Here is a 71,860-nt window from a genome sequence, read left to right as displayed (position 1 = left end):
CAGCAGTTGTAGCATCTCGCGTCACAAGTGGCATCTTGATATGGCGGGTAGCAGCAAGTATACAAACCAAACTTATGCTGCTCAGTTATCATGAGAGCCACCGGAGAGAAATTACTTTGTGAACAGTAATCTATGCAATTATCGATGTTAGCATACATCAAACCATGGGCTGGGGGCTCAGTGGTAGCCCCCTTTTACTAAGCCATGTAATTTCAAGCTACAGTTGTCCCTAATTACTGAGGTGATAAAACTGAAATTCGCGCTAGAAATCCTCCACCTTATCCGACGAAAACAGCAAAATCCTAAGCAACTCGCCGCAGCCACAAAACACGGACTCCGCAACCAAAGATGAAAAAAAAACCGAATTTATTGCTCGGGAACGCTTAAGATAACTAGATCCGACCGAAAATTTACGAATCCCGGATCTAGGTGGGAGCAGGGGGCTCAGTTGAACCTCCCAAAGTTTTGGAAGACAAACTACCGGAATCAGTGCGGACTCAACAAATCGGCAACAAAATAGAAGATTTTCGATCCTAGGGCTCGCAGCAAAGAAGAGATTCTGCAGAAGACAAGGAACAGCCCCGGCCAAGCGAGCTAGGGCGTCCCTGTGAGAGGGGAGGGGGTGGGGACGAGGGGAAGGACGGGGACGCCCACCTGAGAAGGAGGAGACGCGCCTGGATCTGGATGGAGGCGTGCACGGCGGCGGCGCGGAGGGAGGTGGAGAGCGTGGTAGGAGGAACGGAACGGAACGGATATGGCGGTGGTACTGGTCTGACTCGAACCTTCCTGGTCAGCGGCGAACCAGATATGCAACGTGGCCGGCCCAGTTGAGTTCGAACCAGATACGGGACTTGGGCCCGCCAGGCCTCATTACATATTTCCTTCATTTTCAAATACTTGACAATTTTAACTAAACACGCATACCTACGTAATTATTTGCTAAATAAAACTTGATCAAAGTACCTCTCAGTAATACCTAACGCACGTGTAACGAGGTAACAATGTAGACAACATGGTAGGGGTATTTTGGGAAAGTATAAGACAATATGTATTGGAAAGTGTGAATTATCAAGTATTTACAAACAAAATTTTAGTAAAAAAAATCAATTATTCAAAATTAGAGGGAGTAGTTAGGTGAGACGATGGAAATTGAGGGATAGGGGCAACATGAATAGTGTTAGTGTTATTATCTGTCCAAGAAAGATAGGCTCGGCATCAATACAAATTGAGTACTATTTTCAATCCGAAAAAAGTATGATTTTGAATATCGACATGATCACACGATCTCTAATATACAAATTTGACTATTATTTTTTATTGTAATATATTAATAAAATATAGCAAATATATACTATAATGAAAATATTTTTCGATATAAATCTACCTATGTTATTTTCAAGTATTCAAACTTAATATATAAAAAATAATTTGTATGATAAGACAGTGGACATAGAGAGGAAAGCAACTTATCCTATTTAACTTAGTACAAAAAATTCTAATAAAAATAAGGATGGAAACATCCGAGACAAGCAAATTCACTTTTGTAAACTTATATTTTTCTAAAACAATAAAAAAATCTTCCACTCTATATTTTACTTCTTGTTATTCTAACTATTGGGGAGATGGCTCAGGCCTTCCCGAGTGGAGGCTGAATGAAGGGGGGATGGTTGGAAGCACCTTTTCTCTATGCCGCCTTCATGCCTGGAGGTATAACCATGCTCGGGTAAGCTATTCCTAAAAGGAGGCATCGCCAAGTGAGGTTCTGCTGACCTAGCGGAGGGAGTCCGCGGATGAACAAGGCCTGAATATGGCACCTTCGCCCGATCGAGGCTACCTTTAGCGGAGGCTCCGACCCCACCATTGAAGGAGGATATGAGAGGGCTCCAAGGCCTGACTAGGTGAAAGGACAATGATGTCACCTAGAGTGGGGTGAATATGTATTTTTACAAAATTCATCCCCTTTTACCGTTGATCTAAACTTGCAGCGGAATATAAACTAACGGGTTTTCATAAGTGAAAAATCTCAATATGCTAAGCTCAACTAGTGCACAATCACCGTTAAATAAGTGTGAAAATTACAATCCTAAGGTGACAAGAATTACTCTAATCTAGCGAGAGATATGCAATAAAACTTAAATTGAAAAAGGCTGAAAACACTGTTCATATGCCTGAAATTACTGTTTATGAGTCTCCGGAGCCCGAAACTGAATATAAATGATGGGTAGAGAGTTCTAGCTCAAATCAAGTGACATCGTGTGTTACCGGAGATGATTCCAAATAGATCCACGGAGAACCTACACTTAAATACACATAAACAAGTAGATCGAGCAATATGCACAAAGATTTGAACAAGAACTCAAAAGTAAAGAAACAAGAGAGGAGGCACAAGATTTGTTTCCCGAAGTTCAGATTCACCACCGTGAATCCTATGTCTCCGTTGAGGAAGCTCCAACGAGCCGGGTCTCTTTCAACCGCTTTCCTCGATCCACTCTTGATTTCTTCCCTTACGGAGGCGAAATCGAGCCCTTCACAAACTTCCGCGGCAACCCACAACCTTAGGTGCTCGTCGGCGACGCCTAGCCGCCTAGGAGGCTTCACCTCCAAGAGTAACAAACACAACGACGAACTTCTCGCCAAGAACTCAAGTGCTCAAGATTGGATTTTAGCTCATTTGCATTCAATCTTTCAATCTCTCAACCCAACTCACTTTTCTTCTCAAATCACACACTAGAATGGAGTGGGAGAGGTTCTTTTGGCTCTAGAGGATGTTATTTTCGTGCCCTTGCAGCAGCCCCAAAAGGATGGGTTGAGCGGGGTATAAATAGCCCACTCCAAAGAACTAGCCGTTACTGTTCTGACACACCTACCCCGGAGTATCCGGTGAACACCGGAGTATCCGGTCTCAATTCCAAAAACGATGTCAGAACGGTCACATAACGTGTCAGAACTAGCCGTTATACTCTTTTCTGGACTTTACCGGAGTATCCGGCCTACACCGGAGTCTCCGGTCGGCACTTAACACAGAAAACAGCCCCGGAGACTTTCCGGAGTCTCCAGCCACTCCAGGTACCAGAGTATCTGGCCTACACCTGAGTCTCCGCCACTCCAGGTACCGGAGAATCCGGTCTTCACCGGAGTCTCCGAGTACAGCACAGCTGACCTCCAAAAAACGGCGATAACTTTTGATCCCGGAGTTCGATTTCGACGATTTTAGACTATGGAAAGCTTATTCAGAGGGCTACACATCCCAACTAAATTCATAACCTAAAACACATAGGATCAAACTAGGAACACTCGCTCTTCACTATCGTCTTGGTCCTTCGGCGCCAAGCCATTTGCTTGCCCTTCACCACCGGATGGTCCATCGCAGCCGAGTCTTACTTGCCCTTCACCGTCTTGCCATAGAAAATCATTTTGTATTCGACATCTTCAGAGAATTCACTTCTTCATATATGGAGTCCACTTTTGTTCTTCACTCTTGGCATATGTGATTTCAATTCAACTTATGCCTTCTTATAGATCCTAACCCCAACTCACTCTTAAGCACAAAGCACATAAGTTAGTCCTAAAACCTAAATGACAATATTTATACCTTAAGTTACTTGATCTACACAAGTAGCTTATTAGCTTTCATGCATATTGTCAATCTTCATATAGAACCTAATCCCACTCATTCTTAAACACATAGCACACGGGTTAGTCCATAAAACTCTATTAACAAGTCATGCCTTTAGTTATTTGATCTCCACAAGTAACTTAGCCTTCAAGCTTATTGCTAATCTTATTTAGCTTCTTCTTCTTCTTATGAGCATTACTAAAATCTCAATGACGTTTGATGCAATTCTTTGAACTCATGGCATTTACGAGCATCACCTAGAGCTCATTCATCTTGATGCATTTTCAATCTCCCTATTTATCTAGAGCTCATGCATATCTCTCATCTATGCATCACCTATGGAACAACCTACTAACAAACTCAACATCATTGTTAGTCCATAGGTATTATCATTAATTACCAAAACCACACATAGGGGCTAGATGCACTTTCACTAGGAAGGGCAAAGGCAAACCGGCGAGGGTAGCATCAAGTAGACCTGGATAATCCATGGAGGGCGAACACACTGTCCGAGAAGGGTCTCCCCAGTTTTCAAGGTCCCAAAGATAGGAGCTGGATTCCTAGGCGCTGTCTAGCCCATAGTCACGCAATTCCCGGCTCGATGGGGTCAAGAAACGAGAACGAGGAACACAGTACGCTACTTGCGAAAGATTTTGACAAGGCAGAGATCACATTGTTTCCATGTTCCCGGAACAGGTACGGTGTTCTCGAGATGAGGAACATGACATGGTTCCACATTCCCGGTGACTATGGTCAGGCCACAATGACAACCAACCCGATCACCTCGTCATGCACGCTACCTTGTTTTATAGCCTAGGGATAGAGCATTGGGGCAAAAATGTAAATAAAAGGGGATTGTGAGTGATTGCCCTTGGTTGCCCCCTGATCAACTATCTAAGTCAGGGCTAGTTTAATAATTAACCTAGCAGTGGGGTATAAAACCCCCAATCCAGTAAAGAAAGGGGCAGACTCAATCCACACAAAAAAGGCTTGTTACTCTCCCTTTTTTAGCTCCTAGGTGTTTGTGCAATGGCGCTCGGGAGCTAATCTATTGTAGTGGTATTTCATGCCATAACACTTGTTGTCTTCCCAGACACCAAAATTGAGGATCCATCAAAATCGTAATGGTAGACCTTGTCTTCTAATGGTGGAGCTTGAAGAAACTTGTTTAGTGATTTAGTTTAGTATGTAAATGGTAATTTGTAAATGCTTCATGTAGAATTTGTTCAAAAAGAAGAGCCAAGACTCTCCTTAATTTGGTCTAAGCAAGCTTCGCCCACACTCTTCGCCTCTTCACTATAGAGTGAAACGTCTCTTGCACTATGAGTGAGGATAAATTTGGATGCAAGGCATACCATTATGAGAGAAAAGACCAACCACAACTTCTTGCTCAACTTTGATACTAGCGCAAATGCAGTCACTAGTATAAAAAAGTTGATGACTTCCGGTTTCAAATTAGCATCACTTAAAATTTGATATTTTTATGAACACAAAATTGTTTTATTTGCACCCACCTGTTTTTCACACAAAATATGCACACGTGCAATTGGTGGGAGTCTGTCGGAGGGTTAGCTCCTATCGCAGAGATCCGGAGGGACCCCTTTTTGAGATTCGGCCGGGGGATGATTCTGAATCTGTTTTGCGAGTGAAATAAATGGGTGTAAATGCGATGGCAGGTGGGGTGGAATGATCGAGTGCGGAATGAAGTAAATGCACTGGGGGTTTTGACAGGTTCGGGCCGCACGGGGGCGTAATACCCTACTCCTGTGTGGATGCTATAAATGCTTTGAGAATGTCTCTCAGAGATGTTGTTGGTTACAAGAATATTTGTCTATCCTAGAGCTTCGGGCTCCTTGATCTTCGGTGGTCTCAGCTTCTATGGTTGTACGAAGAGGTTCTTCTGTCTTCTCCCAAAACCAATCTCAGTTGACCAGTTCTGGGTTCCTTCAGCTTCCAACCCTCGATTTCCGCTTGTCTTTGTCCGTGTCCGCTGGCTCTCTTAAATACCCGCCGGCGGTAGCGTAACCTGAAAGGGAGGGCACGAGTTACAAGGCACCATAAATGGAAAAGTGATCATTATGGGATGTTGCGCGAAGTGACGAGGGGTTGAAAACGCGCACCCGCCCTGTCTTCGGTCGTCATGATGGCGCTGGCAACTGGCGCCGTGGAGAGGGCCACCGGGAAGCCGTAGAGCGGCCCGACGTGCCCGTTCGGTCTTGTACGCCTGCCACAGCAGGGCGGCAGGCGGGGCGCATCGGGCCTCGCGACGCTATCCCGAGGCACGCCGGATGACTCGGGATGAGACCCGTGCATTTGATGTCCCCACGCCCTTCTGCCAAAATATGGCAGGGACTAACACTGAGCGTGGCGGGAACAGTTGGAGGTGACAGGCCACGCGCGCTCTTAAATGCGGCATCGGGCCTTTCACTGGGCGACACCTCATCACTGGACCTCTGTGGGGCCCACCGACGAAGGACTTCTTGGATCCTCGGGGAACAGAGTGCTCGGGGGCCACTGTTCATGGCCCCGCGCACTCTCTCCCGGAATCGACTGTTCGGGTCCTCGGGGAACCGAGTGCTCGGGGGCCACTGTTCGCAGCCCCGAGCACTCTCTCCCGGAACTACCTTCCTTGGGTCCTCGGGGTACTCGGGTGCCCGGGGGCCACCGTTCGCAGCCCCGGGCACACCCTTCCCGGCACTCGGTTCTTCTGGTCGTCGGGGGACTTTTGATGCTCGGAGGCTACTGTTCACCTCCCCGAGCACTCTCTTCCCAGTTACTTGGTCTTCGCAGATCATCGGGGAACCCGGGTACTCCGGGACCACTGCTCGTGGCCCCGAGCGCCCTCTCCCGGGACTTAGTCTTTTCGTACCTCGTAGAGATGAACCCCGCGAGAAGGTGCCACGTGGCGGATTGCTGGCCTGGCCTCGGGATTCGGGGACCCCTGGTTCCTGATTCACCGACAGCAGCCCCCAGGCCCATTGGCAGGCGATGGCCCAGAGACTGCGGATGGGGCCTTCGTTGTGAGGAACCGTCCAAATAGCATTCTAATTAATCATCAGGATGATCATTATTCATAATCACAACCTCGACAATTAACCAGAATGCCATTCTGGTAGTCCCGGCACGTGTTTTGTGCCCAGGATCGGAACACATGCCTTCCAACTCAAATATCACAACACAGTTTAATAGAGAGCAAGTAATTAAGCTGTATTACAATACTTAAACATGCAACTGCTTCCACAATTTACAACAAAAAAGGAACAACAACAACTACGTAGCGGAAGATAAACCTATACAACAAAATAGTATGGAGCCGTATGCCCTTAGGCTCCATACCAAAAGCGCCGAAGTTCGGAGTAGAAGGTGCTACTCCTGCCCGCCACCTTGATCGACAGGCACAAAGTAGCCCGAACACTGCCTCTTCCTCGCCAACCTGCGAACCTGAAAGCAACTTAAGGGCAGCACCCCTTAGTACGAAGGTACTAGCAAGTCTTACACAGTATGAGTATATATATATATATATATATTCTCGACTCCAAGGATCATGCATTTAAAGCTGTAGCAAGGATTAAGACATGTTTAAGTTCATTAAGCGGTAAGCAACCTAGACTCTAGGTGTAAGCAACTGACTTAACCAACCACCGACTCAACCCCTGCCAACCAACTGATCATAACAGATATATAAACAACAAGTGTATAAAAGCAAACCCTTACCACCAAACCACCGACCAAACCACCCAAACCAACCATGCCACAACCCACATCGAAACTCTACGACCAAAACATGGTCGCTCGATGGAGATAAGCGATAGCGATACTCATGACCGAGAGCGCGGCAGTTCGAACTGATTATACACCCTGCAGTCTGCAGGGGGATACTCCTGGACCCACACGACACAGGGACCATACGGCTTGTGCCACCCGCTAAGATGCACACAAGGGGGTACCCGTGACAACCTTTCCCAACCAGCTCTAACCATGTGGATCAACCATAGCTCGGCGCGGAGGTATTAGAACTACTCCCCGAGCAAACCAATACCGCTAAAAGCTCGGACTCAAACCGGACTCACACCGTCTATGACGAGGCCCACATGACCACGTCTGCGAAGGTAATCAGCTCGCCTACCATTATATCAGCATGTGGTGAGTAAGGTAAGTGCTAAAGCCGACTACACCGACGGTCGGTGCTTAACTGGTGCAAGCGGTCTACGGTGTCCGGGTTCCCACCCCGAACTGCCTGAGGACTCCTCGTGAGCAGATGACACCCCTAACACCGCCCACACATTGTCTCAACTCACCACTCACCAAACCGACTCATCATCAACACAACCACAAGTGTGAACAAGTAATAAGCCCTAGGCTCGCGACAACGGTGGACGCAGTCGTCGACTTCTACCAGAAAGCCTAAGTACCACTAAGCATAGCAAACTATAATTAGACCTTGACGACACCACTAGGCTCCAAGGAATAACACATGACACGTGACCAAAATGGGAGAATGCATCGGCATAGGTTCTACCCAACTCGGTACCCGACACATGCAATGTATACGTAAGCGTAGATAACATATTAGATTTTCAAGTAGACACGGTGCAATATGGACGATGCTTGCCTTGCTCCCCTGACTGCTGCCCGACACTACCCGAGTCACGACCACCACTGCAGGAACCTCCGAGGACAGTCTCGTTCGCCTCGTTCGCCGGGTCGACGTTATCTATAAGAATAACGCGTGCAATGTAATGAATGTTATGAAAAGAATGATGCTTCATAGTATGCAATAACAGTGTAAAGCGTCATGGCACGAGTTTAACGCACTAAAGATTTCCTAATTGAGATTAGGGTTAACCATTCAATCTTTGGATTAATCAAAGCATAACCAAGGCTTAAACCAATTTAGAATGCTAACTGTGCTAAACATGAAAGTGCATATTTTTACTAAACATGGAATAAATCAACAAGATTTACAGAATTGAAATCATCAATTTTGGAGTTACCCATATTTAACTATGAATTAACAAAGCTTAAACACATTTCATTAATTCAATAATTCCCGGAACACATTTCATGGCTGCTGGTATTTTTAACATGTAGAGCATAGTAATACGAAGCCAACAAAATTGGTTTCAATATTTTTGGAGCTATATACATTTTTCTACGCATTATACAAGCTATCAGCCGATTTATCAATACATATTTAAATCTATTTGCATTTTCCATTTAAACCGGATATGAAATAGCCCCAACCCTTTTTCTACCGGTGCTGATCTAGCTCAAGCCACTGACCGCGGGCCCGGCTCCCTTGACCGAAGTCAAAATCAGCCCACGGCCATGGCGTGCGCGCAACAGGGGATGGCCGGCGGCCATTGCGGTGGCTGCCGGCGGCAAGCGGCGGCTTGAACGGCCCGGCCGAGGGAGGCAACAACACTATCACGATCACACGGTTACGGTGGGGGCACACGTCGACGCCGGCGATGGCCGAAGCACGGCGAGCGGCGGCGAGGGGCGAAACTAGCACGGCGGCAGCATGGTTGGCGTCGCCGGCGGCGAAACCGTGGCGCAATAGACTCGGACGAGGGCCGCTATAGCTTCTACGAGGGCGCGTGGACCAAATAGCGCGGCCAAACGCCGATGAGCTCGACGGTGGCACGGTCGGCGACGAGAGCTGTGGCGCGGCGGCAGCCGGTCGTCGCAGACGCACGCGCCGGCGACGGGCTAGTGATGAAACAGCGCGCGCTATACACTCTAGGGGGACAGGGAGCTCACCTAGGGGGCAGGTTCGGCCGGAGAAGCGAGGACTGGGTGGGTCGACGGAGGACGGCGGAGCTCGGTTGCCGCCGTTGGGGAAGAAAGCGCGGACGGCTCCAATCCGTGCGGGAAACGGCCGGGGAAGGAGGGGAAACGGCAGAGGAGGGCCTTGGCGTCCTCCCTCGGTGCTCCACCCTGCTCGGGCTCGGCGGGACATGCCGGTGGCGCGCGTTTTTGGCCGGCGGCCGCGTCTCTGCTTTTTGTTCAGCGCTGCGCTGCTCTCTGGTGCTCGCTGGTGCCGCGCGAGAGGAGGAGTAGAGAGAGGGGAAAGAGAGAGGGAAAGCAGAGGGCAAGGGGAGGGGGATAAGGCCTGGGTGCTGATCTTTTGGCCGGCAACGTGGAGGTGACCACCAAAGTCAAGTATGGCGGCGTCCACTTGCTCTGTGAGAGCGGGAGAAGGGGGAGCAGAGAGCTGTGTGTGCGAAGGGGATGACGGGTGGGGCCGTGAACAGTGCCGGCAATGCAAATATCCCACTCCACAGACCTTAACCAAATGGAAGCCTTCCCATTGCCTAAAATTTGTGCAACAAAATTTGTGTCGAACCATAATTCGTGTGCAAACCGTTTCAACTTGTTCGACCTAAAAAGCTTGCGCCAAACTCTAACTAAAATTGTCCAAACATGCGATCTTTTCTAACTTGTTGCATTTTTTATGCCATCAAGACGACACCCAAAAATTTGGTAAAATTCATTCATAAACTTCACATGGCAGGTACTAAATTCTAAAATTGTCACCAGTCCTATGTTCCATAGAAGTTTTAGGAGATGCTTTACAACGCATCAGTTAAACCTAGTTTAACCAAATTCGGTTTAATCCATATTGCATGTCCACACTGCTAAAAAAAAACTAATGATGCTAATGATGCTCATTAGTGCTTAATTACGTGTTTAGAACTTTGGGCCGTGACAAACCTCCCCCCTAAAAAGAATCTCGTCCCGAGATTCGGTACGAGTCGGAGAAAGAACAATGAGCACGCTGCGATGACTTAGCAAGTTGTGAGCCGACATCATGCCACAAGAGATGGAACCCTAACGCACATTTCCATTCGATCATCGAGATGAACACATACATGCGAGAGATTCCAAATATGCTATATTACAACACATCTACAAACTCTCGAAGAACTCCGGATACTCGGAGCTCATTTTATCTTCTCGCTCCCACGTCGCTTCGGATTCGGAGTGATTACTCCACTGAACCCGAAGAAACTTGATCGAACTCCGCCGTGTCTTGCGCTCGGTTTCATCCAAGATACGGATCGGTTTCTCACAATATGTCAAGTCCGGTTGCAATTCCTGGGGTGCAACATCAACGACTTCGGTCGGGACTCGGAGACACTTCTTGAGCTGTGAGACGTGGAACACATTATGGACCGCTGAGAGAGACGACGGTAACTCCAATTGATATGCAACCTCTCCACGCCGAGCTAGAATCTGAAACGGTCCAACATACCGAGGCGCTAGCTTGCCTCGGACTTGGAATCGACGAACGCCTTTGAGAGGCGAGACCTTCAGGTACACATGATCCCCCACCTCAAATGTGAGCTCTCGGCGACGTCGATCTGCATAGCTCTTCTGCCTCGACTGGGCTATGAGAATACTCTTGCGGATATTCTGGACATGATCTTCTGCCTCCTTGACAAAATCCGGACCCAGAAAAGCCCGCTCACCGGATTCGAACCAATTCAACGGCGTACGGCACCTCCGACCATAAAGGGCCTCGAACGGCGCCATCTCAATACTAGCCTGGAAACTGTTGTTATACGAAAATTCCGCGAACGGCAGGCATATGTCCCACTTCTTCCCATAAGTGAGCACACAAGCACGGAGCATATCTTCAAGAATCTGATTTACCCTCTCCGGCTGACCATCCGTCTGCGGGTGATACGCCGTGCTGTGGAACAATTCAGTCTCCAAAGCCTCCTGAAAGCTTCTCCAGAAATGAGAAGTGAATTGCGTGTCCCGATCAGAAATAATCTTCTTCGGAACCCCGTGGAGGCACACTATCCGAGTCCGTGCCCGTCGGCTCTCTTAAATACCCGCCGGCGGTAGCGTGCCCCGAAAGGGAGGGCACGAGTTCCAAGGCACCATAAATAGAAAAGTGATCATTATGGGCTGCTGCGCGAAGTGACGGGGGGTTAAAAACGCGCCCCCGCCCTGTCTTCGGTCGTCATGATGGCGTTGGCAACGGGCGTCGTGGAGAGGGCCCACCGGGCAGCCTTAGAGCGGCCCGGCGTGCCCGTTCGGTCTTGTATGTCTGCCACAACAGGGCGGCAGGCGGGGCGCCTCGGGCCTCACGACGCTATCCCGAGGCAGGCCGGATTATGCGGGATGAGACCCGTGCATTTGATGTCCCCACGCCCTTCTGCCAAAATATGACAGGGACTGACACCGAGCGTGGCGGGAGCAGTTGGAGGTGACAGGCGACGCGCGCTCTTAAATGCGGCATCGGGCCTTTCACTGGGCGACACCTCATCGCTGGACCTCTGTGGGGCCCACCGACGAAGGACTTCTTGGGTCCTCGGGGAATAGAGTGCTCGGGGGCCACTGTTCGCAGCCCCGAGCACTCTCTCCCGGAACTACCTTCCTTGGGTCCTCGGGGTACTCGGGTGCCCGGGGGCCACCGTTCGCAACCCCGGGTACACCCTTCCCGGCACTCGGTTCTTCTGATCGTCGGGGGACTTTTGGTGCTCGGGGGCTACTGTTCACCTCCCCGAGCACTCTCTTCCCGGTTACTTGGTCTTCGCAGATCATCGGGGAACCCGGGTACTCCGGCACCACTGCTCGTGGCCCCGAGCGCCCTCTCCCGGGACTTAGTCTTTTCGTACCTCACAGAGATGAACCCCACGGGAAGGTGCCACGTGGCGGATTGCTGTCCTGGCCTCGGGATTCGGGGACCCCTGGTTCCTGATTCACCGACAGAGTCGAACCAACGATATCACCCCTCGCACCAAGTTTACTTACTATACCACATCACAGTTGCAGATAATAGTTATAGGGGTTTTTTTTTACTCTTCTTACCCAAATCTTTGGACACTTGAGCATTTAGATGACTTCAAATTAAAAAGTTGGCAACTCTAAAGTTGTAGATCTCATTAAGAGTTACAATACCCATATATATATTTTTCATCTAACTCTGTATGAATATATTATAAATTTATGAATATCTCACCACAAACAAGCAAGAAGGCATTTATTTTTCACAATTTCATAATGAACTAACTTAAGCATTACATACATCATTTCACCACATCATTATTACCATTAGAGTTCATCCTTTATCTAACCTATATTTTTGTATCATTTCATATTTCATCCGAGTTGGCCAACATAAAAGCTGAAGAAGAGTTTCCACGGGTGTATTTTATATGTATAAATATGTTTTTTTAGTATTTACGCATTATATATACTATTATTTCACAATTTTATTACTATTTTTACCCTTATTCATGTTATTTAGGAGTGCTATGTACTCCCATGATTGAATCACAATGAAAAAAGTTGACCTCAATAAGTTATGATTGTCAAATTGTTTGTGAGGCAGATTTGGGCATCTTAATAACTCCAACAAAAAAGTTGTCAAATACAAAGTTTTAGATCTCATCGAGCTATAATTTTAATATAAAGTTTGTCTCTATCTGACTATATATAAAAAAGTTATGAATTTCTGAAGAAGGATTATCCTTTATTATCACTACCGGTTCATAACAAGAACCGATAATGATACTCGCTACATTATTATTATCAGTTTTTCACATGAACTGGTAGTCAAAAATCATTTTCATTATCACTTCATGTGAAAAACCAGTAATAATAGTATTAGTGTTGGATATTGATACGAAACGGTAAGTATAATTGATTTCACTAGTGGGTTTTTTCGAATGGATTTTTAGTGCCGATTCGGTCTAGAGAAGGGTGTAACCGCTCTAGAAGCAGGGTACCATAAAGGAACAACACATGTGTTCACCACCAAGTTCTCATGTGCTAACAGCGAAATTGTCTTAGAGACTCTTGTCGCATGAATGACCTACTAGATGGCAAGGGGCAAGAAGGGGGACCGGGGGCACAAAGAGCCAGAAACAGGAGGGATTGGCGCACAAGTGTGAGAGCTGAATGAGCAACAAGATCTTATCGCAGGCCAATATCAAGCATAAGGGGAAAAACATGAAAATAATAGACGCTAACTGTTTACCCTTTGTGCCGGCAAATCATCAATTTGATTTGTCAGTGCCAAATCATCAGTTTGCCCAGATAGGACCACCCCCTCCTCTCAATAAAAAAACTTGGACTACCCTGTATTTGCATTTGATTCCAAGTAGTCAGCAAAAGAAAAAAAAACTTCAAATTAATAAGATCAACAAGGCTGGGCCTGCGCACCATAGTCTATTACATATATCAAAGGCCAAGATTTGAAACGATTCTACGAGACCAAGTTATTGTAGGTACTGTTCAGTGAGTCCCACGTATATGTGCATGTATATATATGGATGTGTATATGTATACATACATGTATGTATGCGTGTATATATATATCATATATACATGCATGTATATATACACACACACATAGTTTTTTGGAAATTCTAGAAAAATAGCAAAAGGAATAATAGTTATTTTGATAAATCAGCTGAAATAATCTAAAATGCACAGGAAAATATCTAAAACTAAAAAAATATGAAACAAATTAGTTGGGTTCATATTACCGCCATCTACATGTTAAAACTATTTGTATGCATGAAAGTACAACTGTTTTCCCCATAATTAAATGAATGTGTTAAATATCAATAAATTCATAAATAAATATTGAGATGCTCAAAATTGATGAATCTAATTTTTTAGTCTTCTTTTGTTATCTCTGTACAACAAAAATTAGGCATGGTGTAGGCACGTAAATCTGCTTAGTTTGTCTAACTAGGTCGTGTAATTGTTTTCGTAGAAAATATATGGAAAATTGCATATTTGGCACTAGTTTGTACCATAATGTGATATTCCATAACTGCGAAATTGCCAGGTCTGTGAGATCCGTTTGCCACTAGGATGAATTTCTGCTAGCAATTGCTAGATTTCATGCCCCAAATTTTTTTACAAAATGAAAAAAAAAACAAAAGGGGCAATTGTGTTCTTGCCCCTACTTGGAAGTGCAACTATGAATTTGCCCCACGTTTTCAACTTTATGATTTTACCTCTCTTTTTTCACAACAATATTGCCGTTTACCCCTAGTTTAGGGTTCCATTAGGTGAAACCTGATTAAATGATTTTTTAAAAGAAGAATGTAGAAGAAAAATAAAAGAAAGACCAAACTGCCATCTCCTTACCCTTTCACCACTCACCCGTGACTCACCCAGTCACTTGTGACTCTAACTTTGTGTCGAGGGACGGCACGGGCCAGGGTGACGTAGGAGTGCGACGCGGCTTAGGGCAAGCAGGAGGGGGTGCAGGCAAGGGGCGGCACGGGCGAGCGACATCATGGTGGAGTGCGAATGTGTGCACGGTGGCACGCACAGGACGGCGCGGCAGCTTGAGGTCAGGCGGGCTACAGCGTGGAGGAGCACGTGGGTTGCAGAGCAGGCCTGCTGGGTGGTGCAGGACATGGTGGGAGAGCAGGGGGCGCATGCTTGCTTCTGCGCACGGGTGGCGAAGGGCGCGACACGACTGGCGGCGCAGGTTTGTGGCTGCGCACGACTGTAGCGCGTAGGATGACGACGCTAGAGTAAAGTAGGACAGATGAAGAAGAGGGGTTCACCGGGACAGCGCGGTGACACGGGTGGCGACGCTAGCCAGCTGAACTCGAGGCAACCCACGGTGGCTTGGTGGGGAGTAGAGCGCAGCACGACGACGCAATGATTGTCTAAGGACAACGACGACACGTACGGTGATAGCACGCACGGCTACACGCACACAGTGGGCTGCGCGTGCGCACTGGCCTGACGCGGCCGGGACAACACGCACGACAAGCTGCTGCTGCTGGTGGTGTTGAAGTGGAGGAGGGGAGAATGGGTAGAGGCGTGTGGGTGACGATTCTGTGTCTATGTATGTTTTTGTGTATGCCGGTGATTTGAGTGGCATGGGGGGATAATTTCTTGCAGATGAAGGATGAGAGAGGAGAGGGGAGGAGTAGATGTTGTTGCTCTTGTTTTTTGGAGAGAAGAGAAGACGTATGATCTGGATGTACTATGTGATGATTGTAATATATGATTTTTACTTGAATATATATACAAGCTGTGTCAAAATTCTATTAGATTTAAAATATATGCAAATTCGATCATGTTTTACTATCAAATTTCTTTTGAAATATGTCAAAATGCTTAATGTCAAAACAAGGGTAAAATCACAAAATCATAAGAAAAGTAGGGGCAAATCAGCAAGGGTATATATGCCCTTTTACAAATTACCTTCACACCGTTAAGTGCTCTTAACAAAATAGGGGCAAACACAATTTTTAGTTCGAAAAAGCAGAGCAAAATCACAAAGTTGAAAAAATAGGAGTAAAATCACAATTTCACTCTAAAGTAGGGGCAAAAACACAATTACCTCGAAACAAAATTACAATGATGTAAAAGGACAATTATGTCCCCTCTAACCTTATCCAATCCTTATCAGGGTTCACGAATTCGTTCGGCCACTGAAATGCGGTGGGCGGCGAATTCTCTGAAATTCGCGAATATCGGTATGAATTCGATAGAAATTGGACGAATTTTATCAAATATTTTATTTTTTAATTTTAAATTTGAATCGGACCGTAATAAGGTCACATTCTAAATGCGGTGTGGACCAAATTCGTGAAAACCGCAAATTTTAAATGGTTTTCGACGAATTTGTAAACCTTATCCCATCATATTGTGGCATGAGCACATCGCACGAAGCCAAAAATTTGCAGGCGGTCTGGCGGGATGCTTGTGACAGGCCTGCGAGTCGAGTGAGTAATGGCAACCAGAGGAGTTATGGTCTTGTTCTCGTTCTTAGACCATCTCCAACTATATTCACTTTATTTCGTTCCCTTCCTGATTTTTCTCCTCATTCTTATTCTCTTTATTTTCTCTCATCTCTAACAGCTTCCTTTCGAAGGGATTTGTGAAGGAAAAAGAGAGATAATCCCGTCCTAAAGAGAATGATCTTGGGAATCCCTTCGTGACGAGAACTGTAAAGGAAAACCGTTGAAGCGCTGAAGTGAATGAAAATTCTTTTGTGAAGGGATTCTGGATCATGGCATAAATCGGTTAGGGATGGTCTTATTTGTTTGGATTTGGTTTTCTTTCTGCCTTTTTTTTGTCCTGTTTGTATTTGAAGTAGATCTTTATCGTTTCCTTTTACGATTATTTATATTATTGTGCTTGGAAAAATCGAGTTAGACGACCATGTGGTGCACTTAGAAGCCCTGGCCCCTCTTTCAATTTTGAATATAGGAGAGAAAGAAAAAGAGAAAAAGATAAATAAGAGGAGGAGGAAAAAGAGAAGTAGAGAAAAGAAGAAGAAAAAAAGAGAGTAAACTTAAATTTTTAGTTTTAGGTCTACCACTGCTGTTGATGATAGTAGGTAAGAGGAGCTATATACCGACATTGGAAAAACTACGGGCAATAATTGGTGTTGCGGGATGCTCAGTGTAAACAAAATTTATAGGATGAGATACTACAGAAAACCTCATTCTCTATAATGATACGTATCTCCTACTACTTTCTCCTTTTAAATCAATCATTAAATTAAAAAATATATGACTACATCAAAACCTCATAAAAATCTTTCGTAAAAAGTTTCTGTAAAATTTACTTCCGTAGCCGGCGACCTGAGCTAGGATTGGTGTTGCGGGGTGGTCGTTCGGGCTTTTTTTTTTTGTCGTGGCAAATTTGCGCAAAATCAAAACAAACCGTGACAAAATGCCAAAATATATCGTCCTCCAAAATTCATATGACCCACCTGTCAGCCAACCGAGATGTCGTAAGCGTGCACGGCCCGGACCCACCTCGTTCCACCGCCTCCGGCTTCTCCAAGGCTCCAGATCTCTCTCTCTCTCTCTCCACCCCTCTCGCCGACCCCAAACCCTCTCGCCGCCTCCGTCCAGATCCAGGTATTCCTTCCTACCTTGGCTTCCGTCCCCCCGGGGCGCCTTCGTCGTCCTCCAGCGCCGATTTCTTCTTCTGTTGGTGAGACGGGGTGGGTTGTTTGTTATGTTCTGCGAGGCCTCAAATCGAGATATTCCTTTTATATTTGAATATCGGTGGTTTATATCCCCAAAGGTCCCCAAGTTAAGTTTTTGACGGGGAATTTGTGATTTTTTTTTGTCGGATCTAGTTGTATTTTTAGGGGCTTCGAGAGTTGCTTAGAGGTAAGCTGTTTTCGTCGGGCAACGTGGAGGATTTCCGGTGCGGATTTCAGTTTTTTTTAACTTGTAATTGAAGAGTTTTACACAATATTACTATCGCCCGTCGACAAATTAAAGGTAGCTGCAGATTGAAACTAAATTACAAGGCTTCAGTGAAAGAGTGTAACACCACTGTGCCCCCAACATCGTAGCATCGACTATCGTTCACATGGTAATCTCCGTGTGGTTGCTCTCATGATAACCGAGCAGCATAGTTTGGTTTGTAGTATCTGGTATGGCGGAAGGGGGATTCAAGTTCTATTCACGGCTGCACTGTGATGTGCATGTGCATTACTGCTGTCATGTTCTGCACTGCCATCGAATTGTGCAAGGGGTCAGTGACAATCTTGTAGTTTAGTGCCTAGTATTTAGAGGGTTCTGATAGAGTTGTTTGTACTCCCACCATGCGATATCTCTAAACTATAGCGTTAATGCTATTTTGCGTAGTTTGCGTACTGTCGCTTTTTTCATTAGTCTTTTTTTTAAACGACTGATGGATGGTTTCTTGTGCTCAGGAGATATGCCTCGATATGACGATCGTTATGGAAACACACGCTTGTATGTCGGCAGATTGTCCTCCCGCACTCGTACACGCGACCTAGAACATCTGTTCAGCAGATATGGGAGGTAAGAACAACACTATATCCATGAAGAGTTCTTCAAAAGCTCTTTGTAGTAGACAATTTTGCAATGCTTTGAATATTTTTGTCAAAATATGTTAATTTTGTGATGAGTGTTGAACACCAATTTTGTGCTAGAACTTATCATGAGCAGTTGACTCACTATAGTTAGATTCTGTGGAACACATAGGCTGTTGTTTCTTAAGCTGTAATCCTTCCAAACTGGTGGTGGTGCAACCATGCAAGTTATCTTGTTTGTAGAGTAGACTAATAAGTGAGGAGGTCTTTCCTACCCTTTAAATAGGCGGTTTGTAGCAGGTGTCAGGTCAAGTGATACTATTGAGTCTTTCCAAGCTACCTGTTAAATTTATGGAACACATTGAGCTGTCATTTGTTAAACGGTAATTGTCCCAAACTGGTGAGGTGCATGTTGGCTGATATATAAAATAGACTAGTAAGATAAGGGTCATTTCTACCCTTTTCATAGGCAGTTTTAGCAGGTGTCGGGTTCAGTGATACTATGAGTCTCTTCAAGTAAATTGTGGATGAGTCTCTCCAAGCCATTCTGTTTTTGGTGGTTTCTGTTACCTCATTAGTTCATTAAGCATAATGTAGAAGTTTGACCCCCAGGAATTGTGTGTTTGACTTGACTGATCTTGTTGAAGGTTTTTCGATTTTTACCGGGAGGTCTGTGGTGGAAGGGTGCCCTTGGTGGACTTGGTGGCCATTGTTCCAAAGTTTGTGGAGGACTTTGGTGAAGGGCGCCCTTGGTGTAATATTATTGACTGTTTTAGTGGAAGTTCCAAGTTTGTGATGCATCTGAGTACTTGACTCATGTCGGCTTACTGTTTGTGGCAACCCTTTGTGCAGAATACGAGAGGTGGAGTTGAAGCGCGATTATGCCTTTATTGTACGTGAATTTTACCTCCCTTAGCTTAATTCTGGAACGCTTACATTTTCTGATGTTAGCATGCTTGTTGTATGGAAAATATACTTTTTACATACATGGCCTTTGCTTTTCTTCTTCTTGCCAAATTACCAAACAGGAGTTCAGTGATCCTCGTGATGCTGATGATGCACAATACAACCTAGATGGCAGGGATGTTGATGGGAGCCGCATTGTTGTTGAGTTTGCTAAAGGGGTAAGTTGCCTCTTTAGTTATACAAGTTCTGAACGAATTGATTATAATATTTAGCCTATCTTTTTAAGCCACTCCGTGAGTGAGCATGTGTAGTTTGATATTGAATTTGCTTATGATCTTCCGAATAACTTGTGCTTGCAGGTTCCACGTGGTTCAGGTGGCTCACATGAATATATGGGAAGAGGGCCTCCGCCAGGAACAGGTCGCTGTTTTAACTGTGGAATTGATGGTCACTGGGCTAGAGACTGCAAGGCTGGTGACTGGAAGAACAAATGCTACCGTTGCGGAGAAAGGGGTCATATAGAAAGAAACTGCCAGAACAGTCCAAGGAGTCTCAGGTGCTTATTGATACAGTTGTTCAGCTCCATTCTGATGCTATTTGGTGTTTGATTGCTGTATCTTAGCTTATCCTTTAACGGCTTTACTTAAAAAACGCTCTTGATGAATATGTGTACTTCAGGCGTGAGAGAAGCTACTCACGGTCCCCATCTCCACGCCGTGGGCGCGACCGCAGTCGGAGCTACAGCAGAAGCAGAAGCCAGAGTTATAGGTATGCTGAATAAGCTCCCTCTGGCCTATTTCTCTTTTGCTGTTTGTTTGTATTGGTTGTTTTGTTATTGTTTATCTGGTGTTTTTGTTTTTGTCATCCAGCTTGTTTTGACGGTCCTTTTATTATACTCAGCCGATCTAGATCTAGATCCCTATCTGGATCTCCCAAGGGAGGTCGCCGAGATCGTGATGAGAGGAGATCAAGGAGTCTTAGCTACAGCAGGAGCCCCAGGCGATCTGCCTCCCCACCTGCAAAGGGAAAGGAGCGCAGCCCCATGCCTGACGGAAGTCGGAGTCCGAGGAGCCCCAGCCCCCGAGATCAAGTGAGCCCGCCACCAAAGGATAATGGTGAGCGGAATGGCTCAGACCATGTTGATAGCCCCCCTCATGGGAGGGAGGACAACAGGAGCAGAAGCCAGAGCCTATCTGAGGGGGACGATAACCCTGCCGCCAATGGACGCAGCCTAAGTCCTAGGGATAAACGTAGTGCAAGTCCCATGGACAATGGCAAGGGTGATGATGACGACGACCGCCAAGGTTCCCCAAGAGGAAGTGAGTCCCCGTGAAAACCTGGAAGCCCCATCCCAGTTCGTAATGATGCAGACATGCAGGGCGCCTATTTGGCTGTAACGTTTATATTTCCAGTTTAAGACACAACACACTGTGTTTGCTCCCTGTCAAACGATGACTATTTTCCTGTGTTTTGTGAGGTAGAAACCTGAAGGATTTGTTGTCTCGAGCTATGCTTGGTTTGGAACGGAGATAAGTGAACTTGTTATTAGGCTGCGTGTTCTGAATAAGTGAGTAAGTCGCACGATGTGTGTCCTGTTGATGCTCAGCCTGATAGCTGTGAAGTGCTGCGTCAGTATTGTCAGTCTCGACCTCTGGATACTGCATTTCAGAGCTGTGGGAGGGAATTCAACAGGCAGCAATGCCATGCCATGACTGAGAATAAATTGAAGATGCACGCACGGACAGAGTTGTTGCACGAGAATTTTCTGCCCTCGACTCGCAATCGTTGGCCGAGTCTTGTCCTTGCTGCTCTACGAGTTTCAGTTTTATAGGCGTTACCTTACCGCGTCACAAAAGGAGCTAGCAGTTGGCAGACTACGGCTGAGCGTAGCGTTGAGGCCGTGATCGTCCTGGATGATGTACTCGTCTGTCACATGACTCGGTGGACTCGCCATAACCGCTACAACAACCGCTCCTACGTCTACACTAGCGCATGTTGTGTGACTTGTGTCTATTGGTTGTCAGCGGTTAAACTAGGGAGGTTGATGGTTTCCGTCGCCAGGGTGGATCAATTAATTTTTTGTTACATTTCTAAGTGAGTGATCAATAATTTATCATCTTAACTCACAGTCAGTGAATTAGATGAGAGAGCAGAATTGTCACTCGTAAGGTGGCAAAAAATTAATTGTCTTGAGTAAACGAGGGAGGGTGGATCAATTAATTTTTTTTCACCCTTGGTGCTCTTTGTTAAGAGTGTTTGGGAGCTAGATAGAATTTTTGAAATGGGTTATCACTGGCTCTAAAAATTTTTAGAGCTAAAACTGTAGACAGATTAAGGTTGATGGTTTTTATAGTGAGGGTGCTATCTGTTAAAAACTAAAATATTTAGAATTGTTTGGCAGAGCTCAAATTCCGAGATTTATAGTATAAAATGGTCTACACATTCATTATAAGTATAAAATATGAAAAAAAATCGCTCACTCAAACTCTAAGATTTTTTTAGCTGAAACTTTACCAAATAGTTTCTCAGTAAGCCCGTGTAAAGTTGGAGACGAAAAGTAATTGCTAACCTAAACACAAATAAGAGTATACTAAGCACCACAGTTTTTGGCTAAATACCTTGTAATCTTACGTTACTAGAAAATATCAAGAAGGAAGAAACAACGAGGCAAGAAGAAAAACCGTGGACGATCGGTCGTCGCCGGTGTCCTACTCCGACTGGTACCGAAGTAGGAATCGGAGCTCGCAGTGTCCCCGCCGCGTCCTTCTATAAGTAAACACGCCCTCCTCCCCACAACGACACGCCAAACCAAGCCTCTCGCCCCAAGTGACGCAACACATGGCGACCTCCGGCCACGCCGCGGTCGACATCGACGCCGCCGACGAGGCCACGCAGCCGCTCGCGCCTGTCCCGTACGTGCTCAACTTCACCGATCTCTCGTACAGCGTCAAGAAGGGCGGTGGCCTGGGCTGCCTGTCGTCGCGGCCCAGCAACCGCCTGACGTCCGCGGACGCGCCGCCGTTCGAGTCCGGGAACACCAAGACGCTGCTCGACGGCATCTCCGGCGAGGCGCGCGAGGGGGAGCTGTTCGCCGTCATGGGCGCCAGCGGGTCGGGCAAGTCGACGCTGGTGGACGCGCTGGCGGGGCGGATCGCGAGGGAGAGCCTCCGCGGGAGCGTCACGCTCAACGGGGAGCCGCTCCACGGGCGCCGGCTCCGCGCCATCTCCGCCTACGTCATGCAGGACGACCTGCTGTACCCGATGCTCACCGTGCGCGAGACGTTGCTCTTCGCCGCCGAGTTCCGCCTCCCGCGCGCGCTCTCCCCCGACAAGAAGCGCGCGCGTGTGGACGCGCTCATCGACCAGCTCGGCCTCTCCCGCGCCGCGGACACCATCATCGGCGACGAGGGCCACCGCGGGGTGTCCGGAGGCGAGCGCCGTCGCGTGTCGATCGGGACGGACATCATCCATGACCCGATCTTGCTGTTCTTGGACGAGCCCACCTCCGGGCTGGACTCGGCGAGCGCCTTCATGGTGGTGCAGGTGCTCCGCCGGATCGCGCAGAGTGGCAGCGTCGTCATCATGACCATCCACCAGCCCAGCGCGCGCATCCTCGGCATCCTCGACCGCCTCCTGCTCCTCTCGCGCGGCTGCACAGTCTACGCCGGTACGCCCGCCGGCCTCAAGCCCTTCTTCGCCGAGTTCGGCGCGCCCATCCCTGACAACGAGAACCCCGCCGAGTTCGCGCTCGACACCATCCGCGAGTTCGAGCGCCAGCAAGACGGCGCCGCCGCGCTCGCCGACTTCAACACGAAGTGGCAGCAGGCCTCAGCCGACATGGACAACAAGCTCATGTCGACGATGCCCCTGGAGCACGCCATCGCGGAGAGCGTGTCCAGGGGGAAGCTGGTTGCCGGGAGCGGGTCGGGGGGCGCGGTGAACGGCTCAGTACCGACGTTCGCGAACCCGCCGTGTACGGAGGTGTGGGTGCTGATAAAGCGGTCTTTCACCAACACGGGGCGCATGCCGGAGCTCTTCGTGATGCGCCTCGGCACGATCATGGTGACGGGGTTCATCCTGGCGACCATATTCTGGCGCCTCGACGACACGCCCAAGGGCGTCCAGGAGCGGCTGGGCTTCTTCGCCATGGGAATGTCCACCATGTTCTACGTGTGCGCCGACGCGCTGCCGGTGTTCGTGCAGGAGCGCCACATCTACCTGCGCGAGACGGCGCACAACGCCTACCGCCGCATCTCCTACGTGCTCGCCAACGCCGTCGTCGCGTTCCCGCCGCTCGTGCTCCTGTCGCTCGCCTTCGTGGCCACCACCTTCTGGGCGGTGGGACTCGCCGGCGGCGGCGCCTCGTTCCTCTTCTTCGTGCTCATCGTGCTGGCATCCTTCTGGGCCGGCAGCGGCTTCGTCACCTTCCTCTCCGCCGTGGTGCCGCACGTCATGCTGGGCTACACGGTGGTCGTCGCCATCTTAGCGTACTTCCTCCTGTTCTCCGGCTTCTTCATCAACCGCGACCGCATCCCTCACTACTGGATTTGGTTCCATTACCTATCCCTGGTCAAGTATCCCTACCAGGCTGTGCTTCAGAACGAATTCAGGGATGCGTCGCGCTGCTTCTCTCGCGGAGTGGAGATGTTCGACGGGACGCCCGTAGGCCGGATGCCGGAGGCCGTCAAGGTGAAGGTGCTCAACGCCATCAGCGCCACGCTGGGCAACAATATAACGGCCAACACCTGCGTCACCACCGGCGCCGACGTGCTGGCTCAGCAGGCTGTCACAGATATTGGAAAATGGAAGTGCCTGCTCGTGACCGTAGCTTGGGGCTTCTTCTTCAGGGCCCTGTTCTACATCGTCTTGCTCGTCGGCAACAAAAACAAGAGAACATAGATGGCACGCTGCCCATCCTGGACATGTTTAAGCTTACGTATGAACTGGTTGTTGTAAAAAAAAAAAACTATAAGTTTTGCGACTGTTTGTTTCAGCTGAGGGTTGTGAAAAGCAGCTTGTAGATTGCGCATTGTAAAAAGTTGTATTGTACAATACAACATGCTTATTTCGGCGTGATGCTTAATAACCATGTTCGGTTGAGAACATCCGTGTAATACTTTAAACAGTATTTTTCTTTTGGCATGATTTCTTCACTTCTATATGGTCTTTGCTAGTTTGCTGTGCATCCATGTTTCTGTTTGGGTGAAAGCTGTGTAATCTAGAATTAGTTAAGACAAAGGCAATCAGTTCCATAGAAATCTCTTGTTGGTTTTAAGTGCTTTGTTACTGTAATCTCCCTCTGTTTTTGTTTATAAGGTGCAGACTAATTGTAAGATATAAACTCGACCATCAATGTAGACTTCATGATTGAAAAAGATTACTTTTGGAGAGTGCAACGAGTCGAACCCGCCCTTAGATTCGAGACGGAGGAAGTACATTATTTTCTGATTTGTTCCAACTTTCCCAAACAAACACGATAGGTATGCCAATAGAAAGTGTTCCATTGTGGAGTAATCAATGACAGATTTTTACACAACAGTAGAAGTAGGTTGCAAGTAGCACTCTAACGGTATGACAGTGAAACAGAAATAGTGTGTAGGCCCATTGCAGACCATAGCAGCAGCATATATACACCCATTGGCAGAAGATGGAGCAGCTATTCGTCTCTATCGTGCAGCTATGCAGTTTAGAAACAACCTTTTGTGTCGAATTAACTTCTTTATTTTGGGATATTGGAGTAGACCAAATTCAGTGAAATTGAGAGGATCCAGAAGAGATGCTTGTGCTTGTTTTACTAGTGTCCTTACAAAGTAGCCTGTGAGAGCCTCTTGTTCTACTTTCTGCTCTTCTCGTTCATCCCGGACTACTGGATCTGGTTCCACTACCGCAGGCTATTGAAGTATCAGTTGTGTCATGCAGTCCGTGGTCTGTACTGGGGGCACATTCTTGTTCTAAGCTGGCATGATCATCAGCAGCAAGAATAGGAGAAAGTATTCAATCGGAAGTAGGCGCTTGAGTTGAGTTGGCTAATTATATTGTGTGTTACCGAAAGAGCAATTGATGTATAGTTCGATGTGCGTGCATGTTTTTTTCCTTAAGCATATGAGTTGGCTAATTATATTGTGTGTTACCGAAAGAGCAATTGATGTATAGTTCGATGTGCGTGCATGTTTTTTTCCTTAAGCATACTGCTCTCCTTTCCCCCCAGTTTATGAATTACTTCATGTACGAAACTCCGTAGTTTTGACTTTGTATGGTTGCGAACATGCATGTAACACCTTTGGATGTTTTTTCCGCAGCATGAATGCATGATTACCTCAAATTCATACATATGGTCTGTGCAGTGATCCATGTTTCTGTTAGTATGAGTGAGTGATTTATTTTCTACGGAGATTGCTTGCTGACTTGAGTGAGTGATTTATTCCCAGATATGGGCATGCCAGCAAACAAGGTTTTCCATTGTTGAGCAAATAGCAGCACGTCTTAACAGAACACTGGTATTAGGTAGCAAGTAGAAGTAGCTGTCATGGAAATGGCGTGACAAACTCGCACTTCTTGTCTGTTGGGAACGGGGGTCGCTGGTATGCAACCGTCTGTAAGAGGTGAAGCGGCTATTTGAAATTGCATTCGATCTCGCGTGTCTTCTGTGTCTTATAAATATACATCTATGCAGTTTAAGAACAATCTTTTGTGCCTAGTTAAGTTGTTTATTCGGGGGTGTTGGAGTAGACGGAATTCAATGAAATTGAGAGCCTGATGTCCTATGATGTCAGAAGAAAAGGCACGAGGAAGTTGTATAATAGAACATTGACATAATTCTGACATGCTTCAAAAGCTGTTATACCAGATTATCCTGTTCTTTTTCTTATTGGACCAAGATGAAGTGTCGAGGCTATCAAGTAGAACTGCTTAACAATTTGACTTCTTGTTCCCTATCAAGGGGGATGACAGAATGGCATAATTAGTCAACAGAGAATTCAATAAGTTGTGCATATTTGGATCTCCTCAAGTTTTTCTTCGTCTAAAAAATACTGTTCTGATACATCAATCGTTTTGTTTAATTGGTGCAGCTAAATAGGTGTAACTTGTCGATGGGGAGATCTGCTGAGAATAGGATGTTTGCTCTTGAGCTACCAATATGTTTTGATCTGTGAACATCCTATTGATTAAATTTAATATGCGCAGTAGAGCATGGTTGCACCATACTGGATATATTAGTTCTTGTTCAAGTGTTTGTTTATGGTTCATTGGATGGTCAGAGTGAGACGTCTGTCCTAAGAGCTTTGTTTGGTCAATGTAAATAGCTGCAGGTGTTTATATATGCTTCAATCCAGCTCCTTCCATTCTTCTGATGGCTACTGAGAATTCTGCATACTCACATATGCAGTGTACAGCCAGCTGTTAGAACGTGTTCAGAAACTTGTGTTTTCAGACACCTCCGCTCATTTCTGGAGCAGTTGGTGCAATCTTCTTATCTTGGTCAAATGCAAAACCTTGTGCCAATTAACACCTAGCTTAGGAAATTAAACATGTCCCCAATTCTAGAAACTTACCAGGAATGAATGAACCAATGCCATGTTGGTGAATTCATTCTGAACCTAGCCTGACAATTCTGAATAAATTCCGACATTTCTTTCATACAGTGAACTGAAAAGTGTTCCCTAATATCAGAGTATCAGACTAGGGAATTTTGCTACTCCACTGTTGGTCAGGCATATCCTTGTGGCACAGGCTTTGCAAATGCAACCGTAGTTTTCGCGTACACGACATGTAGCACACATGCAATCGTGGTCAAATACCTGTCTTGAAAATAACACTCCAAGACTAGCGGTTTGGCCTCTAGCATTTGCAAAGTCAGACATGAAGCCGGCAAAAACCTTAACCTGATAACCCAACCCATACGTATGTCAAAACTGGCATCCATCACAAGGAAAATGTCTGGTTCAACTCAAGGAAGGAGAAGTGTCGATGAGAGATAGGTGACATGCAAGATGCCAAGGTCAGAATGGAGGCTGCGATGATGCATCTGACTATCCATCAGCCAAAATCTCATGTCCTCACGTCTCTCGCCCGGGAGGCGTCGCCATTGGCTGCTGCGAGTTTGCTCAGGTGTTTGGGCTACCTCTGATGGCCCCTCCAACCAAACCTCCTCCCTTGCTTTCAGAAGGGTCTCGGGAAAGAAACCCATCAGAAAAAAGGTAGAAATGGATAAAATATCGGCAAATGGTGTGCGCATTTGGTGATCTCGTGTGCGTCACTACTCAAGGTACCAGTGTAGCACACCGTGCTGTTTTTTTTTTATGAAAAGCACACCGTGCTAATTTTTTTTAAATATGTACGGAAGAAAATCGATGTCAGTGTAATCTCAGCAGCCCATTAAGTTGATTCAGAGTCCTTGCTTGGCGCAGCGATGTACAGAAAAGGAATAGGAGAATTTGGAATTTGGCAGACGCACGGTTTGGATTGAAAATGAATGAATGTGTGATAAATACAAGGTTTCTCAGAAAGTCTAGCTGATCAATATGAAAAGCACACCTTCCTCCAAAAAAATACGAAAAATACACGAGGAGAGAGAGAGAGAGAGAGGATTGGATAAAAGACACACAATTTGAATTGGTTGTTTCTTGCCCTCAAGATTGTGCACATGTACAGTACAGTTTATGTCTTATCTTGCCATGTTGCAGTTCTTGTTTCTTCCAAGCTTCTTCAGCTACAAATTCAACAAGGAGTGATCGAACGAAAACAAAATGTGGTTGTCATGCTTTTCTTGTGTGCATGCGCATGCTCCCAGCTGATTTGGAGCTGAAAACGGATGGTCAAACTGAAACCCCATCGATCCTTCATATCTTGCAGCAGAAAACAGTAGCAACCAAACCTTCATGGCACGTTCATGAACATTGGCTTGACTCGCACAAATAATTCAGCACAAGTAGTGTTCATGCTGCAAGATATTTGTATACTCCTAGCACCTAGCTACCTTTGCCAAACTGATACTACTCAACTAGTCTGCTAAAGGTCTCTGGTGTACTGCTGCTCATAAACCCTAAAGTCCTGGATGCATGGCTGCCCAATTAATCCGTTTAAACGCAGTGATCAGTACTCCCCCAATTGTTAACGATATTCGGTAGCAATGTAGTATTAACTCGCGGAAGTGTGGACCTGCAGGCTACAGCAAATCTTCCGTGCGCTTAGCCACATGATCAGCATGCTGGCTCCCTCTCGATCGATCGCTTTCTTGAGAAGAACAAAAGAAAACATCCTATGGTATTCCGTGTTCCCTTTTACGACCTATTATTTCGGATAATGAGGTGTCTTTATCTGTCTGTTACATCTTACAGATGTCATGTCGATGTAAACTCTTAAAATATCAAACTACCTATTAGATACCCACTTGCATCCCTATAAGTATACCATAACACATCTTAAAGATCACTAAAAACATAGTCCAAAACTGGAAAAAAGAAATAGAAAAACTTTGAAGCATGCCGTCTACCTCTCAGTGAGCAATAACAACCACGTTACACAGGCAAAGTACCAAGTCTTCAATTCCATCTTTGAACTATATTACGTCCTGTCACTGCAACCTGCACGATATTAGGTCTTTCATTCCATCCCAGATCCTGCAACCATTCGAAGACAGAAACTGTCTTAGATTTAGTCAAAAAATAAACATAAGAAACACTTCTATTCGAATATTAATGGTGAAATAACAGAAAAAACATGATATACTAATATATACTAATTGAAGTGCAACTGATTGACAGGAAATAATGTACACGATTAAGAATTTACCATGAACAAACCTTTAATTGCATTTTATTTTGCAAACCAGGCAGGAGTTCTGTCAAATTCATTAAGACAAGAGAAGAGTTTGTATGAAAAAACAACCACCGCCATACGGGACGGCAGCACAAGCGGAATTACTCACGCCTTGCAACGACATAAAGGCAAAGAAAGAGCAGGAGAGCAAGGGTTAATTGGCAGCAATACAGAGGGCTATGGTCCTTTGAGAAATGTCCTCGACCGTTAAATTGGCGACCTTGTCGTATGGGAGGGATTTATGCTGAAAGACCTTCTAATTTAAAAGCTCCACAGTGCATAGGTGCAGAGATAATAACAAACAACCAAAAGCCTCTGATTTCCATATGCTAACATAGGTCACCACAATCCAAGGAAGAATATAATTAGAGCTTTTTACGGTGGTCCATACTACCTATAAGCAAGAGGTAGTATAAATTTAATCTGACCGTCCACGTGATTGGACATTTCTGTAATTGCAACAATAGTATTAATATTTACCCACCATATCATTGAAGGGCACTGCAATTGTTTTTTTATACCTAATTCCCAAATAATCGTTCAACCAAACAATCAACATTCAGGCCAGTCTAAACATTAAATCTATGAATTTGCACGATATAACTACCATGCTATTTCTTTTTTCCCCAAAATACCCTTATACTACATATATACTCCTCTCATATACTACTCATACTACCTCTAAATAATATATAGTATTCTAACCAATCTAGACCATCTGATCTAAAAAATAGATGGCTCAAGTTCCTCCGAGACCACTGTAAAATTTTTCTATAATTAAGCTCACACAGATATGCACACAATATTTTCATGTTAAGAAGAAAATAAAAGATCACCAACTGATTTTCACCTTGCTTTCCCACGGTCAGCTCAGAATTGTTTAAGATCTTGGATGAATTGAAGGGAGGAGCCGAGGGAGAGAAGGCGCCACTGCTGCGCTGTTTTACCAGAAGAGCAACCCTAAGCCAAACCAAGGCAACAAAAATATGCTACAGAGAATAAATAGTTCTAACAGTTTGTAATTTCCAGTTATATCAAGAACTTGTCGCCAAACCAATAAATTAGAAAAAGAAGGCAGCAGTAGATGAGTTCTAGCTAGTGACAACTGTACACTATGGATCCACCAGGATTTCACCTTTTAATCCTAGAAGTATATAAACAGGAACAACAATTGATTGATTATTTACAAGGTGTGAAGAACACAAACTGGTGATGCATCTCTGCCAAATGTCCAATGAACAAGCAGAGGACATCATATGTGTGTGTCTTTTTATTAGAAAAAGGCTCGAAAATTCCTCTCACTTTCTTAAGCAGCCATGAATAGAATCAGCTGTAATCATGCACAGTCAGTTTTGTGACCACCTTGGTATGACTAGACAATGGATCGAATGCTTTCTCCGGACTTTGCTAAACAATATCATGTTGGGTAGGAGGAGCACAAACGATAGCCGGGCGTGGCGTGCCCTTGGGTCGGGAGGCAAATTAAGCAGGCGGCAGTGAGGGGAGCGAGTTGTCGAGCAGCAACCGCCGAAGATCTAGATCAAGGAGGCGAGCGGCGCAAGACGGCGAGCAGGAGTCGCTAGAGGCGAGCATGCACCACAGGCCGCCGGAGTCGAGCGGAGGCCGCCAGATCAGGGAGGCAAGCAGTCGGTGACGCACAACTAGGGTTTGGAGCGCACGCTAGAGTGACGTTCTCGGCCTCAACGGGGGTTTTTATTTTCCCTTAATTGGCGTGGGTCTCTCCAATCCACGGCCGGTGCAAATTAATTAATCTAAAAATATTCATCATCATCCTTTTAGAGGATCGGTGAGTACCATTTCCATATCTATAACCAAATACACTTTTAACTCATATAGTAATTTGATCCACATATATATCTGGTTCCACTAGTGGCGTGAATCGGTTCTAAATTCATGTTGATCCACGACTTGCCAAACAAGATCTTTAAGAATGTGTTTGGTTGGAGTGTGAGGTTGCATAAGATAGCGTAATCTATATTTTTTTTATTGGATAGTATGACCTAATTTTTTTATATAATGAATCATTAAAAGAAACTTATTTTTTCAACAAATAACTTAGGACTGAAAATATTTTTATAAATTAGTACATCATATAAGAAGAATATTAGTGAATTTTTTTATATTTTAAAAATTTATTTAAAATATTAAAAGTTACTAGAATTTATAAAAGTATGTTTATTTGGTGAATTTTAGTTAAATATTGGCTTAGTATTTTTGGATAAAACCAATTAAAATGAGATGCTACTGAGCTATAATTTACTTATAAAAATATTTAAAAAATTTAGACCACTTTTATACTTAAAAATAAAATCGAGAGTTAAATAAAAAATATAAGTACACATGTATAAGTCAGAATGGCTTCTAGCTAGTTTTCTTTGAGTCTGTTTGTTTTAGGCTGCTTTTGGCTTTTGTTTTTATCAGAAGCTTAGAAACCAGAAATCGAAAAAAAAGAGTTTGCTGAAAATTAGCTTCTGAGTAAATAAATTGGAAGCTGAGAAGATAGCTAAGAGTAGTTTTTTTTGAGAAATAGTGCGTTGAGAATCCAAAAAATTATTATAAAATCTAACAACTAAAATCAAAAATAACTTTTAAAAAAACCAAAAATACAGTGTTTAAAAAAAAAACCAGAAACAAAGACTAAACAAACCTACCCTGCACGAGCGCGGGGCACAGTTACGGACGTGGATGACTTCGTCAGGTCTTTTTCTGGATCGGCTTGTCCAGCATCTTGACGAATATTCGACGGGTGCAGTCCGCCTAATCCATCCACCAACCATAAAAAACTGAGATGGAATGATCCTATCCACAGCTCGTCCCGTGAATTTTTGATTGGTTGGATGGACTCAAATGGAAGATGGTCATTTATTTTTCGTAGCGTTTGGTTGGAAATTATTTCCTCGGATGTTGGACGGAGCCATCCGGGCAAAAACATACGCACGGAGCCATCAGGTTGCCTTCTGCCGGTTGTTCTGTAGCATTCGTAATTGTTTTTCATCTAAATCTCAATTTTATTTGTGAGTGTAAGAGTAGTCTATTTTTTTTAAATATTTTCATGAGTAAATTAAAGCTTATTAGCAACCTATTTTATTTAGTTTGATTAAAAAACCTGAGTCTATACTTAATTAAAATTCTCCAAAGAAACATACTTTTATAACTTATATCAATTTTTAATATCTCAAATAAATTCTAAAAATATGAAAAAAAATCATTAATATTATTTTTATTTTGATTTATTAATTTATAAAATAATTTTTCAACCATAGGTTATTTATTAAAAAAATAAGTTTCCTTATAATACTTCATTTATATGTATTTTTATCATTTCACGTGATATTCTCTTTTTAATTAAATTAAAATTAAAATAAATTCAAACATACACAAATTCATCCAAATATTTATGAAATGCATCTAAATATGAAGTGATCATTATATCCACTTTAATAAAAAAAAAACAGAAAACTAGCTCATCCTATCTACTATAATTCCTTCAACCAAACAAAAAACTAACTTATCTCATTCATTACAAATAAATAAAAAATTAGATATTAAATAAATATAGATAGCCCTGATACATTCAACATCGCCCTCCAAGCTATCGCACCATAAGTGTGATGATTCGGTGGGCCCACTGGGCTGCCCAGGTAGGGAAAAGGCCACAGGGTGGCCGTATTACTGCTCGGGAAGCGGATTTTGAGAGTACGCTTTCACTTCGAACGCTGATGTGAGGTATCTCTGTGACGGTGCAGATCCAACGGCCAGGACCACTCCTCCCTCGCCCCCCACGCTTCGCCGCGGCCGCCGGCGTCCTCCGCCGCCGTTTGACCTAGGATTATTGGATCTCGGTCCCCCGCCACCTCTGCTCTCTGATTCTCCTCTCCTCTAGCCGGGAGGCCTTCTCCTGATCTCTCCCGTCGCCCACTCCCATTCCCCACGCTTGGGCTGACGAGTTGGAGGTTGCTGGCGGAGATGGGCGGCGTGCCCTGGAAGCGCGTGGAGCTCGCCGTTCTCCTTCTCTACGCGCTGGTCTTCTACCTCGTCGTGATCCGGAGGTCGCTTCGCCTCTCACACGGTACCCAACCTTCTCCCCTCCCGTCACCTCTCCTATCGCCTTCTCAGCGCGCACCGCTAGCCTCACAGCTGCTTCGTGGTTGCAGATTACGCTGGGAGGCTCTACGGCTTACGTGCGGGATCACTTGCGGGTCATCTGAATGTGAGTAAAATTCTTCTTGTTTTAGTCAGCGTTATGTTTCGCCTCAAGATCGAGGAGCTGCCCGCTTGATTTCTTTGTCCTCCGTTGCAGGACGTGTCTGATCCTCAATGGAGAAACTTCCGCGGAAACTTGCCCATTCTGACCGTTGTAATGGGAGCATTTCTGATTCTAGTTAACACATTGCGATACTGCTATGGCTTGAAGGGGCGAGGGACAGCTTTGTTGTGGCTGATACTCTCCTTGAGCTATTTATGTTATCTCCACGGTGCTTGGTATGCAACCGACCAGATCATTCTGTTTTGCCTTTTTCTCTATTATGTAAATGTTCTAACCTGTTTATCTCCGTGGCAGTGTTGCCTTCATTCTTCTAATTTCATGGATTAATTACTCCATAGTGAAGGTCAGTGCATGCATGTTGCCTCACTGCTGTTTGGACTTCAAATTGTGTTAATCTTTGTTCTCATATTTGTGTAAAAAAATAGAAATAGTGTTAAAAGAACGCTTACACGGAGGAACCTGATCCGCTTCTCAGTTCAGTGGATGAAATTTTTGAAATGCAGACTAGCTTTGGTCTTGTTAATAAAACCAGCATCAGTGCTGGATCTCTTTTGGAAAGCTATGGGGTCCAAATATGATCTCAATTTCAGGAGGACTGTTCCAGTGATTGTATTTGTACGCATAATATCGAGCATGTGAAGACAATGAAAGTAAATATTTCAAAGAAAGAGGACATACTGTAATGTTTAAGTTCTTTTAAATCAGTGAATTTTTGAGTCATTATACCAGTGCTCAATGACGCTAGGGTTGTTATGTCATTATCATTAACCAATAAGTGACACCATTAGTTGAAAGCAATCATAAGGGTGGTAGAGTCTAAACCAGTTTCGTCTTTTCTCTGTTGTAATTTTGATTAATGGTGTGGCTCCAATTTTATTGTTGAACACAGTTTTCTCTTTTGTAGCTATTTGCTCGATATAAGTACTGTACTGGCCTCATTTGGAGCTTCAACTTATCTGTTCTTATTCTTAACCGAGTCTATGAAGGCTATTCATTCTCATATTTCGGGTGAGACTTTTTATGCTGCTGTTCTGCATTTTAAGATTTCTGTTTTAAAGATGTCTTTTCCTTTTGTTTTTTATGAGATTTAACTTTCATACCCAAATAGGCAAAAGCTGGCATTTCTAGACAACTATCGGGGTACATTTCGATGGCACATATGCTTCAATTTTGGTATGTTTCTCCTTACATTGTCTTGGTTTGATGGCACCAATGTTTACACATTGAGTTGTTGTTTGTAGAAGCTTGTTTCTCTCATATTCGTTGGAGGTGATGAAAGGACTTATAGCATTTTTATGTTGATTTGAAACCAGGGGGGAAATTGAAAACCAGTGCCTTCAGATATTTTTGAAGGCATGTTCTCATACATGTTCCACAATCAACTGGGAAAAATGCTTATCCTAGTTGATAAGAACATGTTCCCAAAATATCATAACCCCATGGTTGCAATAAAATCAATGAAGTAACAAACTGAAGTTACTGAACCACGCGTGATACTCTTATTTGCCTTGTCAATGCCCACTTTCATTCTGATTGATTTTGTAAGATCAGGTGCCATATAACTGGATTCCCTCATATAGACAACTATCTTGCAACATGTCCAAAGTTAAGACATAATGTATTGTTCCAAGTTGCAGTAGGCTTGATCCATTTTTGACTTGAGTTTTTCTTCGATATAGTTAATTCATCATTGGTATTATGCTTTTTCTATACTCCGCGTGTGTGTTTATGTCTCATCTAGTTTGCACTAGTTTACTTGATGTAATATTGTCGAACTCTTTGTTTTTATTCTCCTTTTGATTTTGTGTGGCAGTGGTATTACGAATGATTAGCTTTGGATGTGATTACTGCTGGGCGATTCACTCTTCTCATTTTGATCACAAGGTATTATGTTCCTTGATGTTGACGACTTACTTTTTTTTTCTTTGTACCTTATGAATGCAGTATCAGATCATTCATGTTTGACATATCTGGTCTGTCTAGTTGACATACTTACTGGATCAGAGTGTATGTGACCATCTGATCACGTCCATATATATGTCGTCTTTCAAAACAATATACAGAATTGATCTTTTGTAAATAAGTGTTGAACACAGTTCTCTTGGATATCTATTGCTCTACATTTTGTTTTTGACCATATTTTGATATAGTTACAACCGTTGACATACCAGCTTTCATATGCATGGAGCACTGTCTTATACTGGAGTGTACTAACATGAATACTATCGGTACAGAAACATATGCAGCGATGTCAGGTTTGCAATTCTGGCAAGATATGCTACATTGCTTTGCAGGTATTCCCTGTACCAATTAACTTGTTTTAGTTTACAGTGATGCTATTGCTCTAATGGGGTACCATGGTACACGATAGACCCACTGTTAGTTTTGGACACATGAAAGATGGTTCAGTTTACTGCAAATTTAGAGATGTCGATAATTACTAGACATCTCCTTCTGGGCACACCGATTTATCCCTTTTGGGATTTACACGATGATATCTTCTATGTTGTCTGTAAAATAGGTCTTGTCATTAGTAATCTTTTTCACTATTGTATATGACTGTTGAATTTGAGACTTTGCAGCTATTCTATCTTTAGCTATTCCTTTATAAGGTGTACTATTTTCGATCTTTGTATCTTGTTATAAATGTTGCACTGTTCCTGGCAGGAGAAGGGGCTCAGTGTTGACAGATACACATTCCTAACATATTTATGCTACTTGACATATGCTCCACTCTATATTGCTGGACCTATTGTTGGATACAATGCATTTGCAGCTCAGGTTGGTCTTTTGCCTTAGTATTTTTTTTTTATTGCAGATGAGTTGTTAAGTTTCAAGCTGAAAGCAGCAGAAGTAGTGCTTTCTTGAATGATTTTCACATATGAGTTATGCTTTCTGAAATGAAAATAAAACACACTCAACATGATTCTTAGGTTATTTAGTCAAAACAATGCTTTCATATGAAATGTAAGTAATGTATAGTATCGTAACTTAAGGGTAGTGATATAACATGGTGTATTGCACCATGTCAGTTTTATGTGTTCTTGTGCTGTTGTGCACACCCTTGATAGCTTTGAAAATTCTATAAAGGAATTGGTAGGCAATAGGATGATGGCAGCTGTTACTGTGCCAATGAGTTACAGATACTAACCTGTTCTTGTTGTAGCGATCTTGCAGTTAGAAGTAGCTCAGAAAAATTATTCATTTGCACAAATATCTTGGTATGGCCTGAGGTGGATCTTGAGTTTCCTTCTTATGGAATCCATGACACACTTTTTCCACTACAATGCCTTTGTAGTTAGGTACTTGTCCTCTTTATATTATATTATTTTTTTCCCTTTATAATGGTTACTTCTGTATTCCAAAATTTTAATTAAATATTCTGATGACAGCCGATTATGGCAGCAGTTATCGCCGTTTGAGATCTTCATCATCAGTTATGGGGTAAGATTATAGCATACCTTCTCATAAAAGGACCACATTGTATTATACATATTAGATTATAGCATACCTTCTCATAAAAGGACCACGTTGTATTATACATATTAGATTGGTCCAGTAAATGTGCTCCGGGGCTTTATTATGAGTCGTCACTTATGGAATTTTATCCGTGCTTCCTTTTCAGTCATTATGCATCAGTTGATATTTCCATAAGTCCTTGTTATTTCTCTTTAATTATATTAATTTGTCGCCTGCATGTTAGTTGTCGCCTGTATTTTTGTTTTATGGTTGTCTGGGTAGGTTTCGTCTTCTACTTTAATAAGTTAACTTGCCTGATGTTTCTGTTCTTTTTTTTTTTAAGTAAGCTGATGTCTCTGTTCTTAGCAAATATATTGGATCTGCTTTATTTGCTTAGTTCTTTTGGTTAATAATCAGTGCCATTGACTTCTCACATTTTTCGATACAGGTGTTAAATTTTATGTGGTTGAAATTCTTTCTTATTTGGCGCTACTTCAGGTTTTTTTCACTGGTAAGTCAACCTTAAAATTCTGTATTCAGGCATTCAGCATGCTCCATTTTCAGTCTTGTATGTTTTACTTTCCCTTGAACAACTGTTTATATAGATATGAGATGAATTTGGTGCGAACACAACTTCGTTCTGATATCAACATCTATTCATGTTATTCTCTATATGTTTTAATGTTGAGCATTTCATTGCAGGTAGGAGGAGTTGAGACACCTGAAAACATGCCTAGGTGTATAAATAATTGCCACGACCTGGAGAGTTTCTGGAAAAGCTGGCATGCTTCTTTTAACAGATGGTTGGTCAGGTCTGTGTTACAGTAGGCTGTTTAGATACCTTAATGAACTCTTGTGTGCTACCACACATATGGCTTGAGGCATGATTCTGTTGTGTCTTGCTATCTGTTTTCCCCCTTTCACATGATATATAGTCCACCACTTTTCGCTTCACCACTCTTTGATTTATACATCTGGAAGGTTGCAATAAATCTATACTATTTATAAAAAGTATATACAATTCGATATATAATTTTAGGCCTAGTTACATGATATTATTGATCCCAATGAATTGAACTTGTACATAGAGTATGTACATGCCTATATCAAGGTACATATGTAGCCAATATACAGGGCGAAAATATATTGCCATTGATAGTCCTTAATTAAGTGTTTCTTTCTTTGATCAGTCTAAAGGTGTCTCACTTGTTGCAGGTACTTGTACATTCCTCTTGGTGGTTCTCAAAGAAAGCTACTTAGTATCTGGGTGATATTCACATTTGTAGCTGTCTGGCATGATCTGGAATGGTAGCTTCTGCAAAACCTAAAATCGACTTGCATAGTTTGTCAACATATCCGTTGTGATTACTTACATTGTTCCATTTGATTGCTTTCCTAAACAGGAGACTTGTTTCATGGGCATGGTTAACTTGCTTATTTTTCATTCCAGAAATATTGGTCAAATCTTTGTCCAACAAATTTAAGGTGAAGTTTTTCACAGAAATGTGATTCCACAGACTCTACAGTTTGCAAATTTTAGTGGCATTTACTTGCTGCTCTTGCAGTTTGTCTGCTTGCTTAGAAGTTGTTAAGAATCTAGTTTATATTAATTGCGGATCCAACCACTCGACACCAACATGATATCAAGATACTGCAGGAATGCAATTTTCTAAGATGCATATATGGATATTTCGGCATTCTTGCAAAGATGCTTCATGGTAATTTATCAACACTAGTAACTAATACATTTCTTTAAAAAATATTGTTTTGCAGGCAAGAAGTTCCCTTGAGATGTTCGTTCACCGTGAGTTCAGAGCAATTGCCGGTGCTGTGACAATCAGCTGCCTTATGGTACGATTTATGTTTCTCTCAGTGCACAGATAAATTGGATGCGGTCATTTTCTCTTGATCTCCTATTGGTAAAAGAATTGAAGATAATGAACAAATAGATATCCAGGAAAGAAAAGAGAGACTTCATAGCATCACTCATATATCTGTATTCAAGGGCAAATTCAGATGGTGTCGAGTCCCTTTAAGTGTCATGATTTTTCTCACAATTTCAGACATTGAGGAATTTCAGCTGTACACTAGATCAGTCAGTCATTGTGAATGCTTCTTCTGACATGTTCCATGCACATAGGTGGCAAACCTTGTCGGTTACGTTGTTGGACCATCTGGGATCAAAATTCTGATTTCGCAAATGCTTGGGGATGATGGTGAGTTGCAAGTTCACAATTAGTACTTGTAAAGAAATTCATTCAGCCAACTATACATGGTCTTTGTAGGCTAAGACATGTTCCCGTTTTGCAGCTCTACCTGTCCTTGCATTTATCTTTACCTCGTTCTACGTGGGCGTTAAGGTGATTATTTGGCTGTTTGCAAAGCAATTTCTTTCAACTTTGGGCCCTTTTTCTCACATCTGGTGAAATTTTGCAGCTTATGTTCCATGTACGTGATGCTAGCAAGAATCAAGGGTGATGGGCCTGAAGAGCAAGGATCCGGTTTTAACTGTGATCGAAGATACAGTGAAGACAATTGGCTTCCAATTTTGTTGGCTCTGTTTAGTTAACACAAACAGACGGCTTGTTAGTGTTGGCATCCGGTTTTGGTATTTTGCTATAGACTAGGGCTAAGGGCTCAGTGATCGGCCTGATGAATGACCTGGAGCGTTTTGCTTCTAACTTGTAACCACGATTTCTATTCGGAAAATTGTTGCATATGTAGAAATCGTTGCAAATATGATGATTCAATTCAACTGTGATGGGATGTAATCACGATTTCTATTGGGAAATTGTCGCAAAGGTGATCCACTTGGCTGAGCTGTGTATCCGGAATGAACATTCAGCGAGCTTGAAATTGCGTTGAGGCGCAGGCCCAATGCACATTACAATCATTCTGGGCCCCTTCGCGATCCTTTGGACGAATAACTCATCAGTCAAACTACGGTAGATATCACTAGCTATATTATATATAGATGATCTTTGATAGTCCTTCACCAGTAACCATTTGAATTAGAGAAATCAATGAACTTGATGGACGCTTATGTGAGCGGTAATTGCCTGTGTTGGTCACAGCAGGAGTCCGATAGATGATGTGAAACTGAATGAGCCCTTGAAATGATCGAGAAACCATTCTTCTACCACACAGTGCGCCGCATGGAAAGCCGAGCCCTTTGGTATTTTTTTTAGCGATTACAAGGTGACGTATACGTGAGCGCACACCACACTTATATAACTGCAAAGTGCATCCATATCATATATTTACGAATAATATCGTTCAAAACTCACATGTGTAAATCATAGGCACCAACGAATTTTGTTGACGCGGAAGAATGCTACATTAAGGTGGTAGTAATAAACAAGAAGCAGTACTCAAGATGTGAAAAGTGCCTTTCTGTCGTGGTCGGCAATGGTCGACGGACGAACAGTCATCAGTTGATCACTCTGACACACCTGCGTCCTGTTGCCCTACCGTCTTGGTCTTGGTCTTGGTCGTTTCCTAGCTGTTTGTGGCCCGTTTGCTCTGTTCTGGTGTGTTGGGCGCTTGCATGCTCGTCCCTGTTTCTGTTGTGTGGTTTGTGTCGTTTTCTTTGCCTTTTTTTCTTTTCTACGGGTGTGCCGTTCGTATTTTGATCTGTTTTTCTTCTATCTTAATATACGTAGCTCTTTTACGTATAAAGAAAAAACACCTAGCAAGCCGATCGATGGACTCCCGGTCGCCGGAGCAGCAGCAATGACCGTCGTCTACCGCCCGATCGATCAGCGCCACGTACCACGCACATTGCTTCCATACGTATCCGTATGAGTAGCAACAACGATCCCGCACATATTTGTAGCGGTCTCTTTTGCTTCCTTGAAGTATGGACTAAGGTAAGGCTGCAAGAACATGTACGTGCAGCAGAGCTAGCTCGAGGGTCAGAACAGAATACTCTGTCATGATGGTGTCTTGTGCAGACATTGCTAGCTGTTGGTCTTCACTCTTCAGACTTGAGCGTCGATCGGCCCCTACTCATGCGTGTGTGCGATTTCACAGCATTTTTTTCTCGATCTTGGTCACTTAGCGCCTACCAGCCTGCTGCTACGAGTAGGGCACATCACCATCGATCTGCCTTTGACGATGGAGAGTGATTGTTACAGCATGTCTGCTGCACTGGTCGCTGCCGAACTGGCCGGCCGGCATGCATGGTGACCACAATGATAGCTCATGCATGTGTGCTGCTCTTGATGCATGCTCTGATCGATGGGATGGCATGGACATTCGATTAGCCCACCTCGGTAGCCTAGTGCTTCCTTGCTCTCCGTGTGGGTACCGTATTACTTGCTTGTTTATCTCATCAGAATCAGACTAGGATTACTTGCCGCAGGGCAATCAGGAGCACATTGTTGAATACTACTTGTTAGGTTTTTATTTTGCTCCTGCTGTTGTTGGTGTCTATTCTTCCTAACCTGAAACATTCTGAAGAACATTAAGCTAGCATGATTACTTTTCTACTTAAATTTGTCCATGAAAAAAGTTTCCTTCGTAACCTAGCACATGACACCACCGCCACAACGCAAACAGGTTCTTGTCCATGCACGCATCCATTCTATGCCCCCACGTCAGAGATTTTACCTTTCTCAAGACAAAGAAAAAAGAACTCACTATACCGCATCAAACCTGATCAATTCATTGGTTGTGCTGTTCATCAGAGACAAGCTAATCTCATGCCATCAAGAAAGGAAGCTAGAGACCTGTTGCTTTCAGTGCTGGGAAATCAGTTGGAGTGTACCGGACTTGTCACTACCCTGCTGCTCCTTTCCCTTTCCTGCCCCCATGTCCATGACCTTTAGCCAATTGATCAGTACCACTAGCTTATACTAGCCTTTTAGTGTACTGCCCTGTCCCTAATTACAGCCCATTATATAAGCAGTGCTTCATTAGGTGTAGCAGTAGTAGTATTTGTTAACAGTAGGCGTGGCCCTCGGAATACGCACCTGAATATGCGCATCACTAGTCCTTTAACCACAAGTTTCAATCATTTCAATTCCATAGCTGCTCCACGCGTGCCTCTGTCTAGCTGTCTGTGTTTATTGAACTTGTTGACAGTATTGCACCATCGAGATCAGGGTTATTCGTACTTCCATGAGCTGAACTTTTATTCTTCCAAAAGAAAAAGAAAAACTCAGGAACGCACTGAACAATTGGTAATTGTCTAGGTGATACTACTATACTAGTACATGTCCACAGGTAGCAGAGAAGACCCTAAGAATCCATAGTAGGCTACCTTCCTGTTTAAATTCCTACCAAACCACAAACGATAACAACCCAATGTAGCATGGATCAACCTTGATTATCATGTTGGTTAATGTCAAGTTTCTGACAATATTTTTCAGAGTGCGCGCAGAAGGCCTCAGAATTTGACCGAGCAGGATGGCACGGCAACCATAAGCAGGAGCAGCTGCACTCATCACATGAGAGTAAGTGAGTGACCACGATCATGATGCACATAATTCTCGCAGCAAAAAACGCAACACCTTTCCTTGCAACCAAAGACAAGCACTCTCCTTCTTCTCCCTTGAACCTGTCTGTCCCTCACATGCACCCATGTCCTTCAGTCCTGTCTCAGTGTCCCTCTCTCTTATATACCCCGCAACCACATCGAGCATCTCCTACTCTCCACAGCTACGGCTGATGCAAGAAGAGGTAGGCTAAGCAAGGAGAGTGATTATAGTACGTTGAACAGCTTAAGCAGTAGTAGCTAGCTGGCGAGCTAGGTAGGTGGCCGCGCCATCAATGGCCGCCGGGTGCAAGGCGGCCATCGGCTGCGTGGACGCGCGCGCGCCGGTGCGGGCCAGCTACGTCAGCCTCTACAAGTGGCCCGAGTCCGACGCCGAGTTTGTCAAGTCGGTGGCCATGGCGCGGCGCCAGGGAGGCCAGGAGAGCCCCGCTGCCAGCGCGTGGTGCCACTACAACAGCAGCAGAAGCTGCAACGGCAGCGCCAGCATGCGCCGCGGCTGCAGCGGCGAGCTGGCGGCGGGGTACTGCAGCCCGCGGGTGGTGGACAGCTACTCGTGCCGGCAGATGTACCTCCGCAGCTACACCTTCTCCAAGAAGAAGGAGACCGTGCCCGAACGCACGATGGCGTGTCTCGGCCGCGTCAGGGAGCGCGCCGCCGTGTTCCCGTTCCTCCCGCAGCGCGGTGGGGGATCATCTGACGCAGGCTCGGTCGGCAGCGCGAGCAACATTGCCGGCGCCGGCGGTCACGGCGCGAGCAGAGACAGAGAGGACATGGGACGCCGTGGCAGGAAGGCGAGGAGGAGCCGGAAGAGGAGGAGGAAGAAAGGCTGCGCCGTGGTGAGGAGGCTGCAGGAGGCGTCGTGCGGCGCGGTGCGCGCCATCTCCCGCCTCCTCCTCGCCTGCACCACTAGCGTCGACGTCGCCGACGGCAGTGCGCAGCCGTCCCGTTGAAAATGTCACATGTGCTGCCATCCTCTTGTGCATGCATGCATGCATTCTGCTTTAGCTTGTGTCAATTTTCGTATGCCTGGCTGCTGGTAAATTAAATTAAATTTCTCTCGAGCTGGAGTACAGTTGCAAGCAGTAAATGTAACCTGCAGTAAATCATGGACGCAATCAGACGACCGTACGTATTGTAAGTTAATCAATTTGATCTTGTGTTATTTATTTGGCATATATATACAGCTGCTATTGTTCATGGTTACTTCAGAGTTCAGACACTTCAGTTATTTATTTGGCATATATATACAGCTGCTATTGTTCATGGTTACTTCAGTCAGACACATCAGTCTTTGTATTGATCCTGTTACTCCGAAATTACCACTACTTTTTCTTTTTCTTTCGAAAAGAGACATCACTACTACTTGCCTGCAGTTTTCTGCAGAATACTTGACTTTTGAATTCAAGTTTCAGAAACGATGTGCATAATAGAATATTTGTGCAGTAGTACTAGCTTTACAAGTTCCCAATGGTACTTTTAGACCATTCGATAAAGCAAGAAACGGTTGAGATCCTTAGCTACCACGTACAGATTTTGGTGGGACGGCATGTAGGCAGATCGTAGATCAAGTTACTTGAGAAGAAGAGCAGGTCCGGATGAAACAATGTATCAAGTTACTTGAGATCCTAAGCTACCATGTATTGATTTTAGAGTCTACTGCAGCTTACATTTGGTCACTCAGATATTTCTTCATCTGCTTAGTTACAGATCAGAATCAAGCTTTGATATTCTGTTCAAATTGTTGGTGCAAACGGCCTGATCAAGCTGGTACCCATGCATCAGAGATTGTGACATGCACACTGACTGCTGATCACTACTACTATTTACTACACATGTGGCCATATAAACTATGGCGCCTTGATGAAAACGACCTGAAGCTGGTAACCGTAAGTGATCGTGACATGCGCGCATTCACTACGCCATGTAGCATACAAGCCTTCATTGGGGAGCTCTCCTCATGTAAATTTTCTTGTAGAGTGATTTTTTTTTTGAGAGAGTGATTTTTTAAGTAAAATTTATAGATGGAGTGATTCTGCAGGAGAAATAGATCAATGGAAGCTGATTTTTTTTTCAGTTCTTAATATCTAGTTCATTTCAGTGAATCACTCATATAGAATTACTTTAAAAAATAAAAACTGTAAATTGTCGTTTGACAGATTTTCTAATGCTAATTTAGGAGCTCAAACAAATAGACCCATAAACTATGCTAACGAGCTATCTGGAACGAATTAAGGAGAGACTAGGCAGATAGGCGCGCTATGCCACGCCTGTACAAGTGGTTGTATCATCCGTTTTTTATTATAAACATTTATAGATCGCAATACGAAAGTATAAGGAAGGTTACATGGTATAACAATATAGTGTTACACTGATAGCGTCAAGTGCTAATGTATATTGTAGTTGGTACACCGTATCATTGACGGTTTTAGAAAAGAACGGGTAGCGGGTTATCACGACTGATTCATATAAAAAAACCAATAGATGACTGCTGGTTTTTTAATACAGCCGATAGTGATATGTGATCGGATCCAAATTTTATTTAGAATGCAATTTTGCTCTCGGTCAACGCGTCCGGAGCTAGCAGGTTATCTCTCTCCCTTATCTCCTCTCCATAAGCACTCTCTCTCCCTTATCTCTTCTCTATAGGCGCGCGCTCTCTCCTTTATCTCTTTCATCCACATGCGCTTCTCTCTCCCTTATCTCTTTTGCTTCTCTCTCTCTCTCCAGCGGAGCCCAGCGCAAGCACCAGCCCTCTTTTCCCGCAGTGCCTCTCCTCCCGTGGTGGGTCTGCATCGATCCTCTCCTCCCGTGCTGACTCTCCACCCATGGCGGGTCCGCACCAGCCTTTCCACTCACGGTGGATCTCCTTTCGTGGCGAGTTCGCATCGGCGTTCTCCTCCCGCGCCGAGTCCATGCCAGCTCTCCTCCCGTGGCTGGTCCGCACCAACCTACTCCTCTCGCGCTGGATCCGTGCCGACGTTCTGCTCCTGCGGTGCCCTCGCCTTTCATGCATTGGCCCTCTTATCCTGCGGTGCCCTCTCCTCTCGTGCGCTGGCCCTATCCTCTCGCGGCGGTTTTGTGCGGGGTGGCGCAACCTGGCGCTGACGGAGCGACGTCACGAGGCGCGGCAGAGCAGGGGTTTGAGGATCTCCGTGCGTGGGTGGGTCGGCGGTGGTAGCACATGGCTGTTTTTGTGATGTGGTGGTGGCCTTCGTGCCACTGCATTTCTGCGTGCAGCACGTCGCAGTGGCGGGTTCCACGATGGCAAGCATAGAATCAGCAGCGGCCGCATCTTCGTCCTCGATGGCAGCAGTACCCATGCGAGGAGGGCGGTGTCCTCGACGGCAGCAGTGAATGTGTGTTGTGGCAGCGGCCTTCGTGCCGCCACAATTTTCTATACAGGTTAAGGTTTTCTGTGTAGGTTAGGGTGGTGCGTCGGGCACGACGGCGGTGACGATGCGAGAGGTTGCGGGTGTGAGAGGCGACGTGCGAGAGAAATGTGGAAGAAGGTGGTAGTGTGCATGCGTCCATGACGACAGTGACAAGGCTCGTGGCGTGGGGGCGACGACGACCAGGTGCATCCATTGTGACGGTCTGGCGTGTGGACATGTGTGCGTCCACTGCGGTGGTCGGGGGTGCATCCACAGTGGCGACCAGGCATGCATCCACAGTGACGGCGGTCGGGCTCATGTGGCGTGAGGCATGCGTGATGGCGGCGGCATCCACGCGTGAGCGGCGGCGGATTGTCCTGCGTGGCAAAACAACCGGCATGTGCCGATTCAGGAACTGTGCTCACGAGCCAATGATTAGTTAAAACGTGGCAATAGGCCCCTTTTGTGTCGAGCTAGACCGACTACTGGGGTTGGTGGAAATCCAAGTTGAGTAACCGTGGTCATAGTTGAATGAGCGTTCCAGTAACCAGGTCTCGCCTGTCATAAGCTTGCTACAGGAAACTACAGTAGCTCGACCCCCTAGGAGCACGCGGAGGCCTGGACCTTTAGTATACAGTATATATTCCAATGGTCGAGGTAAAGAACCATATTCAACCAGGCACTATGGTCTCTGGGATGCGACTTTGTCGCTCATATTTGTGCAGATGTATCCCAGCTCTGTTTTGGTTGTACGGTTGCTTTGAAATGAAGGCAACAGTCATGCATCTGCCGTTCAGTTGGCGAAAAAGTGTGACCCTCAAAAGAACAAACTAGGTACGTTCTATATGTACGCTAAGATCATATTCCGTACATGTGGTGACATCATAAGTGAAATCATTATAGTGTTATTACATAATGATATAGTTTATTACAAAAGGACCCTAGTTCTTAAAGAAAACACTAGGATAAGCAACCAGCGATAGCGGGTCTTTCATCATCTATAGGTGTTTTTTGGAGGAGCGCCAGCCTAGAACATGGTCTCTAGGTCGAAGCCTTCCTCTGGGAACTCCACTTCATCACCATGGTCTGAACAACAATTGGTCACAACAGAGAAAATGGGAAAAGAAAAAGAGTGAGTACATAGAGTACTTAGTAAGTGTGGGAAAGTATGATATGAGCGTTTAAGATAAGGAATGATTGACACTGTTTATTGCAACTAAGCCATTCTAACTTAGGACTCAATAAGACATAGCAGTCCTATTTACTAGGTGTGACGAGAATACTTAAAAGATACAGCTCATTGGATTCCATCTGACTACTAAACTCACTAGATATTCCATATCTAGCTACTAATTCATCGGGTCACCCCCACCCGACTACCAAAACCAATCATCCAAGATTCTCCACTAATCATGAAGAAGTCTAAGCTCGCTCTTGACCATGAGCACAACTAATATATCAGTTTTATGCTATACAGAGGTTGCACACTTTACCCACGAGTCATGATTCCCGTATTGCTTCACACTTTCGGGGTGTAGAGCCTAAGTCTCACTACAAGGCCTTTACAAAGCGCCTTCTAATCTGTGTACGTTCATTAAGGTTTCACCACTAACAGGGATTCCATCAACTGCAGAGATCCCTTTTTGTACCACACAATAACCAATTGGTGCATATAGAATAAGAAGGACATCTAATTAATTGACCAGATCGTACCCAAATAAGCCTCGTGGTCGTGCTATTGTGCCAGATTACATGTCTATGAACCAATCCTTTGGATCTAAAGTAGGTACTCGCACATTACCCAATGCGCGCACAACATCCATACCAACCAAACCAACCTTCTTAGATCCCTACAATCCATATTACTATAAATGATTACCCAATCCGGTTAATGTTGCATAGAGATTAACACTTAAACCACCCAACTTGACAACACACCTAAGCAATTCTAACCACGACATCCAAACTCCAACATTGGCGACAAGGAAAATCTGAAAAGTACTAGTAAACGCTAAACATGGGATTCATATTGACAAGCATGCAATAGAACAAATAAATGATATACTTTCCTACAATGGGGTCAATATGATCAAGGACACTTGCCTTCAATAGCAGATTGCTCACAAATGTCTAAGGCCTGCTCTTGCAAGTTCACACACTGCTCATCTTCTATTGCATTCGCGAACACCAAAAACAAGCAAGCACAAATAACTAAGAACAATACACCAAATGATAGCAAAGTGCTATACAAAGCCTACTAATATAAAGTACAGGTCGCTACAATCGCATGAGCGTAAGAATAATCTAAAACAGAGCTATAATAGAAAAGTTATAAGGGCTTTAAGCTACAAGAGGTCTTTCTGTAAAAGAACATGGACTATTTGGTAAAAATAGAAAGTCTAGGGACTAATTTGTAATAAAATAAGATTTCTAGGGGTATAAATGTAAAAATAGGAAAGTCTAAAGGCTTTAATGTAAAAACAGTAGCTGACATAGGCATTTTTGTGAAAATAGGAAAAGTCTAGGAACCTAAATACAAAATTACCTGATCAAAAGAATTAATAGATTAATTTTAATTATAAAACCCTAATTATTGTGTAATGCTGATGTCATCACTGAATGGGACTACTGACTCGGCTCTTATATGTTGACATGGCCGACATGTAGGCCAGTACGCCAACGTGGCACGCTGACATGGCTTCCTAAGCTGACTGGGATCATGATGACATGTGGCACGATCTCATTGGCTAGCAAAGAGGTACGGGCTGGGTCAAATCTCAATTGTTCATCTACGATCGGACGACTGAGGACGATTAGGGAGGGTTGGCGGCCGACGGTGATGAAAGGATGGAGGTGCCACCTTGGATCTCTCCTGAGCATCGCTGACGATGCGCACACACATGCTACAAGGCACCAAACACGATGGGGAATGGCACAAAAGAACGAGAAGGCGACAAGGAATCTCACCGAGGGCTTCATGGCGATCAGAGGCGTCTTGGCGGTGGTCAGCGACGGAGAGGAGCGGTTAGCGATGATCGGAGCTCAACGGGAAGGCGGTTCCATGGCGGGGAGAGGGAGCCGAGGGTCGAGAATGCTTGCTGGAGGCCCTGTGACACCGAAGAAATGGTCAGTGGGCCTCAGGGTGCAGTGGATAAAGCTAGCAACAGTGCACGGTGACGATGGCCACCGGAGCTCAGCGAGGGATGTCCCGGGGTGACGGAGCGATGTCGAGTAGCGGCAGAGAAGATTCCTCGTGCTCTTATGAAGTAGATGTCGGCCTCAGACACGTCGGGGAGGGCTCAGCTATGGTGGAGCTTCGGGCGGCAATGGTAGCTCAGCGACGGTGATGAGCGGGTGGGAAGCAATAGGGAGGGGGCGGCAAGGTTAGGGACAGAGCGGTCGTAGGGCGGTTGCAGGAAGGGCGCACACGGAAGAGACATGGGGGGAGTGTGCACTGACGGTTTTGGGCGGTGTGGTTGCAGCACAGCGATGGGAATGACATGTTGGCCCAGCTTGTCAGCGAGAAGAAGAGAGGGGGAGCGGGCTGGCTTCGGCCCAAGGATAAGGCGCACGCGGGGGTGAAAGATGGGCTGGGCTGGTGGAAAAATTGGGGTGTTACATGTTTGAGTGATACATTTTGTAGAGAGTTTGTTGCTGAATTCTTGGTTTCAACTTTCCCCTGATGCTAGGGGAAGACGCGTGAGAGAGGAGAGCAAACTCACACTAACCAAATGGCTAGACACGCTCATTGCAAGTTTGCAACCCAAGCAGCAGATAGTGTGCCCATTGCAAAAAAACCTATATACACACATGTGCGCGATTGAAGGTGATAAGACATAGGTAACTACTACTAGTGTCCAGCCATGGCATTTAGGAACTACTCAAGTTATTCAGTGTGAGATATTGGAGCCCAACAAATAGTGTGCGTTGGCACAGTGTGAGATATTCGTTCCGCTAGCTAGGTCTCCGACAAAGCTTCGTGCTGATAACATGTTAAGAAACCTCTGTTATCGGGTGTAGTTCAGATATTCTAGTGAAAAACAATCGTATAAAAAAACAATATAGGGGGAAACTTTCTCTTCTTTATTCATCTATGTTCTACAATTGAGGGTTCTGCCATATATATATAATACTAAAAACCTCTAAGAGATATAATCGAATCTTTCAAGAGATCGAGACAGACCCACCTTCGGTTGTAAAACTCCAGGTTTTCTAAAACTCCCTCTTGTACACTTCTCACGAAATACATGTCTCATCAAAACTTTCTAAAAACCCAGTGGAAAATTTTTGGAGAAAGAATATATAGCTCGTGACATGGTTACACAAATTGCCTCATTAAAAACCTTATCATGAGAAATTTCAGGAAAACTCATTTAAGGGAAAAAGAGTACAATCCATCCAAATACTTCACATAATTTTCATGATTAATTTTGGGTACTTAATCTTCTTGACTAAGGTTTAATTCTTCGTGTCGGTATTATGTGAAAATTCTTCTCTGAAATGTGCAATTCTCTAAGTCTCATCATCCTAATGCCACAAACACATCTTTCAAAACTAGATACAAGAACAGACTTAGGGAATATATTTGCAAGATTTCTTTATGATTTGGTATGCATTACCTTTATTTCATTCATTTTATGCAATTCATGAGCATAAAAGAACTTGGGGTAAATATACTTTGTTAAGTTGTTTTTCACATATCCCAATTGTATTTGTGCAACATATGCAACATTATCTTTATAGATAATGGTGAGGGTGTTAGTAGTGTTCAAACCATATGACTGTTGGATATGATTGATCACTCTTCTAAGTTATGCGCATTCCCATACAGCTTCATATAAAGCTATTATTTTCGAGTGATTCATTGAGATAGATACAAAACTTTGCTTTGATGATTTTCAGAATATTACAGTTCCACCACATAGGAAAATATAGCCATTCTGTGATACGATGTATGCGGGTCTGACTAATAGCTAGCATATGCGTATCCAACCAGAATTAGGTCATGATTCTTTCTGTAGAACAAACACATATTTTTGTTACCTTGCAAGTATAGCAGAATATCCTTCATGCCCTTCCAATGTCTTTTAGTGAGCTCTGCACTGTATCGTGCAAGTAGATTTACTACAAACGCTATGCCTAGCCTAATGCAATTAGTCAGATATATCAGCGCACCTATTGCACTTAAGTATGAGAATTTTGATCCCAATACTTCTTCCTTTTCTCTAGGTCTATAGGGATCTTGATCTGCTTGCAATGACATTCCGACCATAGAGGTTTTAGTAGGAAATGATTTTTCAAAACCAAACCGCTCTAACACTTTCTGAGTGTAGTTTGACTGATGTACAAAATTCCATCTGCCACATGCTTTAGCTGTAGGCCTAAGCAAGACTTGGTTTTACCTAAATCTTTCATTTCAAATTCAGACTTGGTTTTATTCTTCTGTACCGATGATATTCAAATCATATTCATATGCAAAAATCCATTATGGGACTTGACTATTTCAACCCATATAATGATTTCTTCAATTATATGCTATAAAGATGTTTATTCTTCTACCCTAATTTGACAATAGTATTCCTTCAGGTACCTTCATATAAATATCCAATCAAGGCTCCCATAAAGATATGTGGTCACAACATCCATAATTTCATTTTCAACTCCACGTTGACTGCCATCGAGATTAAATATCTAAAGATAATGCCACCTACCACCAGAGAATAGATTTCTTCATAATCAATGTTTGCTCGTTGAGTAAAACCTTGTGCAACTAGTCGTGCTTTGTACCTCACAATTTTATTCCTTTCATTCTTCTTACAAACAAAAACCTACTTGTATCCCACTGGTTTGATGAGGGAAGTTTGCGCTATACTGACCTAAATGCCTCTCTTTTGTTCAGTAAGAACAGTTCAGCTGTTATTGTCTTCTACCAGTCTTCTTAATCTAACCTCATTCTAGATTCAGTGAGCGATGCAAGCTTATGGTCATGATCTATAACTGTGACAATTTTATTTGCGAAGTATATATCAACTATTGTGGTTGTTTTGTTCTAGAATTCCCCTGAATTCATATAGTTTATTGTTATTTCATTATGGGTTGCACTTTTAGGTGCATTTTCATCTTGCTCTTCATTATTTCTTTCAGGTGCACTTTTAGTTGGTTCTTCATTATTTCTTATTATGGGATCAAGGTCCTTTAATTTACCAGTGTCAATTTCAGCGCGTGCATTTTTGCTGGTTTCTTAATACGTGGGAAGATTTAAATCTGGTGTGCCTATTTACTTAGGTTTCACACATTGCTATGTCTTAACTGGCCACCCACTTACTTCCTTTGGGGAATTTTTATGATCGGCTGTGATAAGCTCTCATTCCCCTCTTTTGCCAGACATCTTTGTCTATTTGGGACTTAAGGAACCGAATTGCTTGCCTTTTTTATTATTTTTTGAAGCTCCTAGGGCAAGATGAGGGTAACATCTTTTGAAACTTCCACCCTCTCTGGTGCATTGCGTACAGGCATATGCGACTTAGTCACGCTCTTTAAATCACAAAAAATGATTAGGCAAATCGTTTGCTAATTTCTACAAATCGATAATTTTCTGCACTTCATCATTTGCTACACTAGTGCGAGGATTATGTAACGTAATTCCTTCTGCCTGTCAAATAATTTCTCGATATTTTTCATCCAAGGTATATTTCCTCCCTCTAATGATAGAAAATTATTTTCATTAAAAATGCAGTCAGCGAAGCGGGCCGTATGCAGATTTCCAGTTGTTGGTTCTAAACATCGTATTATGGATGCAGTCTCATAACCGACATATATTCTATTTTTTCGCAAAGTTCCCATAGCGGTTCACTGTGACAGCAATATTAGTACATAAACCATACATCCAAATTTGCATAAATGAAATTTTTTGGAATCACCCCTTATACTAGGGGCATAGGTGAATGGATGTTATAGGAGGATGATCTATAATTAATGAGAGCTGCCACATGTAAGACTACATATCCCCAGCATGAAGCAGGCAAATTACAATGCTGCAACGAAGGTCTAGCAATAAATTTTATTCTTTTTATCAATGCTTCAGCTAGTCCATTCTAAGTGTAGACATGTGGTGCAGAATATTCAACTTTAATTCCCATATCAGTGCAATAATAATCGAACACTTTAAAAGTAAGTTCTCCAACGTTGTCAATTCTAATAGATTTCACTCGGTGGTCAGGAAAATTATTCTTGAGTTACATGATCTGTGAGATCAACTTTGCAAATGTGTGGTTGCTGGTAGATAATAGACATACATACGACCACTTCAAGGATGTGTCTATCAATACCATAAAGTATCGGAATGGGCCAGAAAGCTGCTGAATAGGGCTACAAATATCCTCCTGAATTCAACCCAGAAATGTAGGAATTTCATCTTGTACCTTTAAGGTAGACAGTCTTATAATTAATTTCCTGATAGAACATGCATGTCATACACTTCATGATTCCGGAAATTCTTTATATTTATGCCATGACCTTGTGAGTTAATAATTATATTCCTCATCATTCTAAGACCAGGGTGACCAAATTTATCATGCCATAAGAAGAAGAATTCTGCACTACAAAACATAATTTTTAAGGTAGTGAACATTTCAAGTGCTTTAATGCGAGTGTAGTACAAGTCACTTCTCATGGAGGAAAGTTTTTCTAGTATTCTCACTTCACTATCACGCTTAGTGATGAGTAGGTGCTCCCTAACATCTTCTTCACTAGTTTCTACATGAAAACTATTAGAACGAATATCTTTAAAATTTAAGAGATTTTTTTATAGATTTAGGGTACAATAATGCTTCTTCAATGTGCAAAGTAGTTCCCATCGGTAGTATGACTGTGGCTCTTCTAAAATCTACTATTTATTTATCACTACCAGTGACAGTCATCGTTTTTCCAGAGCTATTTTTGATAAACTGAAAATACAACTTTTCTCTTAATATAGTGTTTGTGGTTCCATTATCCACAATACACATTTTCTCCATGCGGGCTCCACATTCTATAAATAAAACAGTCAATCATTCACATGTGAGGAAGAAGCAACAAGACTAAATGCTTTATTAACTATTGAAAAATATTATTTGCAACTAAGATTGCTCTTCTAGAGCTTTCATTTATTCACTCAATCCTTCTAAATTTAGCAACAAAATAAATGGTTGATTACAATAATTCTGGATAGAGTATGCGAAATATCCGGCAACTTATTCTTCAATGGCTTTCTTTTTTGCTTCATCCTTCATGACATCTTCTATGGCAGTGGAGGGCAAAGTAGAGGACTCTGCATCCTTTATTGGGAGGTCTTTTACTGTCAGTGTGGGAGCATTATCAACTTCCAAGTGAGATGCTACCCTTTCAATTGTGGCTACTTTGTCTACCTTCATCCCCACTGCAATGGTGAGGTGTGCTTCTGGCTGCTCATTCTATTTCTTCAAGTATGCTTCCACAGCATGCTTTGGTGCTTTTCAGATTCTGTGTTTGCTCACCATATGGCTTGACATCTTTCATTATCTTCCCATTATCATCAACAGGCTTGACTTTGTCTGCCACCACTTCCTCCCTTTCTCTCGCTTCTTATTGTGGTTCTTGCGTGGTTTGAAAGAGCTATGATGGACTTTTAGGCCACTACTCTTTCCTTACGGTTGGGATAAGAAGTTTTTGTTTATGACTTCATCTTGGACTTCATGAAGCTGCAACACGTCAATCAGTTCAAAAGAGTTCTTGTATTTTGATTAACGGTGATTGTGTGCGGATTCTATCGCATTTGGGTGGAAAGTGAAGAGTCTTCTCAATTTTCTCTTCTTATGTAATCTCTTTCCCACAGAGACACAGAAGTATGCAAATGTGGTGCCGTGTGAAGTTGTACTCTCTGACTTTCTTGTAGTCACAGAAATAGAGCTAGGCTCATTCTTGCTCTGCAAGAGGCTCAATGGTATACTTAAGGCGCTAAAAAACGCTCCTCTCCTGCATTGTGTCCCATAGAGCCTTAGCATTGGTCATTACCATGTACTCATTCTTTAATGTGGGGAAGAGATGGTGACAGAGAAAATAAAGTGATTGATCATTCTCATCCTCCGTAAGAACCACTGCACTACTTGTTTCAAGGCCAATAGCAACGTAGATCTTTTTTCGCTCCTAGTATAATCCAGACATCCGACGCCCAAGTGAGATAGTTGCAATCATCTGCACTCAGCTCAGCGAACTACTTGCTCGTGATGCCAGCCATCTTCATATTAAATGACACAAGCATTACTACTACTAAGGTTGTATCGTGTTGCTAAATAGGATTGCTGCAAATTTTCTGATATTTTCTATGCTATTATATGAATATTATTGAATTTAAACGTCTAACAGACAATTTAAACAGTAACAAAAACATGGAATTAAATACTATATAATTACTAAAATAGATGCAAAATTCAAATTCTAGAGGTACTTTTATGTATGAAAACGTGTTTTTATGGTTTTCTGCAAAGTCCTAGGGTTTATACACAAAACTCTAGGATTTACGTAATTTCCAAAAACAACATGGTCTGATTTGCAAAAATTTTGCGGGCCTTTTTTCTTTTATATTTCTTTTCAATTCCGGTCCATTACTATTCTTTCTAGCCGGCCCATGTGTTTTCTTATTCCGACCAATTTCTTATCGGGCCAGCTTGGCCCAACCCCCTTTGGCCCATAAGGCCGTGCAACCCGATCTGACGTCACACTAGGGTTTACTAACCCTAACCATAGCTGCCATTTGTGTGTGTACTGGTGCGGTGGGCCACCGCGCTCGGTGCGGTGAGCGCCGGTGAGATGGCATGCTGGCTGGGGTGGCCCCGTACGGCGGCGGGCGGTCGACTTCGAGCGACGACACGTTGTTCGGCTTGCTAGGGGGTGCACGGGGAGCTCACGTGACAGTGAGCTGCGTGCGGAGGCAGGGCCGGCTACAGGTGGCAGCCATGGGCGAGCACATGAAGGCGCGGTAGCACAGGGCCACGAAGCGCGCGGGGCAGACAAGAGAGTGACGGCGGCTTTCGACCAGGCGAATGCAGGCGCGCAACAACGCGGGCGGTGGCAGGGCGCACAAAGGCGGCTTCAGGCAGGATGCGATAGAATTGGCTACGCACTTTTCCATCTGCGTCGCTCATAACAGCAAGAGCATGCAGTCGGGCCTTTGCATAGCGAGGTCTTCGGTAGTATTCCCTCTCCCGCACGTCATGAATAGCAACGGGCCACAACAGGCAGGGCGTCTGGCCAGCAAGAGCGTGCAATGCAAGGATGCAGTAGGGGGCTTCGGCATTTGGCAGCCTACAGGATAGCGCTGGCCATGGCCTAATGGCAGGATGCGGCTGTAGCAGGGGCTGCTCTGCAGCAGGACTTCGACGCAGCCAGCAGAGCTCCACGGCCGGCTTCACACCTTTGCCCAACGGGTGCGCAGGGCGACAACTTCAGGTCACAACGATGACTAATACAAACAAATCTATGTGTTATAATCGTGCCACAATTTGATCTAATAGCGAGTTAATCTACCAGATTAACCATATATATCAACAATGGTGGGAAGATTAACGACAAACTGTAGCATATTCATGTCGTGATAAATTCATGCCGCGTAGGGCATATAGGTTAGGCCATGACCTGTCCGTTTGATGGTGATGTCGATGCAGTGCAGATCGGTCGCAGACAGATTCGTTCCGCTAGGTTGGTCTCCAACAGAGCTTTGTGTTGATAATGTGTTAAAAAACCTCTGCTACCGGGTGTAGTTTAGAGATTATAGTGATAAACAATTACAAAAGAGACACAATATAGAGAAAATTTTTCTCTGAATCGAATTTTTTAAAAGATTGAGACAGCTTACCTTCGATGGTAAAACTTCAGGCTTCCAACACTATCCATACCCGAGGTCATGAAGTTGGGCTGGGCAGCCACCGCCGACCACCGCCACAGCCTCGGCCATTTGTTCGCAGCTAATCGACCGGCGGATCGAGATACGGCAGGCGGTCTCTCACCAATGCGATCAGACTCCGAGACTATCACGATCTATCATCACAAACAGATAACACGGCCCACCCCTTGTTAGCTGGTCTGGGCCACCAAGTTCCTGTAAAGACAATACTGAGCCACGAACCTATCCTTGTTTAATTTTTGGAAATCCTAATTTGTGATTAACCTCTGTAACGATCAATATGTATTTATATGAGTAACTAAGCATCATCTCTTCTCAGCTAGATTATGCACATACAGCTAACCAAATAAAATATCACTGCATTGTCCATAGACTAACTCACTAATTAGACCCTAGATTCACACAGAACCAACCTCCAGTTACGCTGGACATGAGCTTCATTGGTTGGCGACCGAAACAGATGGAATCAGTAACAAACGCCGAGCGCGATGGGTCCGCCCAGTCGCCAGCGCGGGAGACCTCCCCTCCCACCTCGCTGTGATCACCCGCAGTCGCGTCGTTCCCTTGTCGCCGGCCACTCGTGCGACGTCGCCGGACGGCCGGCTGCCGGCCATCTCCTCTGCCTCTGATTGGCTGACAAAACATATTGTCGGATTTTACACCTTTTGGGCTCTTGTTTAAGTCGATTCTTAGTAGACGTGCCTGATTCAGCTTATTAAGTCAGTCGTTGACATATGGGCCTTAGTCGCTTATATTGTTAAGTCGGCACAAGCTGTTTGGATCTATTGGTTATGATTCAATCTTTATAAAGGACCATGAAAATGAAGGGTCGAATGTTCTGCTTTTTTAAAAGAATTTCTAAGCTGTTTTTTTTTCTAGTCACCGTGGTGAAATGATCGTTTCCTTTTATCATTAAATAAATAGATCTCGTGTTGATTTCTTTGTCACAACGGTTGCCAAATGCCAGAGGGAAGAAAATCTGTCAGTGCAAACTAGCATCCCATAACAGTGAAATGATAAGCAACAGGTACTGCCTGTTGAAATGCAGAGCAACCAGGAGTCTATACATATTTTGCAGAGATTGTTAGCTAACTACCATGTATTATTCAGGAAGCAAATTTTGCACTCAAGTCATTTAGTCTGAGACATTGGAGTCCACCGAATGCAATCCAGCCATGGCCAAGAGTGCGCACGAATACATTCTCTCTGTGCAGTGTCGATGAATAGTATGTAGGGCATGTTCAAGAAAATGCTTGCGCAGCATATATCATTATATCTAGCTAGGATCGCTAGATGATCTTGTTCGTTGCGTTGCATGTAGAGGAGGAACGAAGTATCAGAACTTATTCTTGCCCTCTAATCGTCGGCTAGCTGCGCTCCGAGGCCGTCCATGTAGATTTATTTGTTTCAGGCCCGTACACGAAAGAATCTGAGCCCCGACCGGCTGGCCTGAATCCACGGAGCGTGCATCTCAAGTCTCCTCTCCTGGGCGTGCAGCTGGAGCACAAGATAACAAATTCTAAGGGCAATGCTATACTTCAACCACCTGTTTTTTCAGTTTTTTTTCTTTAATAGATGGCAATACGCTGTTGGATGTCTATCTAATGACTCACATCATTCCTTCTTATTCTAGCCATAAGAATATTGCCCCTTTACTCTCTCTTTCTTCAATCAAGCCAACGAGTTTTCCTACCCTATCCTCATCGGTACTCTCCGGTGACACCTTCACTGCTAGATTGACACTCACTAGCTAGCTCCACGCTAAACCAACTTCATCGGACCATTTTATTGCCTTCCCCATCGATTATCCATCGTCACCCATAACCAACAGTACTGAACCCGTCCTCCATCTGTCACCGCCTTTCAAGGTCATCTCTCTAAGCCCGGCGACCTCCAAAACCCCGAAAGCCTCCTCCAATAATCTCGCCGGCAAAATCAAATCCCATCTACTGAAATGAGTTGAGAATTCAGGCTTCGAAGAATATGAAGCATGAAATTGTAAAGCTAAGGTCCCAAACAAACAGGGACACCATGAGATGCGACAGATCGCCCGACATGAACAAAACAGGGACGAGTTGCCTGCCTGCCTGCCTCTCTGACCTTCCCCCAGCGGCAGATCAAGGACACTAACCGTAATTAAGGGATTATTCGGCCTGTTCGTTTGGCGCCAAGCAGGGCTCTGCTGCTGCAAGTGCGCGACGCTGTCAACCGGCTGTCACGTCTGACAATACAAGCAAGATTAGTACGATTATATTTCCAACTGATGCAGTTGCAAATTGTTTGGCAAAATTGCAGCTGTTTCGTGTCATGTCTGCCCCGTTCCCTGTGTGACCGATTATCTGTAGTTTATTGTTTAGTCGCTCGATTGGATCTGTTAGTAGTACTAGCATAACAAACAGCACAGCTCGGCTTTGTGTTCCTAGGAAAATAAAAACTATACAGCTTGCGATGCCATCTGGGCAACAGTAAAACTTAAGAGTGTGCGCCTACCACTGGTATATTTTCCTAAAAAAGTCCCCGATATTAGGTAATATGAAACTGCGTGGAGTTCCTGGCCAGCTGTGCAGTCCACGTCAGCGAAATTGTTCTTGGTCGCCCGATTTGCATCTTCCAGTCGTGCTTCCGTCCGCTGAGCTTGCTGCTTGTGCGCCCCACATGCCAGAACGGGGTTCGCTCCCTGCCCCTCTCCTTCCTTTTCGTCTCTTTTGTTGTTTACGAGGTATGCTTCTTAATTGCTCAGCCTTTATCACTGGAGCATCTAGTGAATATAGAAGTGTTTTTCTGATTTGTGTAAATAATATTCCGGTGAGAACAAAAACATAACCATTGGATCATTCGGTGAGTTAAGTTTTTCTGAGCTCATCCAATTCAAACTTTACTTGAGCTTTAACTTCTCAATTTCTCAATCACCAATTTCTATGAGCTACCTAGTGCTAGAATTTCATAAATGTGTATCAAACTAAGTCTAGACTCAATTAGATCAAGATACTACTCTTAGCCTCTCTTTATAGTACAGTAAAAAGACTAAGAAAGGAAAACTATACTACTCTAAGTGTCCTTCATCTCTTTTGTGATACTTAGAACTAAAAGATCCTTAATTTTGATGCACATAACCTTTGATCGACCAGATTATCGCTTTAGAGACCAAGAGTACCCAAATATCATTGTATATTAAATTTTTGATTCCCTTCAAAATAAATTGTTAGTCACAATGATACGATTATCATTAATCAACAAAACACTTACTAGTTACCTAGGGATCTAGATGCTGCTACACCAACATATATTATCACAACAAAGTTTAATAAAGAGCAAGTAATTAAAAATATATTTCAAGTCTTTGAGTATTAATAATTTCTTACAATTTACAATAAAATAGAGCTAGGGGGACAATAAACCAATCATCAACTAGCTAAAACAAAAACTACATAGCAGAAGAAAACATCTATCAATAACAAAATATAGGTGGAGCCATATGCCCTTAGGTTCCACACCGAAATAACGCAATCCAAGTAGTTTGCACTACTCATCCCCAAAATAACGCCATCCAAGTAGTTTGCACTACTCATCCCCGTCACCTACATCAGCAGGTGCAAAGTAGCTGACCACTACATCCTCCACGTCAATAGCACATAAAAGGGTAGCGTGAGCACGAAGGTACTCATAAGACTTAATCTATATTCGATACATATAAATAACTCGACTCTAAGGATTATGCATTTGGATAAATTAGCAAGAAACGGCCACAAGCTTAAGTCGATTGACATGCGAAAGCAATTTTTGACATAAATTTGTAGGCATCTACACATGACCACCCATACCATTCTATCATGTAATCAACGACATAAATATATATATAACTAGAACCATCATAAATATATATGAGAATAGAATCATATCGACTACATCCCAACATACCATACCACATTATTCCACATTCGTAACTCTACAACCGATATGGATGGACAAAAGCATGCTCATAACCGAGAGCGTGGCAATTCGAATTGTTTTTACACCCTGCAGGGTGCTCTTTTACCCACACAACATGAGGATCATTCAGCTTGTGCGATCCGCTAAAGTCCACACAAAAGAGTACCCATGACAACCTTTTTCAAATAAGCCTCAACCGTTTCAACATGCACCTCAAGGTACGAGAGTTATCTAGAACTACTCTCAGAGCAAACTAGATACTACTATAAACCTATTATGCTCACGACACCCGAGACGTGCAAGCCAAAGGGTCACAACTACATAAAGTATTCGGCTCATCCTACCCATAAATGAATATGTGATTAGTACGAAAAATGCTAAAGCCAATGACACCACTTGGATTGTCGGCGTGACACTCTCTAAACGAATCAAGAATGTATCGCATAAACAAGTGAATGATGGAAAAGTATGGATATGATGCATGCTCAAACAATAATAAAGTGTCGTGGTTCAAAAACATTTGCAAAGGAACGCTAGACAATCCGAGTTAGAAAAAGTTTGAACCTCGGATAAGACGTCCTAAAGTCATACAGCTTTACATGGTTGGCAGTCAGACCGAAGTTGTGGCGGCAGTCAGACCATTGGTGTGCAAAGAGTTTTGGCGTCTGGTGGTCATATCGACGGTATGGTGGTGGTTAGATTGGCAGTTGGCGGTTAGACCGGCCCTAGTGACGGTCTGACTCTTGACTATGGGTTTGACTGAGGTTTTGATCTCCAAACTGATGGTCAAATTGGCATGAGCGGTGGTCAGACCATGAGTCCATAGCGATAGCACCTATACGAGGTCATCGGTGAAGGTTGCGATGAGGTTTTCTACCACTAAGGGTACCAAAACGCTCTAGGAGACTATTGGAGTGCTTCTAGGGTGGTTTGGACAACCTTCACCGAGCCAAACTTGAAAAACTCCATGAATGGGGTCTAAGATAGGGTTGAGTTTGGGCCTAAATGACATGAGGATCGATTAGAGCTCGGGAATGACGGAGAATCGGTAGGGGACGTCTCACCATAGTGTAAGGAAACTTCCTAGCGGGTTGGAACTTCCAAATCAACCAGCTGTCACTCTAAACAGAAATGTAATCCTCAAGGATCTCAGGTAACCGAACCATGTTTCTGAAATTATGTAGCCAAATGCACAGCGCTTCATCACAAATACAACTAACAAGGCTATATTAAGACCCTATGGGGACAACGGGTCGCTGAATTTAGCATCGATGAAATTTATAATGGGAAGAAGGTAAACCAATTGTTGTCCTTGTTGTTGGCAACCTCATGAAAAGTTTCGCAGGTAAATATAATACTACTCCTATCAAGTATCACTACTTCACAATCACATAATATCACTTTTAATTCTCTGACTTAAACAAGTGAAGAATACCTGAGTGGAAATACTACATGTCGCTGTTACTTCAATCCCACAATTCCATAAGCTAAAGAGCTTTATAACACATATACAATCATCTACCTGCTACATACAAGTACATAATATTCCTATGTGACTCTCCATACCACTTTCCCTTAGACCATTACCACATATTTACTCACAAACATTCATATACAAACATTCACAACCAGCAGCTGATGATCAAACGCACCACCGCTCCTACACATCAAACAGTACCACTGCAAGAACCACTACAACTCGAAGATAAGCACTTGCATGATTTAGAAACAATAGATCCATATGACTTCCCAATATGCATGATGCATGTAGTCATTGTTGTTGCCTATTGAAACAACTATTCTTCCCATGATAGTGCTACCCCCTATACTGTTACAATTAGTTTTCTTTCCACCACTACCTGCATCTTCTAACAATCACTCATTAATTTCTAATCATAGGAAGCTAGGTGCCGCTGTACTGTTACTATCACATGCCTAGTCTTAAACACGCCATGGTGGTTCCCATCATGTAACAGATGCAGTAGAACCTACATACCAAAATGGCGATGGTTATAGATGCAACACGTGCTCCCGCACTAGCTACCGCTTCAAGTAAGGACCACTTTCTTTTTTTTTCATATAACTAAATCTACATTGATCACTAACCTGTGCAATTCCACTTCTATAGGTATAAACTATCCTTCATTCGGAATGATGGAACTATCGAAGCTGAAATAATAGCTTTTGGCGAAGTTGCTCGCCGTCTTGTCAGTAAACCTATCCAGCAGGTCCTAAGAGCAACAATATTCGCAAATGACACACCACCTAACGTTGCAACTATATTATCCTTGAAATTCACCTTTGCAATTACCCTAACAAATCAGAGCTACTATAATCCCCAGAAAACATATCAGGTCACCTCCATCATCGCTGCTTATGGAAGAGAACATACACTTCTACATATAAGAGGCAACCATCACAAGGATCCAACAACCTCCCAGATGTCCCAGCCAGCCTTTTAGCCAGACAACTATCCTACCAATCCCTATGCCGCTCTACCCGATGCTACCCTCCCATCTGGGTTCAGGAGCACCGCATCTTCTTCACAATCAAGAATTGAAAAAGCAACTGCAGAAAACATACCAACAGATAATCTAACACCGCACTCTTTATTATGGACCATTTAATGATACATAAAACATACAACGCTTCTTTACTATGATTTACTAATTGCATGTTGAAATTATATTGCAAACCCCTCCCCCTTCACTGGAACATGATGAATTGCGGTTCAAGAAAATTGAGCTTCTGTAAGTATCCACAAGCAGTGCACATGAAATCAATATCCTTATCATTCTATTACATAATATATTAAGTGTTTATTTATATAACATATATGGATGCTGCTGATCCATCTAACCATTCTATTGCTCTATTTGAAGATACAACAGATTCTGAAAAGGCAAGCATACTTTCTTTTCTTCAATATCCAATCCTCCGTGCATTTACTCCATCATAATAGATCATATTAACCCACTTTTACTCACATCTTTTCCTGCTTATCTAGAAGGACAATGATACCAAAAAAGAGCAAGAATGAGACTCCCATATGAGCATCCAACCCATTGCTTCACCTGACAGGCCAAAGGTACAAAATGAAACTCCTATCCCAGAATTTGCATGTTGTCTTTTACAACTAGCCTTCATACCAGCATTGCTATATCATTTTGCATACACACATGACTACTTCCCAGCAGATCACATTTGGGGCCACAAAGGTGCCTAAATCCAAAACTACTCATATGTAAAAAAGCAATCAATGAAGATCACTTCCACTCACATACCGCTTCTCTACATAATCTTTGCAATTGTACCTCCAAAATTCTAACCATTCCTTCTTCTTTTACCTGTAGCCAAGAAAAATAATGAACAAATCTCAGTTTTGAAGCGCTGCTTGCTTTTTACCACAAGAAGGAGCCTGCTCTTCCTTGTTTTTTCCTTTTCTCTCCCCCCCCCTCCCCTTTGGGCTTACTTTGGACCTAGGTTAGCCGGACTCTTAGCCTACCATCCACAGGAGATGATATTGCCACTGATCCTCCTATGACATAGTAATGTATAAAATGAAAAACCATCAATGCTATCTAAGGCATTGAACATAGCTGACCTGCATTGCCACACACGCCTGCTAAAAGTACCATCTATCACCTGTACACATATTCATGGTTATTTGCTCTATCAGACCATGACACAATGCGCATTTTCGCATGCTCAGACATCACACTGATGTTAAATATGATACCTTATTTCTTATGATGTTGCAGTGTAGAAGTCAATACAGATGCACAAAATTATGTATATGTGTACATATGATAGATTCCTCTTAATAACTGTCACATGCATTCGGTTCCCTTGATTAAGTACATCCTACATTGTTGTTGTGAAGTGTACTTCCTGTTTTACAACATCATTACCTTTTTCATTATTGTTTTTTTTACCTCTTCATTCTAATATAATGCATTATTGAATACATCACTTTGGTTTAACTGTTGGACAGAGAAGCATAATTCACTTTAATAGTCTACCAATATATTTTGAACAACAATTCTCAGGTTTTTGCTTTTCATGGTGCTTGCATATAACAATTTGCTCCATCAGATCATGTCACAATACTCACTTTCGCATGCTCGGATATCACACTGGTATTAGATGTGATGCCTCATTTCTTATCATGTTGCATGGTGGAAGTCAATACAAATGCACAAATTGATATCTATGTGTACAGACATCAAAGTCCTCTTAGTAACTACCATATGCATTTTGTTGCCTTGATTAAGTGCATCCTACATTGTTCTTATGAAGTGTAGTTTATGTTTTACAACATCTTAACCTATTTCCCCCTTTTTTATATATATATTCATCTATCTCATCCAGTACTTCAACTCCTATGCTTTTCTCCTAGCTTAAGAAAGAAATATGACAAATGGAGGTTCCATAACACATATCAACTCTTTCCGCTCTACTCTTTTAACTAATCGCTTGTTGTATATCCTATATCCTAGCGCCTGAGTGGTGCTCCAAAATTCTTCTCATTGAAGAAAAAAAGTTTATAATACTTACATCACTCCTTTAACATTCTATCGACATCATCTGAGATGCTTCTACCATCTAGTTTGCTTCTGTGATGCTTCAACATAATTCATTTTACTACACTACACAGACTCTATATTATTCTTTATGTACGAGTTATATATAGACTAATATACGTCAACATCCCACTGATATAACCATTCTAAGCCCCTTATTCCTCCTAGGTGTTAAAACATCTGCACCATAACAATCTCACATTCCTTTTGAGACAGTACCAAACACAATCTTAACTTAAAGATAAACTCTGAACACATATCAAAAGCTCTCAATGGTACGTGCAAGCCACTAGTACTCCATGATGTGGCCATCCGTCGGAAGGTCACAAGAAGGAGCCAACAACAACAGGGAGACAGCATCCAACCACAGAATTTCTCTTCTCTGCCGATCACATCGCTAGTAAATCCATTTGCCAATCGGTCCTGCAGATCTAGCTGTCTGTCTCTGTTCCTAGAGTAGAATATATATATTGTACTCACCATGCATCACCCAGATCGATCCGTCGACTTTAGCTCTTGTTGGCTGCTTTACCATGATTACCTTTTATTTTTACTTTAGAATACATAATTGAGATCGATCATGTTACTTCACCTTTGCTAAAGCCATCTCCAGCAGCGTCCTTTTTCTGTGCTACAGTGATTTGCCGATTGATTTCGGCCGGCAACTGGAGTTCAGCAGATACGGCATCGGCTTCTACAGGGATGCGATAGGGAGTTAGACGTGGACGAGGGATGGTAAATTTGTGAATTGAATAGAGATTTCGCAACACTATTTATAGAGAATGACTACTAGTCTGAAGAAGGAGAAGAGTAATAGAAGATAGTAAATAGAGTAGTTGCTAGAGATAAAAAAATAGAGAGCACTGTAATAATATTAGTGATATTATAATAGTATTATAAGTAACAAAATTTTAAAATATCTGCTGAAGATGCTGAAAATAGCCTAACTTCTCCTATCATAATTGAACATACTGTGCTCATCAGCTCATGACGCTAGCCTTCGAGAGAAAAGAAATAAGAGGAATTATTTCACTTTTATCCTTCTCCTTTATGCAGAATTATGAAGATGATACTATATATTATTTTTATTCTTTTTTATTATTTAAGATATAGATACTATTTCTAATATGTACGTTTGATCGTTGCCTTTTTTCGAGCATTTGTTATAGAAAGTTACTGAAAGTATAACCATTTGAAAATGTTTTTCACGATGTATCTACTATCAACGTTTTCATACGATAAAATTTAATACTTTTGAGTATATTAATGGTTAAAGTTTCTAAAGTTTAACTGTCCGTATCTTTAAACGATATCTATTTAAAAATAGATATAGTATGTTGTATTGGATGGACGGCTGAGATTAAGGCGACGGAGAAGCTCGACCACTCTCGGAGTAAACCACAAGCCTCCTCATGGCTGTCAGATCGCTTTCTCGTGCCCTCATTAACTTAACCAGGAAATTAATTAAGAAAATAGAAAACCAGACCTTCGGCTCATGTTTCAACGCCCGTACGAAAAAAGGGCAAATGCTTCCTTTTTGGTTAAACTTTGGCCAAATTAGGTGCTGTAATTGGTTGGAAATTATAACCCATGAATCACTCTCATACCACAACATGATTCTTTTTCTCTTTCACAAGCAACTGAACGAACACCCTGTGTGTTGAACTGTGTGTACCTATGCGTCTACTTCCTAAAATCCACCCTGTTAACATCACCATAGTTTATCCTCCAAAAAAAACATCACCAGAGTTTAGCTAAACCTATCCTTCCAAGTGCCTGCTTTTAGGCACAAATTTAAAAGCATGGTTGACATTGACTTGTGAATTTCCGCAAAATTTCCAGTGAAAGCTTCTTACACAAGATATGATGGATTATATTGTTCAACAATAATCTAGTTTTGTTTGTACTTTGCCACTGACAGGTGACATCCAGCTATCCAGAACTAGGCTCCAATTGCCGGCTTTGAATATTTAAGATGGTCTAGCTTTAACCTTTTGCCTGGTTGACTGACTACTTGACACATTCCATATTTGCATGCATGCTGTTAATTTCATCTTAAAAACAAAGCAAACTTGCGAACAGCATATGTTTGGCATGCTTGTCTCTCCTTTTCTTCCACCCTTGCTTGTGCAGTTTTAGTAGTGCTTCCAAAGCACGACTAAAACTTAAAAACAGCTAGATTAGGAGTACTAATATCGCCCATTTCTCCAACACTCCCACAATGCTGGAGGTATAAAGGGCAAAATGATACTCCCTCCGGTCATAAATACATGTTGTTTTGTAAAAAGATTTAGATAAAATTTTAAAAATTTGAACTAACAATAACTTTCAAATATTTAGTTTAAAAATCTGAAAATTATACACGTAGATTTATCTTAAAAAAATGTTTTCATAATATCATAAATTTAATAAATTTTATAAATATATTCTAATAAAAAATATTAATCGAAGCTAAACAAAAATATATCTTATAAATGTATTTATGATTGGAGAGAGTAGTATTAATATTAAATAACTAAGCTAAACAAAGCATGTCTTGTCCTCCATTTGGATGTCAAGTCCTAAACAACCAAACAACCCCAATTATGGAGTATTTTAATTTAGAAAGCCTTCTTGGATCAGAGGGATGCTTGCTTAGTGCCTCGGAGCTTTCCAAGAAGCAGCGAGTGCGAGGGATGAATATTCTACTCATTTCTAGACCACGCCTGGTTGGGAATTAATCACCAAAGCAATACTTATTAGCTAGCACCGGGTTATTAATATATTCTGCACAACGGTTATTTAAACAACAGCAAATTGCTCCTCTTCATATAACATTCTAAATTTTATTTAGATGATATGGACACCGAAGACATTAACAATGTAATTAATTCGACTCGTATGCATATATTAACATATATCATGTTTATCATTGGAGGTGTTGCCGAGAGGAAGAGGAGTTAATAAGGAACAAGAGGGAAGTTGTATGTTACGCAAGATATTGCTCTTGCGCGTAAGAGAGCACTGACATCAAAAAAAAAAAGTTGTCTGAACTGAATTGCAACTAATTTGTTCAAAAAATAATTGCATTGCACGTATTAATTGGCCGTGGTGCTTATTTACATACATAAACAACGTACAAATAAATAATCAAGATTTCCACGGCTGGTAATTCCCATGCAGCTGCGTTGTTTGCTTATGCTGCACTTTACTTAATACAGAAGGATAGGCATCAACAAAGCTCCAAACATACGGCAAGCATGTACACACATGCATCGAGCACGTCGTTGGGTAGGAACAAAGGAAACTCCTGGTACGAAGGGAAGGCCTCACTCGTTGGTGTCGGATATGAAAAATAACGAGAGGAGTTTGGAAAGGATCTCGCACGCAGACGTCGAGTTCTGGCTTGTTTATATATACGGTAATACGGCCGGTAATACAATAGATCGTATTCAAGATAAACTCTAGATTATAACAACCATATCAATGATTTCTATCTATACAGGATACATATCAATCTATATTTCAACACCCTCCCGTAATCACAACATCTTGAGGTTGAGATTGTGCTTGAAGAATTGTAATTGCTTCACCGTGAGTGCTTTTGTAAAGCCATCAGCAACTTGATCTCGTGATGGAATAAATCTGATGTCAAGCATCTTTCGAGCCACTCGTTCTCGAACAAAATGATAATCAACTTCTATATGCTTTGTTCATGCATGAAACACCGGATTAGCTAAAAGATATGTGGCTCTAATATTGTCACACCATAGACAAGGTATCCTGGGCTGATCAACATTCAGTTCTCTCAGTAATGATTGAACCCATACAATCTCTGCTGTAGCATTGGCAAGAGCCTTATATTCAGACTCAGTACATGATCTAGACACTGTTGATTGTTTTCTGGCACTCCATGATATGACATTAGGTTCAAAGAAAACAACAAATCCCCCTGTTGATCTTCTATCATCAGGACACCCAGCTCAGTCTGCATCAGAAAAAGCACTGACTAATGTTGACGAAGATTTCTGAATAAATAGACCATCCATCAAGGTATACTTTAAATACCAAAGTATCCTTTTTACTGTTGTCCAATGATCATCTGTCGGAGCACTCAAAAACTGGCATACCTTATTAACTAAGAAGGCAATATCAGGACGTGTCAAAGTTAAGTATTGTAATGCTCCAACAGTGCTTCGATATTTAGTTGCTTCAACAGGATCAAGCAATTGTCCTCTTGTAGCTGAGAGTTTTTCTGAAGTTGTCATAGGACTTGTAACCGGCTTGCAATGAGTCATCCCCGACCTCTGTAGAATATCATTAATGTATTTAGTTTGTGACAGACTGATGCCTTAATCATGTCTTTTCACCTCAATGCCTAGAAAATAACTCAAGTCACCAAGATCCTTAAGTGCGAAGTCTTATTGCAATTCAGCAAGTAGGCCAGAAATAGTTTGATCTGAAGACTCGCCACTATGATATCATCAACATAGATAAGGATATAAACCACAACCTTGCCACGATTGAAGATGAAAAGTGACGTATCAGCACGAGAGGGCACAAAACCAATCTTCTGAAATTTAGTACTTAGCCTTGAGTACCAAGCACAAGGTGCTTGCTTTAAGCCATATAAAGCTTTATCAAGTCGACATACATGCTGAGGTAGCTTCTGATTTTCATACCCAGGAGGTTGTCTCATAAACACCTCTTCTTCCAGAACGCCGTGCAAAAACGCATTCTGTACATCTAACTGCCGAAGGCTCCACCCCTTTGAAACTGCCAATGATAAAATAAGGTGAATAGTTGCTGGTTTCACAACTGGACTAAAAGTATCCTCATAATCTACTCCATACCTTTGTTTAAACCCCTTTGCAACCAATCTAGCCTTATATCTATCAATACTGCCATCAACTTTCTTCTTAATTTTGTAAACCCATTTACAATCAATGACATTCTGACGACGATGTGGGGGAACAAGCCACCAAGTTTGATTATGAATGAGCGCTTTATACTCCTCATCCATTGCCTTCTTCCAGCTTGAATCACCTAGGGCAGCTTCAAGTGAATCTGGCTCATCGCGTATACTTGTGTAACCCTGATGTTTATCTGTCCGAACTGTACCGTCAGTATATACCTTGGGTTTCACAATCTTATTCTGAAGTATTGTGACACGCCGCTGAGAATGCACAGCAGCAGTCGGGTCGTGCACTGATGCAACAACAACATCGACAGGAACATGCGAAGCAGACTCCACAGGCTCCACAGCTGAGTCGGCACTTGTATCTGAGATAGCTGGCCCATGAAACTGATCAAGCTCTGGAGTAGCAGGCACACAAGCCGAAGTTGATGTGGATAGCCCTGGTGCTGGTAGAAGTGCATGCGACACCGGTGTTCTGCATGGACTGCATGGTCCCGTGCTGGACGTAGAACCGCCAAGCACACCTTCCTGACGTCTGTCTCCCTGATTTTAGAGCTCCAACTGGATAACAGGCTCAACAACAGAGTTAGGTAATACATTAGCATGTTGGTGATCATTCCCATCAATCAGTGATTCTTCAGAACGAAGCTGAGGACCGGCTGTGGGACCTAGAGCTGCAAAAGGGAAAACAGTTTCATCGAAAACGACATCATGAGAGATATAAACACGACCAGTAGAGATGTCAAGATATTTATAACCTTTATGGAGAGAACTGTACCCTAAGAACACACACTGCTTAGAACGAAACTGAAGCTTTCTTTGATTATACGGCCGAAGATGAGGCCAACAAGCACAGCCAAAAACTCTAAGAAAAGTATAGTTAGGTTTTTCTCCCAACAGCTTTTCCAGAGGAGTCAAAAAATTAATTGTTCGAGTGGGTAGCCGATTAATAAGAAAAGTGGCAGAAAAAAAGCTTCATCCCAGAATTTTAGGGGCATAGATGAATGTGCGAGAAGGGCTAACCCAACCTCGACAATATGACGATGTTTTATCTCAGCTGAGCCATTTTGCTGGTGTGTATGTGGACAAGAAACTCTATGAGCAATGCCAATACTCTGAAAGAAAGGATGTAATTTCTGATATTCGCCACCCCAATTTGTTTGAACACAAAGGATTTTTCGCCCAACTAGACGTTCAACAAGTGTTTGAAATTGGAGAAAAATACGTAGCACATCAGCTTTACTCTTAAGCAAATATATCCATGTGTACTTGCTAAAATCACCAATGAAGCTAACATAGTATTTATTGTTGCTAGCAGATTGAGGAGCAAGACCCCATACATAAGAAAAAATAAGTTTCAAAGGAAAGGAGGACTCTCTAGTGGAAACTGAGTATGGCAACTGATGACTCTTAGCCTGTTGACAGGCATCACAAACTAACTCACTGCTTGATGTGCTAACAAAAGGTAAACTATTGGACCTAAGAATTTGTTGAACGATGTTGAACGACGGATGACCTAGGCGATTGTGCCACCTCTCCTTAGTAGGTTTGGTGGTAGAAAGACCACTCCGATGTGTGACTGTCGAATTGGCCTTGATAGGATAGAGACCCCCTTCACATGGTCCGCGAAGAAGAGTTCGCTTTGTGTCCTAATCCTTAACAAGAAAATAGTCCGGGTGAAATTCAAGAAAGGCATTATTGTCTAAGGCAAGACGGTGAACTGATAGAAGATGTTTTGCAGCTCTAGGCATATGTAAAATGTTCTTAAGATGTAAA

At 43.2% G+C, this 71,860-nt stretch overlaps 5 protein-coding genes across 9 annotated transcripts in view; 4 read left to right on the top strand and 1 right to left on the bottom strand.

Annotated features, from left to right (window-relative positions):
- LOC133884453 (serine/arginine-rich splicing factor RS2Z33-like) overlaps window positions 1–808 on the bottom strand; it is a 3,438-nt gene extending 2,630 nt beyond the window's left edge. The window contains exon 1 of the mRNA XM_062323877.1: window positions 655–808. The gene's annotated coding sequence lies outside the window, so the exon portion shown is untranslated. The remainder of the gene's footprint in view (window positions 1–654) is intronic.
- A 16,537-nt stretch (window positions 809–17,345) lies between these two features.
- On the top strand, window positions 17,346–20,870 carry LOC133884720 (serine/arginine-rich splicing factor RS2Z33-like). Of its 5 annotated transcripts, none has more exons than XM_062324235.1 (7): window positions 17,346–17,484; window positions 18,294–18,405; window positions 19,269–19,308; window positions 19,445–19,540; window positions 19,682–19,878; window positions 20,001–20,090; window positions 20,223–20,870. In XM_062324235.1, the coding sequence occupies exons 2-7, from the start codon at window positions 18,299–18,301 to the stop codon at window positions 20,653–20,655; spliced, it is 963 nt and encodes a 320-aa protein (XP_062180219.1). In that variant the 5' UTR covers window positions 17,346–17,484; window positions 18,294–18,298; the 3' UTR covers window positions 20,656–20,870. The 5 variants fall into 5 exon arrangements, with proteins under 5 accessions (XP_062180219.1, XP_062180218.1, XP_062180222.1 ...); XM_062324234.1 differs by having other exon boundaries at window positions 17,412–17,570; XM_062324238.1 differs by having other exon boundaries at window positions 17,412–17,570; window positions 20,192–20,330.
- A 1,083-nt stretch (window positions 20,871–21,953) lies between these two features.
- On the top strand, window positions 21,954–24,479 carry LOC133885831 (ABC transporter G family member 1-like). Its single transcript, XM_062325585.1, has one exon. It carries the CDS (start codon window positions 22,161–22,163, stop codon window positions 24,219–24,221), a length of 2,061 nt encoding a protein of 686 aa, XP_062181569.1. The 5' UTR covers window positions 21,954–22,160; the 3' UTR covers window positions 24,222–24,479.
- Window positions 24,480–32,863: 8,384 nt separating this feature from the next.
- Window positions 32,864–39,698, top strand: LOC133885390 (membrane-bound O-acyltransferase GUP1). Its single transcript, XM_062325102.1, has 19 exons — window positions 32,864–33,231; window positions 33,317–33,372; window positions 33,463–33,644; window positions 33,724–33,772; window positions 34,334–34,437; window positions 34,538–34,602; window positions 35,243–35,313; window positions 35,664–35,723; window positions 36,097–36,210; window positions 36,607–36,731; window positions 36,822–36,873; window positions 37,337–37,399; window positions 37,591–37,700; window positions 38,104–38,196; window positions 38,292–38,373; window positions 38,662–38,739; window positions 39,029–39,104; window positions 39,199–39,248; window positions 39,325–39,698. The coding sequence occupies exons 1-19, from the start codon at window positions 33,129–33,131 to the stop codon at window positions 39,364–39,366; spliced, it is 1,575 nt and encodes a 524-aa protein (XP_062181086.1). The 5' UTR covers window positions 32,864–33,128; the 3' UTR covers window positions 39,367–39,698.
- Window positions 39,699–42,283: 2,585 nt separating this feature from the next.
- LOC133885384 (uncharacterized) lies at window positions 42,284–44,294 on the top strand. The gene has a single exon (XM_062325095.1). The coding sequence runs from the start codon at window positions 42,661–42,663 to the stop codon at window positions 43,333–43,335; it is 675 nt and encodes a 224-aa protein (XP_062181079.1). The 5' UTR covers window positions 42,284–42,660; the 3' UTR covers window positions 43,336–44,294.
- The last annotated feature ends 27,566 nt before the right edge of the window (window positions 44,295–71,860 follow it).

This window comes from Phragmites australis, chromosome 11, assembly GCF_958298935.1.
Source record: "Phragmites australis chromosome 11, lpPhrAust1.1, whole genome shotgun sequence".
NCBI lineage: Eukaryota > Viridiplantae > Streptophyta > Magnoliopsida > Poales > Poaceae > Phragmites > Phragmites australis.
The sequence above is the reverse complement of the archived record's forward strand: the minus strand, read 5'-3'. Positions and strand labels throughout refer to the sequence as shown.

Excerpts from the sequence above, each read along its gene's own strand:
- LOC133884720 (XM_062324235.1), top strand. The coding sequence starts at position 18,299 with ATGCCTCGATATGACGATCGTTATGGAAACACACGCTTGTATGTCGGC. Across the intron at positions 19,541-19,681 it reads TTGTTGAGTTTGCTAAAGGG|GTTCCACGTGGTTCAGGTGG; the intron begins GTAAGTTGCCTC and ends TTGTGCTTGCAG. Across the intron at positions 19,879-20,000 it reads AACAGTCCAAGGAGTCTCAG|GCGTGAGAGAAGCTACTCAC; the intron begins GTGCTTATTGAT and ends TGTGTACTTCAG.
- LOC133885384 (XM_062325095.1), top strand. The coding sequence starts at position 42,661 with ATGGCCGCCGGGTGCAAGGCGGCCATCGGCTGCGTGGACGCGCGCGCG.
- LOC133885831 (XM_062325585.1), top strand. The coding sequence starts at position 22,161 with ATGGCGACCTCCGGCCACGCCGCGGTCGACATCGACGCCGCCGACGAG.
- LOC133885390 (XM_062325102.1), top strand. The coding sequence starts at position 33,129 with ATGGGCGGCGTGCCCTGGAAGCGCGTGGAGCTCGCCGTTCTCCTTCTC. Across the intron at positions 34,438-34,537 it reads TATTCATTCTCATATTTCGG|GCAAAAGCTGGCATTTCTAG; the intron begins GTGAGACTTTTT and ends ATACCCAAATAG. Across the intron at positions 36,874-37,336 it reads TCTTCATCATCAGTTATGGG|GTGTTAAATTTTATGTGGTT; the intron begins GTAAGATTATAG and ends TTTTCGATACAG.